The sequence below is a fragment of the Mesoplodon densirostris genome, chromosome 9 (genome assembly GCF_025265405.1).
Source record: "Mesoplodon densirostris isolate mMesDen1 chromosome 9, mMesDen1 primary haplotype, whole genome shotgun sequence".
In the NCBI taxonomy this organism is placed as follows: domain Eukaryota; kingdom Metazoa; phylum Chordata; class Mammalia; order Artiodactyla; family Ziphiidae; genus Mesoplodon; species Mesoplodon densirostris.
Window position 1 is genome coordinate 78,252,004 of NC_082669.1, and position 72,089 is coordinate 78,324,092.

At 35.3% G+C, this 72,089-nt stretch overlaps 1 protein-coding gene across 1 annotated transcript; it reads right to left on the reverse strand.

Annotated features, from left to right (window-relative positions):
- Positions 1-6,268: 6,268 nt before the first annotated feature.
- Positions 6,269-42,558, reverse strand: PPP1R3A (protein phosphatase 1 regulatory subunit 3A). The gene is made up of 4 exons (XM_060108805.1): positions 41,771-42,558; positions 10,784-10,842; positions 10,563-10,687; positions 6,269-8,647 (listed from the first exon to the last, which is right to left on the reverse strand). The coding sequence occupies exons 1-4, from the start codon at positions 42,556-42,558 to the stop codon at positions 6,269-6,271; spliced, it is 3,351 nt and encodes a 1,116-aa protein (XP_059964788.1).
- Positions 42,559-72,089: the final 29,531 nt, after the last annotated feature.

Consider the following 72,089-nt stretch of genomic DNA (forward strand, 5'->3'; position numbering starts at 1 on the left):
AAGAATTTATATGGGAGAAGACAACTGACTTAAATTGAAGTCTATATGCCTGATCCCAAATATTAAAGACTATGAAATAAATATGAAGGACATTTATAATCTCTTATCTCATTTTCCTTTCCAACTTTCAAAGTGTAGAAATGTATTTAAAATACACCCACTCATATCTGTGAAGGTAGGAAATAAATTATCCTTTCTTTAACCTTTATTCTCTTTCTTAGTCAGGACTGAGAAGTGAGAAACACAGGGAAAGTTTATGTGCATAATAAAAAATGACAATTGAATTTTCCCAAAGATTTATGGATTAACTGGGAAGAGTCACTTAATGTGTAGTAACAAAATATCAATATCATTTGTAGAATGTATGTGTAAAAATGATTTACATGTGTGATATATTCATAAATACCCCACACTAAAAAATTTTATAAGCTGTTCATTAAAACCTACATAGAATTATTAAAAGTAGGTTATGGGTTATTTAAGTGTTTACAAAGAGAATTTCTAACCTCGTATAGTGATTTTTAAACTCTCTCTCTGCTATTATGTTTTATAGAGTGTGTCTTTAGGAAATTTTAAGTGTTTCCACTCAGAACCAACTCAACCGATGCATGATACTGATGAATTCTACAATAGACTAGATATGTATCTGGCTTTTCTTTAAATCTTAAGAGACTAATTGCTAACGGTCTTAAGCTGTTATATGGCATGCTACTACATTTCTAGGCCATATACTGCTTTCGTTTAGACTCTGCCCCCCAAACAGGCATATCTTTGTGTTATCATTTTAGTTTCATATCTAAATATGATAGAGTGAATCTCTTCAAAGAAAGGATAAACCCTTTATATATTACATTATATATATTCACTATGCATAGTATTAGTAGACTGTTTACTGCCATATTGTCATTTATCAGATCTTGGAATACATGTATGTATGTGTGTGCCTTTGTGTGTATGTGTGCATGTATATGTGTGTGTGTTTCAGTATATATAGATACTCTCATAGGCTAATCAGGCAAATGTTTCCTTTTTAAAAATCCACTTACTATCTTTGCTAGTTGTTCTGTTTGCTTATCCTAAAAGTTGACATGCAGAACAGGTGTGAAATTCAGAGATCAGCCATTTTCAAAGGGCATGGCAGCAGTTAGGAAGATTGAGTTTCTTACACTTCATATCTTGTGATGTTTGTTGGTTTTTAATGTACTAAGCTTCTTTATCTGAAGACATGCCTTGTTCTCTTAATTTTCACATTAGCCAGCAAATTAAGTTATGCGTTATTATTCTTTTAATATATAATCTGTATAGTATTTCCCATGAAATAGAATGAAGGGAATGTTTCCTGTGCTAGGAATACTTAATAAATATAGAAAACTAATTTAATTGTTAAGAAGAATGGAGAGGAAGGATTTTTTTCTTTCTTTCCCACATCCCAGATCCACTGCACCACTCTGTCTTGTAGCTACATTCTCTTTGCCTTTTTCTACATTGTCTTTGGTAGTTTATGAAAACATTCCAGCTTTGCTTTGATTGTTTATTCATTTTAAAATCAGACCTCAAAGTATCCTGTCCACATTTCAGGGACAGCATAGGAAGGAGACATCACTGCAGTTCAATTCTATCCACAAGTATTGACTGAGGATTCCTATAAACTAGACCTTGTGAGGTGATTGGAGGGAAGAAGCCACATTCCTGTCTTGAACAAGCAGATGGTCCAGTTAGTATAATCAGTCAAATACCTAGTGCATGCAAGACGGTTAGTGTCATAAGAGACCTGAAAACGAAGAGATCCCACCAACAGAAATATTAGGAGACTTCAAAAGGATGGGGACTAAAACAGTACATAGAAAAATGTACAGAGTGGGGTAGGAAGAGAGGAGGAAAGATAACTGAAAGCGATTTCTAGACAGAGGGGCATACACGAGCAGTCACAGAGGAATGGATGAGCATGGCACGTTCTAGGGACAGTGTGACTTGCTTGACTGACAGAAGACTTGAAACAAAGAGCAGTGGGAATTAGGGCTGCGTGGTTCAGATGGGGTGATAAGAAGGACGATGCACTGACTCCAACCAAGACCAGTAACTTAATTAGGCATTGAAATATGCTGCAAAATCAGATCTTTGCATCGTCTCAGACAAATAAAAGTGATTTCTTGGTGATCCACTATTGATTCACCCATGATACTCTTTACTTTATTATTATGAATATAAAGAGCTGAATATATTAGGAAAAGACTTAGGGAATTTTTCCTTAAATTTTCACATACTACTTTGCTTCATATTTGACGAATGAAGGTAGTATGTATGCATCTAACAAATATAGAAATGACACAAAATAAAAATGCTGAACTTTTTAAAGAGTTGTTTGTTTAATAAGGTTTTAACACACTGTAATAATATTTCTTGTAAAACGTGTTCAAACTAGGCTGAAAGTCTAGTGAAAATTTGATTAGCTATTTAAAGAGGTTTGGGTAAAATTATGGAAATGTATTAATGACTGAATCTATTTTTAAAAGATGAAAAGTAACTTATGTTGCCATGAGTTTTATCATGAATTATTTCTGAAAGTAGAAAAAAAATTAAGTAGAAAAAAATTAAGCAAATTAATTTAATCCAATAAATAAAAGTAACTTTTTTAGTTGTTCTCTTTATGTAGGAGTACAACTGTGGAGATGCTGGAGGAGCATGGCCTGTCATAGTCCTTTCACACCTTGCTGCAGAATCAGAGTCAGTCCTATTCCTCAGTTCCACGGAATTGGCTAAGACAAGACTTAAATTAACAAACCACGATCTTTATTGCATCATTCAATTTCTGTATTCACTCAGTGAAATTTTTAAAAGTCAGAGATCATGACATCAGAAATCAGTAGATGTACTGGCTCTGGGGATGACAGCTTTCCTGTCTACATCTTTACTAGTTTTCCTGCTAGTTTTTTGTTTTGCTTTGTTTGCTTTTTTGCAAAAATTTATATGCAAAAATTGAGACTAATAAGGAAGACAACAGGTCTAGTGAGATCAAATAATATTCATGACTGAAAAAAATTATTAAGAGAGTATCATGAATGGTATTTGGGAAAAATACTTATTTCCCCAAATTTGGTCTGGATATTTTTAAGTTTTCCATTTAACCAGAAGACTGGTTTAAGAGGACAAAAGATGATCCTGTTTCTCTCACAAAGTGGTGCAGAATATATATATATTCTTTGAAAAAATTCACTATCAAAATATTGGAACTCAGCAGGGAAACACAATTGCATTAAGCCAATGTTCGTGAATATTGAGAGGTGAATGTCATCTCATTTACCTATTTACTCTTACATTGAAAAATCTATTGAGATATTGGTGGCTTATACAGATGTGATTTTTTGAGATAGTTGATTTTACTACCTACACTTGCTTGACTCGCAAATTAATTTTTAGAACTTTGTTTCTAATAGTCAGAAGCCCAGCAAGATAAAAAGGTGATGGTTATTACATCACATTTCTTACCCACTATAGAAGCAGATGTACAATATACTTCTTTTTGTTTATTCTCATGCCACACCCTTTTGGCCCTTAACCAATACTTGAGGGGACACGATGAAGGCAGCTATGCTTATAAAGTTGACCCTTGTCATGATGATTCACAGTCAAATCTTTATTAACCAGGGGCTGCCAGTTCTTCCTGAGATCCACTTTTCTTGTTCAACATAGTGATGTGGCCAAAACAGGTTGCAAAAATCTACCTCTCCACCTGGCAATAGTTTCATAGTTCTTATGACTTTATTTCTAATTCTTCATAAGTAATGTTTGGAAAGTCAGTTAAATCACCAATTATTTCTTCTTTGCCTTCAGAAAAGTACACAATGGAGTATTTTAAATCCTTTGAAACTTCTCTTGTCACATTACAAATATGCATGAGAAGGTATAGTAAGTTAATGTTACCAAAAGTCAAATAAAAGAGATAAAAAAAAAGTTACATTCTTTTATGTATAAGGGAACAATTACAGTTTGGACACCTGTGTTCATAAAGTAATATAGTGTTCTTTGCATTAATAAGATACGGCATATTGACTGAAACTCTTAAAGGTAGAATGCAAAAACCAAGCCATTAGGAACTGAAGAAATGCTAACCCTAACTTCGTTGTAATCTAGACCTGTCAACAAAATTATCAAGATAGCAATTTTAGAGATAATATTCTAGGTAGAGCCTACAGTATCCCACTTGTATTTAATGAAAATATGCTCTCTCAAACAATCAAATATTTGCCCTAAGTTCTACTTCAGGATGTTTGTATTTGTTCAACTAAAAAGTTAAAGTCAAGCATTCAATTTCAATGGGACTTAAGACAAGCATGCAATTAGGGGATTTGGAAATAGTTGTGTACCTAATGAAAATTAAGGAAATCATTTACTACCACATGAAAGTCAGTTTAAATGCTTCATTCTCATGTTGTCTTCCCATGCATGCATGTTTCTTAGGAGTGTAGGATAATATATACAAGTGTTAGTCATTGAATTTACAGGTTAATAAACAGATTACTTTTTCTCTCTGAAGATCAATGTTATATTCTCCATAAAAGAAGTTCCTGTTAAAAAGAAATCACCCAAGTGGGCTCCCTCAATATGACTTTCTTCCATATTTCTGGCCAAGTCAAAAACATCAAAATACATATCGATGCCTCCTCCCTGAGGACTAGCCATTCAGGGTATCAAAGGAAGTGCTCTGCCATAGAACAGAGCACAAGGTTTTGCATATATTAGTCATTCAATAAATAGTTGTTGAAATCAATTGTATAAGATTATTTGCATTACCACTATGTGACTAAAATGACTAGTTCCATTATTTCACATACTTAGCCATAGGTGATAACAGTAACTGAAGTCACTGCTATACTGGATATTCATTTCTCTCTCAGTAGATCTCCATATCTACCTATTTGTCTCCTTAAAAATTTGAGTTATCATTTAACAACCTGATAACTATATAATAAATATCACCAATGATGAGTTGTTTGTTCTCTAAATGCACCTTGGGGAATAATTTATTGTTTTATAATGAGAAAAGTTAAAAATTTGTTTGAAGACAAAAAATAGTACCAAGTAAAATAGTTCATTAGGAAATCTTTTTTTAATTATTGTTATCATTTAATGCTTTATGCTTTATAGGTACAAATTCATTCTGAAGCAATGCTTCTGGAACTTTTAATTTAAATTTCCAACTCTGAATAATAGTTGACGTCAAAATTGTTCAGCTGTGTTATACAATCTCCCTTTAAAAGAGAAAAATAGGGCCTCCGTGGTGGCGCAAGTGGTTGAGAGTCCGCCTGCCGATGCAGGGGATACGGGTTCATGCCCCGGTCTGGGAGGATCCCATATGCCGCGGAGCGGCTGGGCCCGTGAGCCATGGCCGCTGAGCCTGCGCGTCCGGAGCCTGCGCGTCCGGAGCCTGTGCTCCGCAACGGGGGAGGCCACAACAGTGAGAGGCCCGCATACCGCAAAAAAAAAAAAAAAAAAAAAAAAAAAAAAAAAAAAAAAAAAAAAGAGAAAAATATTGCTTAAAGACAGGCCATCCCCCAAATTTTGCAGAACTGAAAGATCATCTCTTGATTGTTTCAGTCTTTGTCATATTTGGGTTATGAATGCCCTGACTTTGTAGGTATGCAGGATATAAAACATGTGTATGTGTATTAAGTGTTATTCAAGTACACAATGTGTTTCTTCAGGTTAAATCACATTTCAATATGCATGGGTGTTGTTCTTAAAAATATATAATCAAAGTTGAAAGATTCGATTTATCAAAATGTGCTAATAAATGATACAGTGGTAAATGCAAATTTCATGGTCAGTATTAAAAGACAAAAAAAAAGTCTTCTGCCATTGTCCATGTTTTATCTATTTTTTTAAAAAGTAGAGGGAAAAATACACTCTGGAAAAAAAAATGAAGCTTTACTGCAAAAGAAATGAATGCAAGAAATGGCACTTTAAGTAGTGAAGAGACATGAAGCATTGAAACTTCATAGCCTGCTAAGGAGCAACAGCTGTACCTAATTTCAACTTGACGTGCTTCAGATCTCATATTCATATAGGTATTTAATGATCCAAACATAATGGTCCTATATAGAATAATTACTTATATGAAGGAGCAAACTTCATACGCATTCCTTTCTAAATGATCCTTCAAGAGAAAAACTGTGCTGGCTCTTTGAACAACAAATAGTCTCTTTCACCAATCCAAATGTTTGGGGCTAAATAGCTTATCTTTTAAGAGAGAATAATAATAGTGCTGAGGTTACTTCTTTTTGACAGACTCTTTTTGTCTTCCCCCTTCCCAGCACAGCCAGTACAATGAAAAAATGTAGAATGCCAAGCCGGTCATTAAGTCATACTGATAGATGGTTACAAGAAATATCAGAAACAAAAGGAAATAAGGTATTTTAGAGTTGGTGTATTTCGAAAGCAGAGATTCCCTTTGAGCTTGACTTTCCTGGGCAGGGAGATTGTCAGAAGCAGGGCTCTCAGATTCCTTGTCTCCTGAAGAGCACAGTGATTGCCCAGAGTTTATTAATCCTTCTTTTTCATTCCTTGCCTCTTCCATGTTCTCAGAAGCTTCACTGATTAAAATTGTTGGCCCTAGAGATTTCTCCACACTGCATTCTCCTTGTTGGACAATCTGGCCTATACATCTTTCCCTCGTACTATCTGATGTCACTATTCTTGAACTTTTGGAAACTTCTTCAGGTGTAGACGCAGGAGGATGGTGATTCTCAGCACCCTGGATTTCACTTGTTGGATTACAATTATATTTTGATTTAGAAGAAATAGATTGGAGAGTCATGGTAGTAATTGCATTCTCTATAGCAGTGGCCTGTTCATGAGACGGCAGTGAAGTTTTAACTTGGTGATTAGAAATGTGAGAGCCCTTCTGAGAAGCTCTATTAGTGTCTGAGTTTAAAGCAGAATGAATAACGGCATCTGTATTCGTTTTCTTTGATAATTCTTGGATCTGCCCGTGATCTCTATTTTCTGGAAATATTTTTTTATCTGTTGGTAACATTCCCAAATGTAAATCTAGTTTTGAGGCTGCTTTTTGATAGCCTGTAATGACCTGTGAGGATTCTTCTACAGATGTTGTATTTCCAATGACACATTTCTTCCTGTCATGTGTCTTACCAGGATTGTAAATAGATATGGTTTCTTCCTTCTCCATTTCATCTACATGTACATTACAAATACCTAAACATGATTCCTTTTCAAAATCATTGTCATAGATTACACCTACTGTATCTCGTTGACAAAGGGTATCATGTGAATCATCATTTCTCCCTTCATGTGGATCAAACGCTGTTTCCTTTACCTCGATGGGCCTGTCACTTCGTGCTGTCTCTTGAGGTAGCTTAGCAATTATTGCTTTTTCTCTAGCAGACATGCTTTCTAGAGGACTTTCTGATGTTGTCTTAATTATATAAGCTGTACCTGCTTCTGCTTTCTCAGTAATACCATGATCAGCTAGAGAAGACAGTTCACAGCTCGCTGTTTCTTGGCAGGTAAACAATTCTTCTGTAGGATTAGCTTTCAAACTCCTTGTATTATCTCTTTTTTCCCACATGTCTCCACAATCTGCTTGTTCTTTGGTCTGCTCTGTTATATTTGTCTTACTCTCTCTTGCTCTTCCCAGACTTTCCAGAACATTCCAACTTTGTTTATGCTGGGTGTTCTTATTTTGATCTTCGGGATTAATCCAGGCTGATTTTTCTTCTTCAACTTGGAAAAGATACTCATTCCTCAAAACATTTCTATTTCTTGGTAAACAAGCTTGACCAGGCATCCCTCCTAAAATAGTGCCCTCACTAGTCGAGAGATCGAGGTCTGAGGTTGTTAACACAGCTTCCTCCCAGCTTTGATTTGTCCTTGGTGAATGAAATGTATCTGCTCTGATTGACTGGTCATGAATTGGGGTATCCTTACTCGGCAGAGCAGTTAGGTCTCTGTTACTGGCTCCCATCCCTTCCACACTTATTTCAGAGTGGCTCATCTTCCTTTCTTGGTCATGTAAGATTGACTGAAAATTTTTGCTGTGTTCTTCATTAACACCTAAACATATTCCTTGCCCCTCCTCATTCTTACCATTGCCATAAGCTTTCTTGGAAGATCCTTTTTCTACAGACTCTTCTGAATGGAAATCCAAACCTAAATCACCTCTTAAACATTCCCAATCTTTTACTTCAGTTTGTTTAGCTTCTCCTTCAAGGTTTTGATTAAGGTTGTCTGCCATTAGTTGATCTGCAGAGGGACAAGGTATTTGCACTCTGCCTCTCCCTTGGGCTGGATTAGCATTATCATCCAGTACTTCTTTGCTACCAATATGTACTTGCACTATTTCGTCACTACTAGTATTTCCCAGTGATGGCTTGATTTCTCCCATATCTGAAGTAATTTCTTCTGAAGGTTGATAACTACACTTATTTCCTGAGGAATATTTTTCATTGTGGTAAAACTCTCCCTTTAAGGATCTTTCTGCTGATGAACTTGAAGACAAAGGCCTTTTAAACAAGTCAGTGTATACTTCGTCATGGATTTGCTTCTTCTGTAACCCTTCAGCTTTATTTGGAAAATTGACTGTATTCTTTTCATCTCTGGAAGCAGTACTTCTTATTAAATGTTGATTTATCTTAAGGGATAAAAACACAAAAAATAATGATCAAATGATTTTAAATATACAAAGCAAATTAGATAGGTTTCATTAACTTGGCTAGTAATTATCTGGTATATTTCCTTGATTCATTTCATTTGTGGATTTTGCACAAATTGTGGAAGCTGGATGTTTTGGGGGTATCCATGTAGGCTATGACTTGGGAATGAGATTAATCAGAAAAGGGGCCAAAATTAATCACTCTCTTTCCTAGCTTCCAAATATCACATTGTATTATTCAACTATTCTTGCTTGTCATTGCACTTTCTCCTCACTTAGGATATACACATTGATAGCTCCATGCTAATCAATTAGAGAGCAGCTTCCTAGATGCCCCTTTCTGCATTTACACTTGCTGTAGGTGCCCCTATTACAGTTTCTCTTATTAATATGTTTTCTGCAAAGCCTCTGCAAACTATTAATAGCAAAACGTCACTCAAAGAAAAGTGAGGGAGTTAATGTCTCTGCAAATTCTGTTTTAATGACCCTCTGCCAACTGGTGCTCAAATGTATTTGAGCTCTTCAGTGATGCCAACTGTCAGGATTTAACAGTGAGATGCCTGTGTTTTTTTTTTTTTTTCTCATAACTGACATTTGCATGATCTCAATAATTATATGCAAATCTTACGTTTTCCCCTTCTTCTCACATGAGGCTCATGTTACTTGTCAACTGCACAGCTGTCTTGTAAGCCAATGCCTGTGGGTTCCACAGATTTGGTTGTATTTCCATCTATTATAGAGCTTCATTGTTTTATGCATTAACATCAGCATGGAGCAAATTAGCATCTAAATTACAGCTCCCTATTCATTTATTGGATGTACAATCTCAGTAACTTCTAAACAAACTTTTATATTTGAGCCTGCTGATTGTAATGAGGTATATTGGTGAAGTATGTGATTTTTCAGGGCCCTTTCATTATATTCTGTGGTTTGAAAAAGATGGCGATGTTAACTTTCAGCTGGTGAGAATTCTCACAATGGGTGACAACTTTGTAGTTTCTTAAAGTTGGAGCAAAGTAAATTGCATACTTTAGTGATGCAGCTTCCATATCACTATAGAAAGGGTGGAATGTGTGGGGAAAGCGGTGAGCTCCATTTCTTTTCTGTTTCAGCACTGACACTTGAAGAGGCAAATGTCATTTTAATCTTAGATGATTATGAATCCATGTATCCTAATGATATGAGCTCCAACCAAATACAGTAAAGGATAAATTGCATTATGTGACTCATTTACTCCTATTTCTTCCTTTGTGATAAAAATGCTATCTAAACCATCCCCCTAAAAATCCCAAATAGATTGAATGTTCACCAAGTGTGAAATTTATGATAACAAATTTAATACTAAATTGTACCATTCTGAATTTGTTTCCTGTTTGAAAAATATGGCACAGGCTATTTTATCCTCATTTGGTAATTTAATACTTTCCAATGATATAGAACTTAGAGATTCTCACAGATGTAAGTAAAAAAAAAAAAAAAATGCTGCTAAATGCAAGAATCAGACTTGTAGAGCTGGGCAGAACCCTAACAATCATCTAGTCCAGCCTTCTCATTTTACAGACGAGATTATGATAAGTGTACACTTGTCACAAAGATTAGAAATGCACATTAGGATAGTACTACCTCTTCTGTAATTCCTACAAACTATTACTCAGAGCGACTGGTAAATAGGTAAGAAATGAATGTCATTAATTTACCGTTGCAGAGACCAGAAGCAACATACTGAAATCAAAGTGCCTTGTTGATCAAGCTAGAGATGCAAGGACAGAATAGGCTGCACTTTCACATTTGCAAATTATTTATTAGTTGAAGCTATTGAAAGGCAGGCATTGCAGCATCTTTGAAGCATAAATGGATTCATCTTCTCTAATACCGAGGCAAACAGAACACTTACCATCAAATCTAATTCTTTTTCATTATGTTCATCATGTTCCGTGTTTACATCTTTTACATTCTGATTACTGGTTTCCAAGTTTTCCTTGTCCTCATGAGAATAAACAATTGTTGGGATATAGGTATCTGAAAAGTTAAGATAATTGCACCTATGTAAGATTGTTATAATTGAAGGCTTTAACAAAATAAATATATTCTGTTTAAAAATTAAAGAAATATTACCTGTAATCTTTGAATTCTCAGAGTTATTCTCATCTGATGTTACCAATGATTCTTCTTTACTGTTAAGTTTAAAACAAAATGTTATACTTTTTTCTGGGACTATATTTCTAAGTATTTTTATAGAGGAGGAAATTCAAAGCAATTACAAGCCAAACAAATATTATATAACCTTTCACATTTTCTTGCATTACTTTGTATATTTTTAAATTAACTTGATCTCTTAGAATGATGCAATGATATATATTAGTTGTAGAAAAATGTAAAAATTATTTACACAATTCCATAATTCTAAATAAAATTATTTTACTCATATTAAAACACATAACCAAAGGAAAAATATATGTAAGTGTAGATTATTCCATCATTCATGAATTTAATCTTTGCAAGTGAAAACATTTTTCTCTTCTTTTAAATGATGAAGTTTTATGAACTGACAGTCCATTTGTGGTCATTGAAATTACTTTCTAACATTCCAATTATTTTTTTGTGTTCCATTTTACTCAAAATTCTTCCAGTTGAACTGACATATTATTAACTCTCTCTCTCTAGAAAAGGAGAAAAAAAACAAACTTACTAGAAACTGAAAGGCAGCTAAATTTATACCCAGTTTAAAGACTTCATGTGTGTCTTGCCAAAGGCCAATTTTACAACCAAGGCTTTAGATCATTCATATGGAAGCATACATTTTCTTTCTTTAAAATAATTCAGGTTATACTAGCTTTTCTCTCATATTCTGCATGCTTATTGAGAAAGCTAAATACTTTTTTCTTTCAAATGTAATCTGTTTGTAGGCGTATTTGTGGAATTATAAGAATTTAGATTTGTCCATGACACTCAGCAAGAAAAGAGTTAGTGAAGAGTTCACTTTGTGTATAGTTATGTCACAAGTCAGTCTATCAGAAATGATTGGCCCAGTCTCCACATTTTCTCGTACTGTCTTAGCTGAGTTTCTCCTAGTGACTTTTCTCAATGACTTTTTTCTGCAATAAAAGAAATACAGAGAGTTCACAATGGCTGATAAATTTGTGTAATAGAGCCTAATTTTCGTTGCGTGGACAATGTTGATTCAAATCCCCGGAAGGCTAATCTTGTTTCAACAAATCACAAGAAAATTGCAAATTCTTCCATCTTGACCATGTAAGAAGTAATTCAGCTTTGTATACATTTTATGTTGCTTAATTTTAGCTTTTCCTAAACTATTTGGTACCTTGAAGTGGGCCCAGAAATGAAAATAATGTTTTTTACCTAAGTATAATTTTATTAGAAAAATATTGTGTTTCCAATAAGTGATACTGCTTTAATCCATAAATCTATGTTGTTTATGAGACCTATAATTATGCAATTTTTGTGGAATCCGACTGCAAGCTGACACATTTTTCTTTCATAGAGTACATAGAAAATCTGTGTACTCTTAAAAATATATAAACCGGGCTTCCCTGGTGGCGCAGTGGTTGAGAGTCCGCCTGCCGATGCAGGGGACACGGGTTCGTGCCCCGATCCCGGAGGATCCCACATGCCGCGGAGCGGCTGGGCCCGCGAGCCATGGCCGCGGAGCCTGTGTGTCTGGAGCCTGTGCTCCGCAACGGGAGAGGCCACAGCAGTGAGAGGCCCGCGTACAGCAAAAAAAAAAAAAAAAAAAAAAAAAAAAATATATATATATATATATATATAAACCATTAAACAGCATTTAATTATCCCTTCTTTATCTTTAGTCCCATAGCAATGCTGAAAATCTCATTTGTAGAGGGAAAGATCATAACCATTTAAAGCTTTTTGGTTTTGCCTAAGCAAAATGCTGTTAATCATTTTTTCTTATTAAATTCTCTAAAATGCTTTAATTTTTAAAATGATTGCATCAAAAGGAAAGAAACCTGCTTTTAGCTCACTTTGGGGACAAATAATTAGGTATCAAACGATGTATTATTATATTGACTTCTTACAAAAACATATAAATACAGAAATATAGGAAGGAAATCTTAGATTCAGGGGTAAATACAAGAAAGAGAACCTGAAATAGATGAAATTTAAATGTTATATCAAATATCTATTAAAAAACTAATAGAGGGCTTCCCTGGTGGCGCAGTGGTTGGAGGTCCGCCTGCCGATGCAGGGGGACGCGGGTTCGTGCCCCGGTCCTGGAGGGTCCTGCGTGCCGCGGGGCGGCTGGGCCCGTGGGCCGTGGCCACTGGGCCTGCGCATCCAGAGCCTGTGCTCCATGGTGGGAGAGGCCACAACGGTGAGAGGCCCGCGTACCACAGGAAAAAAAAAAAAAAAAAAAAAAAAAAAACGAATAGAAAATGTGTAAGACTTCTACAGGGAAAAGAATAAAATTGTATCAATAAATATTAAAGACCTAGAAATTATTGAGAGATATACTATGTTCATAGATAGGAAGAAGATTGTGAAGATATTATCTCCCAATTTGATCTACAGATCCAATTCAATTCTAGTCAAAATTTCAAAACAGGTTTTCACAAAATTTGAAAATATGATTCTAAAGAGAAGAATAAAGGACTGAAAATAGCTAGACTACTGAGAAATAGCAGGGTAGAGGAACCTGCTCTACCTAGTTTCAATAGTTCTTATGAGGATATAGTTATTAAGACAGTTATATTAGTACACAGACAGGCAAGTATTGAGAGCTTAGTAACAGATCCCTACTTATATAGAACTTTGGTATATGACAAATATAGCATGTCACCAAGCAGGGAAATAAGGGACTTTTCAGTAAATGGAGATGGGGAAAGTAGCTATCCTCATGGAAAAAAGATGAAATAGGCAAAACATATATCCGATAATCAATTCCACATGGATTAAGATCTTAAACGTCAAAAACCTTGAAATTCTTAGTAGAATATGTAAATATCTTTCAGACCTTAGAGTAGAAAATGTTTTCTTAAATAAGAAAAAAAAAGTGACTGTAAAAAATGATTGTCAGTTTAGCTCTATTAAAATTAAAAATTTTTGTTCATTGAAAGACATCTTTATAATAGAAAAATATAAATAAAGTTGGAGAAGATGCTTATGTTATACAAAATCAACACAAAATAAATATCAAGAATATATAAAGAACTTTTACAAATCAATAAGAAAGCACAAACGTTTCAATAGAATCAGGGGAGAGGAGCAGACATTTCACAGAAGAGAAAATACATATGGCCCATAAGCACATAAAGGATGGTCAGCATTATTAGAAAACAGAGAATTGCAAATCAAGACCACAAGGAGATGCTATTTTATACTTATTTAATTGGTAAAAATTGCTGTCAGCTGCATAAATTGAACCAATCCAAATGCCTGTCAACAGAAGAGTAGATACAAAACTTGGAATACCACAAAAGAAATATTATAAAGCACTCAAAATTAATAAACTACAGAAACATACAACAATATGGATAAATCTTAGCAACATAATATTGAATGAACAGTGCTAAAACATTACATCAGAGGAGGTTCTTTTTTATTGAGCTGAAACCTAAAATAATTTAAATATATTTATCAAGGAATACATATTATATAATACATAGAATATAACAAGGAAGGTTGATTTTCAAGATTATGGTTACATCAAGTGGGTTGAGTCAGAGGAAAGGAATGAGTAAAGGAAATGGTGAGAAGTCGATTGTTTTGAGTGGTAGTTTTGCAGGTGTTTATTATTTAAAATATCTAAATGGTTAAATTCTAGTTTTAGATAATTTATTAAGACAAATGGGTTGCTGTCTGGCCAAAATTACAGGATGTTTATAGATAAAATCCCACTCCAAAATCCAAAGTGTCTGTTATATGACCAATTACATTTAAAGGGTTTAATTAAAACCACTTCAGAAAATTTGAGGAGAAAGGCAAAGAACTTGATGGTTGATGAAGATAGGACCTACAACTATATACAATTGTGGTATAAGTGAAATATGTTAGTGAATATTTCTAGTCTCCCCTTTATATTCCCTGACTCCTTTTGGAGCAGGGCAGTTTCTTATTGATCTGTATTCCCAGTGGCTAATACATTACCTGACACATAATAGTGGCATAATAAATGCTGCTGAATAAATGCACAGTGTCCTTTCTACTCTTCCCTTCTGTCCACCTCCTGTCAAAATTATCATAACATTATTCTTCTTTTCTTTCCTCATTAAAATTTATTTTCATAAAAGATTCTAATAAATTAAAACGTGCATATTTTTGTGTGTCTTATAATGTTTACCTCCCACTCCAAAGCTAAAAACAATGCTTTTAATTATGGGTTTAAATAGCTAAACAAAAATTTTTAAATCTTCTAATATAAATTTAGAAATTAAAAAGTCAAAAAGGTATGTAGTTTGTGGAGGGATAGTTCATTTCTAGTGCACCTTAAATCATATAATATAGGCACTAGTATTATTTAATCATAAGAGGGGTCATTCATTCTTCTAAGAGATATTTCGAATATCCACTATATGCCATAAGTTCTAATAAACACTGGGAAATCAAAGATGAATAATATATATGTAGCCTCTTACCTCAAGGAAGCTATAATGTAACGATGGAAATAAACACATCAACAGGCAATTATTATAATGTGATAAATATTATAATAAATAATGGAATATGATATTCTCTAGAGAAAAAATAACAGAAATGAGGAGAGCACTCAGTTGGAAGAATCAGGGAATTTTTCACAAAGGAAGTAACATTCTAATTAGGTTTTAGGGGAAATAGGAGTTCCTCAAATAGAGCAAAATGGTAAGGTCATTTCAGGCAGAGAGAATAAGAAGTGGTCAAAGAAGTACAGGTAAGAAAGCACAAAAAGAAGAGAACCATCCAGGAACAATGAGATGTTCAGAGGGTTTGGACTGTGTTTTGAGGAAAGAATGCCAAGGAATAGAACTGGGGTTGGTTTGAGCCAGATTTAAACGGCTTAGCATGCCAGGAAATGCGGGACTGAATTCTTTCTGTACTTTTAAACCAGTGCTCCGGTTGTGGGGGAGGGGAGTGGAGGAGTTAAATGGGAGAGAGACACCATCAGATTTACATTTAGGGACCAATCTCTGGAAGTACATTTAAGCATCTATCTTAGGAGAGCCTGGATGGGATGAGCCATAGTGAAGCAGGAAGACAAGTCAGGAGGCTCCTTCAATATTTCAGGCACAAATAATGACTCTGTTAAAGGTGATGGCAATGAGGAAAGAGAAAAGGAATCAAATTTGAGTTAAACTTTTGATGTAGCATCAATGCGATTTGTTGATCAATTCCCTGAAGGTAGATTTTAAAAATGCCTTCTTTCTGCCTGACCTTGGCTGTGTTCATGAGATTTAGAAATCAAGTATTGCCCTTTCCAAGACCTAAGCAAGAGAGAGTTAAGTCTGGTGGTTAACCGGGGCTCCTTCACTGTTAAGTCGGTAAGGTCTTGAATTAGTCTGCTGGCTGGTGTCTGATGTCTTGCACACTGGGTAATCTGCTTCTCAGGTGCCCATGTAGACACCTTTCAGCCTTTTTCTCTAATCTCTGGTACGTGTGCCTGGACAGTGCATCAACAAGTTATACCTAGTTTCCTGGCTTTTATTCTAGTCAATTCGTAGCAAAAAAGAGCAGAAAGACCTGGATTCAAATCACAGTCTTTCCTGTTATTTACCTTACTAAGTCACTTACTAGCCATGCGACCTCCAACAAGATACTTAATCTCTCTGTATCTCATTTTTCTCCAAAATATTGCCTAGTCCTTACACAGGGCAATTATTTATCATAATTCTCAATATGCGGAAGTGTTTAATAAATGTATTATCACTACTGTTATTACCATTATTATTAGTGACATGTAGTAAATACCGTGCTGATCATTAGTTCTATACTGCCACAGTACCTGATTCCCGTGCTTCTCCTTTTACTTGGAATTATGTATATTTTTTAAAGTTTACTCCATTCTCTCATATCTTTAATTCACAAGTTACTTATTTTTCCACAAGTTACTTTCAAGAGTAAAATATGTAGCCCATGATGACATACTAGCTTAGTCTTTCTAAAGTATACTCTTATTATTAGAGGACCACCCTCCAAAGAAAGATCACTAGATCATCAGTGAAAGTAACTTTTTATTTAAAATACAAATACAGTGTGCATGTGAATGCTAATTCACACTTTCTGCTATTACCCAATTGATTTATTCACTGTCAGAATTTAGGCACCCTGTTAATATTCCTGCAGTTTCTGGGTATGTGGCACTTACGCTTTTGGAGTTATGGTTAATTTTAACACTGTCAAAATGTAGTAGTTTTAGTATAAGTAATAATATCATTTTTCCTGGGTTTCTGTAATGCTATTGTGCTAAAAGCCCATATGTCTCTTAAAATATGAGTAAAACCTGTTCCACCCAGTCTAAGTCTGAAGTGATGGAATTACCCAACCAGTCAGGATAAATGTGAGGATTAGGTTGTAGGTAGTAGAAATGTAACTCTCTTCCAAGAGGAATCAAAAAGTTGGCATAAAAAAAGGATCATTTCCAAAATGAGTCATGAATATTGCATTTGTGTCTCTTTAACACTCTGCTTGAAAGTACTCAGCACTTCCTAAAGAAAACCAACTTGGAATTCTTAGGCATCACCTCTCACTCTGATAAACAGCTAAAAAGTCAATATTGAACTCTTCAAGAAGACGTTAAGTGTGCCTTCTTTGTTCGAAGCTTGTGCTCTCATTTGATTTCCTCTACCCACTCTCCCTAAATGAATGGAGAGATTTTAAGTTAGAAATATTATGTACCTCACTTGAATTTTTTTTAAAGACACTTAAGAAGAATATATCAGGATTGGCATTGCTAAGTGGATACTTACAGAACTACTGAAAAGGTTTTCCTGGAATAAATAATTACATATTGTGTACTGTTTATTTTCATAATTTTATGGTGATATTTCTCTAAAAATGGACTTTCTAGTATTCTGACATTTATAGCCATGAATTGGAGGAGGGAGGAAAGCAGAAACTTGTACTTAATGAGAGGTAAAGTTCATAATACATTAACCAACTACTAGGGCTTAGTATCTATTCCTTTGGTGTTACAGTACTGATAGTCTTCTTTTGATCAGGAATAAAACCAGAACAGAAGAGAAATATTTGATCAAAAGAGAGACAATTAGAGCAATAAATGTCTAATTGTGAACAGAAGTGTCTAAGGAAAAAAGTTTAAAGGCATAATGCAAGAAGGAATTTAGGATGAAAAGATGAATTAAAATTCAGTTCCTTGACGATAATTCCACAGAGGAAAACAAAATGAAGACAGTTCATTAATAACAGGGATTGAAAGAAGCAAGAAATAATCTCAAAGAAAAAACATCAAAAATTTTAAATGGCTTCTATTTCCTTTAGATGCTGAATCTGGAGACTAATAATATGGTAAAGAACATGGTTTTTGTGGGATTCCTCATCTTCAAAGTGAAAGCTCTGGATTAGATTAGGGATATCAAATAGAATACTCTCATGCTGGCCTCTTTCTCTTGCACCCATGGCAAGCACTGATAACAGATCAAGGGACTTCCTAGCTGAGACCAGATTGAGCCCCGTGATCCTTCTCTATACAACCAGGCAGCCACTACCCCTTTATTTCTCAACCCCTTTATTGCTCAAAATGGAAACAATTTGCCTTTCTCAATTTTGACATTAAATAACATGCTTTCCAGTTTTAGGAGTTCCATATTTATGTAACTAATAGTATTCCATAAATATAATTTTGAAATGTAATTTGGAAATTTCTTAAATTTGTTTTCAAAAGATATAAATGCTAGTAGGATCAATAGAAATAACCATTAACTTTGCAATACAAAGATAAATTCCCAATTAAATCTTATGGTCAGCATTTCAAATTTAATACCTACAGAAATCCTACCCACACAGTTTGTGAGCTAGACTTACATTATTTATAATGCAGATTATACAATGATTTATTCCCAAATTATTTTACTATGTCCAGGTAAAACTTTTCAAATAGTGGAACATTATCAGTATCTACAAATGATTTGGATAAATGAATATATTGGATAATACATATGATACAAGCTAATTTATTACTTTCAAAATGTAAGCATAACCCACGGCAAACCACAAGCCCCTTGAGTAAAGTCTAGTGAACTGCTCAAGTATTCAAGTAACTAAGAACATATCACCACATTAGTGACCAGATGGTTTTATTGAGTCACTTTCCTGTTTTCCACAAACCTGAATTACTATGTTCCTAAAAATCTTCTGTTTCTTTTACTAAATTAGAACATTGCCTGTTGCCTCAGTGCTTGATCTTGAAAACGATGGTATGATGCCTTCTTGATGCAGGAAATTTCAATAGCAGAGAAAGAAGCAACTAAAAAGCATTGCCTTGTTGAAGAATTCTTTGGTAAGTTTCTTTTCCAAAGTTGCTTCATTTCCTAACTCTTTGTCTTCTGCCAAGGATTGCTGTTTTCAAATCTGCTTTGTCATGTCAAAGCAGTGGGTGCTATTTTTTCTTGCTCACCCACCCCACAGAAATCAGGGAGAAAAAATTATTCGGATTTAATTCTGTGATTGAATCTGGGCATCATGTGCAATTTTGTAGAGATGGGATCTCCTTAGAGTGTCTTGTAAAAGAGTACTAAATTGCGAGAATCTAGTGCTTAATTAAGTCAAACCTTGGAGGTTCACGTATGAACAACAACAAAAATTGTAGGTTGCTTTGGGAGAGATGTAATTACAAGCAGAATCCATGAATTTTCGGTGGAAGAAGAGTTATAGGTAAACCTGGCCCAAGGGACTTCTCTGCCACAATCTGCCAATTATGTTCTACCAAGAGAGAAATGTAAATGTTTTTAAGTGATGGAGACTGGAAAAACTAAAGAATATACATCAGACAGATATCAGAAAAAAATTCTTGAACTTTATTGGTCTAAAGTCCTTATTTTACCTGAGTTCTTAATGGAAGTAATTGTTATCCGTGGAGCATGTGGGTGACAAAAAAATTAGTCATTGTCCAGCTGAGACTCTTACTACTTCAGAATTCTGACATTCTGATTCTCCACAATTCCCCTACAAAGTGATTTCTAAGAACTTTGTACAGCATCCATCTTTTGAAAATTATCGGAGTATTGTTAATATCTATTTTTTCCTAAGGATACTAATTTTCAGGCATTATTTCCTTCATAAAGATATTGATTTGTTTGTGTTTGTGTAAAAAGTCATTATCACAAAATCATGACTATGAGCTAACTAACTGCAATTAAGGAAATCCTGATTAAACATGTTTTCTCTGTGAAATCTACATATAAGTATCACCTAAGATATTTGGTCTGTTAAATACTGAGATTTGACATCCAAGCTCTACAGAATTTGTATTAAATATTGTTTTGAAAACTGTTTTTAAAAAGGTAAGTTAAAATGTAAATTGATATTCCCAGTGTATGTGTGGAAAGGTTGTATTTGGAAGGCCTAGGAGCGGGAAGGAAAACAAAGGAGCATGAGACTTCCAGACTGAAATCAAATCATTCGGAAGTGACACTTCTCAAAAGGATCTGTTGCCCAGCTGAGGGTGGCAGCCACTCCCCTGAGCATCTGTGCCCTCTACTGTTCCCCAAGATAGTAAAATTTACATGGGGTTGTTCGTTTTGTTTTTTCTTTAATGGGGAACAAAGTGCCAAACTTCTCCAACTCTTTCCCCAGCTTTTCTCCTATTCCTGGCTCTTGACAGAGAATTTCAAGCATGTATCAATACTCTTCCCTTTATCTGGAGAGTAAATCAGGTGAAATGATGTATAATTCAGTAAAATATTGGTAAAGCAGTTCTTCAGTATTTCGTATAGGAGATGGTAGGTTTTATGTTCATAAGAAAAATCACCAAGTATCTTAAATATAATAATTAGGGCCAACAAAAGTCAGGGCATGCCAAATCAAGTTAGAAATGTTAAAGTACTGCCTTCCTGTTATTGCTTTTAATTAAATGTTAAATTTAAAAGTTATGAAATCATTTTTTTAAAATCCTAGGACCTTTTATTTATGGCTATGCAATTAATAAACGTCTTGTATTTTCTCTAAATTTAAAATTCTTTTATATTTAATTTTTTTTTATATTATCAGCTACTGCTTTTTAGTTTTAATAAGTGTTTAGTAACCTCTATCATATGAAATCCATTGGAATTCATTTCCATTTTCAAGAAATTCAGTTTCACAAACATTTTTAAACTACCTACTCTACTTATGCTAATCACAGCATAAATTGACATATCAGGGAAAAGAGAAATATGGTAAATTGGGTTAGATGGTTTGTGTTAAATTCCAAATAAGAACCCTATTATCAAACTGGATTTGTATTTAAATGCATTTGAAAAGTTTTCTAGGCAGACTCAGGAAGTCTTAAAGCATTATTTCTAAATGTAATGCTTTTGTGAACTTACGTCACACATTAAAATCATCTTAATGCACCTTTTTGTCAAATCTTCACAATAGGATTACAAAAGGAAAGGAGGAGAGGATACATTTAAAAAGCAAATGAAAAAGAACTCAATGGAAGCCTATTAGGCTACCTGTTGATGAGCCTGTAAGAGAGTTATTAATATGCGGATCATTGACATGATAGGCCATAATGACTCCTCCAGGGACACTCATTCTATTGTGTCAGAGACTAGTTAGGGATTCATTAACGTGAAGACTCGTGACTTCTTAATATGCAAAATATTAATGCAATGCACTGAGGCATACTCACAAATGTCCACATCTTGTGTTACAGGTTTTCTTTGCCAGCCCTTCACCCACACCTTTTGTGAATTAGTATTTTCTTTCTGTCCTCTTGCGGATTTCTTCACAAAAGATTCTGCACTCCTGTGGAATCTACCACTTCATATTCAAAGACCTCCTCCCCTTCAGCCCACATTTCTTTGATTTAAGGCAGGTTTATATATACAAACCACTTGAACATTTTGACTAAATCAGTCAAAATTCAGCACAAAATCTGATTTGATATTTTTCTGCAATGCCAAATTGCTTTTTGGCTAAAGGCAGAACAATGTGAACGAATCACTTGTTTTTAAAAAATGGGATTCTGAAACATGAATAGTGTAACCAGCAGTTGAATAACTTGCTCTGAAGGTGGGTAGGGAAAGAGTAGTGGAATAGAAAAAAGAAAAAGAGAGCAGAGAAAGGCCATGAAAGAGGACACGAGAAAGAAAAGTGCAATTAAACTAAGAAGAGTAAGTGTTCGTACCAATGTAAATGAGGAAATGGATTTAAACTGCTCAGTGTCTGGCATACAGCAAGCAATTAATAGACATTAGCTATTATTATTACATCGACACTTTGCAAAAAGATAAAATTAATATCCACATTCCCTGTTGAAACAATAAGAAAAATGTTATGGAGTGAAAGTTGTTCAGTCCTTGAATTAACATACTCTGAAGTAGGGGATCAAACTTATAGTCCTTATTCCTGCAACAGAATTATCTACAGAATTCATGGAAAGGTACTCAAGTATCTTTCAAAGCTTATACACATACCACGTATGGGAAATATAATTTTTCTTCTGGGACTATGTAGGTAACCTATATTCATTTTCTTGCCATTTTATTCTAGCCTCATCTAAAATATAATACAATCTTTTACTACTATTTCTCTACTAAATTTCAGGAGAAACAGACCCTTATTTCTAAACTTATAAACCCTAAATTCTACAGTCCATTTATAGAAATCTATATCTGTTTATCATAAAATATTAGTATCCCCATACAAAATTAGTAAAATAATTTTTTAAGTTAACAGCTTTACTGATGTATCATTTACATACCACAAAATCCACCCATTTTAAGTGTTCAATTCAGTGCATTTAGTATATTTAATATATTTACAGAGTTGTGCAATTATCACAAAATCTAATTTTAGAACATTTCCAGCACCCCCAAAAGAATAAGCCTGTTAGAGTCACTCTTTACTCCCATCCCCAGTCCTAGGCAACCACTAATCTTCTTTCTGTTTTGAGATATTTGCCTATTCTAGATATTTCATATTAGGAGAATCATACAATATGCGTTCTTTGTGTCTGGCCTCTTTCATGGAGGAAAATGTTTCTGAGGTTCATCTGTGTTGTAGGATGTATCAGTATTTCATTTTTATTGATGAATAGTATTCCATTGTATAGATACACTCACTTTACGCATTTACCAGTTGATGGGTATTTGAGTTGTTTCCACCTTTTGGCTCTTGTGGACAGTGCTTCTATGAACATTTACATACCAGTGTTTGCATGGACATATGTTTTCATTTCCCCTGGGTAGATACCTAGAAGTGAAATTGCTGGGTTTATGATAATTCTATAATTTGTTTCTTCACATCCTCACCAACTTGTTATTATCTGTCTTATTGATTGTTGTCATTATAGTGGGCGTGAAGTGACATCTCATTGTGGTTTTGATTAGCATTTTCATAGTGACTAGTGATATTGAATAGTTTTTCATGTGCTTATTGGTCATTAATATATCTTCTCTGGAGAAATATCTATTTAAATCCTTTGCTCATTTTAAAATTAGGTTGTCTTTTTATTATTCAGTTGTAAGACTTCTTCTGGATAAGTCACTTATTAGATATATTTGTAAATGTCTTCTCCCATTTTCACTGTCTTGAGTGTGTCTTTGAGTGCAAGAGTTCTTAATCTGGATGATGCCCAAGTAATAGAATTTTTAAATTAGCTTTAAGGTCTTTGCTAACTTGCAGAGACCCTTCATAGAATCTATTTAAAATTCTTTAAATAAGAGGCAATATTATTTTTAACATAAATAATCTTTATTAGGGTAGTTATCACATGCAACCAACTACATTTCATATTCTTGCTCGTGTTAATTTCAATACTAAAATGCTAGAAAATGTCCACCAGTTATTGGTCCTAGCCAAGTTCTAGACTGGAGTAGATGTAAGCAGATTCAGGGATGATGCAAATGAACCTATAGAGTCAAGAAAAGAAGTCCAACTGATTTAAGAAGCTTACAGTACAAACACCACCTTACTCCTCTGGTTGGTGCCTTTCACTGGAAGAGATGGAATAGGCAGGAGGAGCTCATCACTGCCAAGATGGCTCTCCCAGTTGAAGGCTTTTGGATCCCTGATTAAGTAAAGCAAAATTCATTGCCAGCAAACCTAAGAAGATGAAGTGTGAAGGTCTCACTAAGACAGACTATGGTTAGAGATTAATAGAAGAGCAATACGGTGCTTGCGAAGGACAAGTTGAGAACCAGTATGAACTAAAAGGCAAGGAGCAGGTGACTGAAGAAGTTGGGCCACAGGCTGGGATTGCTGAAGGAGTCAAATGCAAGGGCTGAATCCTGAAGGGATGCAGTTATGTTGCCAAAGATGGGGATCTCTGCCACACTTTTAACAAGGCAGCACAAAACTTTACAGTCAACATTCTGAAGAATACAGCTATCAAGTGGCTTTAAAAGGATTCAGTCCTTCTACTGGACATCATGCTAAGTCAGAATAATGTTGGACAAAATTTAATGTGTATTCAGTCAGCAAGTAGTTAATTTGTACTTGGCATCATGCTAGACATTAAACTACTAGCACAAGCTGAGATTGAACCAACTCTGACTTCATAGAGCTTACAGTCTAAAGAATGATAAATGAAAACTGGCAGTATAAAATCACAGCTGTACATTTCACGATTGGGGAAGCATGGAGTGCTATAGAAGAAAATACAGTCGACTCTTGAAAAACACAAGTTTGAACTGCGTGGGTCCACTTATATGCAGATTTTTTTTCAATAGTAAATACTACAGTACTACGTGGCCTGAAGTTGGTTAAATCTGACGATGCAGAACCATGGATACAGAGGAACTGAGTATATGGAGGACCAACTATAAGTTATACTCAGATTTTCAACTATAAAGAGGGTCAGCACCCCTGATATCCCCGTTGTAATAAGATCCATAACAGGGTCCATACAGGGTCCATACAGGGTCAACTGTAATAAGATCCATAAGTCAAACTCAGGGAAGTCAGTAGCAACTGTATATACATGGGCTTGTAAAGAGAGCAGACTGAAGGAAGATCATATCCTTTAATATGATTACAAATCATATTTAAAAGTTTGATTTTTCTGAACTGTAAAATATATGCTTTTCAAAAAGAAAAGTAAATACTTTCTGAAAGTTTACTTCATTCTAAATGGAAATTAACTTTACCATGCTATTTAAAATGTCTTTTTCACCTTCCCCGAGTCATCACAAATGATGGGGCAAAATTTCTTTAATAGATGCCTTATTTAAAAAGCTTATCTTTTGTATCGTAATTCCCAGAGTACTTAATGTTGCTATTAATGCTTAAAAATCCCTCAGGCCATATTTGCAAAAGCATTATTTTATTTGCTAATTTTTCTTTGTTTAATAGCATTATTCTTTTGGTGGATACTGAGACTAATTGAGTTTCAAATTTTAAAAAAAGTTACAACTCAAAACACATGTGTTTAGTCTTTTGTTTATATCATTCTCAACCCTGGTGCATATCAGAATCAGCTGGGGAGCTTTTTAAAAATACCAGTGCCTACAACCTGCCCCCAACCAATGCAATTGGGGTCTTATAGGAGGGTCTAGGTGTGGGTGCCTTATTTTTCCCCTTCCTATGCACACCCAAGTTTAAGAAACACTGGTTTACACTACTATTCTATCCTGGCTTTTACTATATCAAAGTATGGTTAGTGGGAAAATAAATCCTTCAGTGAAAATACTCTGCTCTTAAGATTTTCTATGGGGTGGGAGGAGAGGGTATACATAATCAAGCAGGTTAGCAAAAATGTAAATTTTATAGGGATTTTACTTCTGCTACTATTAGGTCTATTAAACAATTTTTTTTTTTTTTTTTTTTTTTTTTTGCGGTACACATGCCTCTCACTCTTGTGGCCTCTCGCGTTGCGGAACACAGGCTCCGGACGCGCAGGATCAGCGGCCATGGCTCACGGGCCCAGCCGCTCCGCGGCATGTGGGATATGGGGCACGAACCCATGTCCCCTGCATCGGCAGGCGGACTCTCAACCACTGCGCCACCAGGGAAGCCAACAATTAATTTTTATTCATCATGGAGATTACCAATCCATACATCAGTGAATTTAAATTTACTGATTTTTTTAACTGAAAGGAAATCTAGATGCTGTTTAGGGTAAGAGACATTAATCTTTTCTACCCTAACACTGATCATGTTTGTTAAGATTTAGACCTGGGATGGTAAAATGTTTTCCAGTTGTACTGTGGAAAATTGCCCAAACAATTATTGTAAATGCAAGCACTGTAAAGTGTATTGCCAAGGTCACTAGTTGGTTAGATCCCATAAAAGAGACAATTAGTCTTGAGATGAAAATGGTAGAGATGAGGTGACAGTTATTAAAAAAGCAGGACATGCAATGTAGTGGCTTAAATGTAAGTTGTGGATAATGCTGATAGTTTAATGTGTTTGGAGTTTATAATATGTAAAATAATGTTTCATATAAAAAGATCAAAACTGCTTATATTCCGGTCTTCTTTTTTCCTCATTTGCTACATAAGTAAAGGCACTTGCAAGATTACACTTGCTATCTTTCCAAATCATCATTTTACAATGGTTTGCTTGATTTATTATACGTATACAGTGTTAATTTATGAAAAATATTTTCTTCTTACAGGTATCAATTTACATAAACTTATCCAGTATCTACAGTACTTATAGTCTATTGTCAGGATAATTGAAAAATTTTGAAATAAAATAATAATAGATAGAATTTTTCAGTGCTTTTTAAGATAACTCAAATGTGGAATTTCTTCTTTGATTCGATTACCTGTAACACAACTGCACCTTCACCAAGACAAAATTGCAACTCAGTTCTTCAGTTGCAAAGATGAATCTAAAAGACTGGATATAAGGATTTGGGCAGCCAGAGAAAGCAGATAGGGACCCTAAAAGACTTTAGAGTCAAAGACAAACTGCTGATGATATATTTTCATCTGTACCTTTTCTACCCTGCCCCTTTCTCTCAGAGACCCTGTGGGTAGTGATGGGTCCTGTGGGAAATAAGCCCAAGAATGTATAGGCGACCTAAAGAGCATGAGAACCTAATGTAAACAGAAGGGGAGATCCATCACTTGAACTTGCTTAGAATATTTGCACTGGTTGCTTTGCTCTGCATGGAACTCTCTTCCCCCAGATTTCTTCATGACTGACTTTCTTCAAGTCTCTGAACAATTGTCATCTTCTCAACGAAGTAGTCTTTATTCCTTATTTTTCTTATGCTGCTCTGTTTTTTATATTCTCAACTGCTTATGTCATCTTCTAAAATAACTTACTTATTCTTTATGTTTATTACTTATTAGTTTTCCTTCCATTAGAATGTAAGCTACATGAGGACAGGGATTGTTATTTCTTTCATGATGTATCTCTAGTACTGAGAACAGTACCTGACACATAGTATGTGTTCAACAAAGATTTGTTGAATGTATGAAGATCCTGTATTCATTTCTTCTACTCGTCGATCTTTTTTTTTTCTCTCTTTTAATACACAAGCTGAAAAGCATAGTTAGAACTTTGATACTAGTATTTTGATTATTTTTTTTCATGTGAACCAAGATTCATACCCTTTTAATCTTGAGGTCATTGGTACTATAGAAAAAAATATACTAGTGTAATTTCCATGTATCCATCCAAGAGGATAAAGTCTGAGATGCCTGGACTAATCTTTTTCACTAAATTAAAACATAAACCTTAGATTTTGAAGGAAGAATTTGGGTGAAAAACAATTATAGAAATAAATTTCCCCTAAGTGTCACCAGAGTAGTAAAATAAATCACCCATGAATGAAATAGTATAGAAATACCTAAAAATTAATGCCATAATTTATATATGTGTTTTTATATGTTAAAGATGACCTATAGCAGAATTCAGTTAATATTGATAATGAGAAAAGGATAAAACCTATGTTTTAAACATTCTAACATACAGAAACAGTAAGTAAAAAACAGTTATGAACATAGAAAATCAATATCCATTCTTATGGACAGTGACCTAGTTCATACTTTTCACTCTATTCTGCATACGCTTTCTGGATTGATATAACTAAAATAATACTTTATCCTTGAGCACAGGAACTAAAGTTCAAAATCCTTGGTCTAGCAAGACTGTGCAATTCTTTTTCAACCTTTTTCTTCAAGTTTGACTCTCACAATTCTTTCCATTCCAGGCAGTCAAATTGACTAACAAAACCTCCGACTTATCTTTTTTGCTGCCGTGTCCACAAGTATTTTTTATTCTATGTAAACAGTCTCCTAACTCTTCTCCACCTACCCAAGTTTTACGATTTCCTGATCAAGTTCAATTCCTCTGTGATGCTGTTTCTGATCAGGTCCGCCTGCATTAAATCATTTCTCTAAAGCCTGTTGCTCTGCATCTCCTATGCTCTCCTCTAAGTCTGTGTCATTTCTTTTGTGTTGATAACTGACTTCTCATGTGCATAAATATTATCCATTTATCAAATTAATGCTTGAAAATAGAAGCTAACTAGAAGAATCCTACATAAATTAAGGACTCTGTAATTTCTTTATGGTTAATTGGCTGATTGGGGCACTGTGGTTCAAAGCCACAGGGAATTAGAGACCTTAAATCACAAAAAGAGCTTTTCCTCTTATATATTTCCTGATCTTGATCAAATAAATCCCTTTTGCCTAAATTTCTTCTCATGTAAATGGGACTGGCCTGTTGACTACAATGTATAAAAGTGATCTAGTAGGAGATAATTTTATATCACTTAAGAAATAATGATAGGGACATTTAAAGTATGTATTAAGTTTATATAATTAGAAATTTCTAAACCAAAGAACAAGCTAACTTGTTAAAGTAGTAAAATATCATAAATTTAAAGTTGTCGATGGATTACAATCCATGCACAAGATGAGAGTCCCACCTGGTTTTGTAGACAAGTTCTAATAAATGTTACAGATGCTCAGATAAAAATTAAAAGAATGAAAGCAAACTGGTCCAAAATTACCATAAGTGGTCAAGGAATTCCCCAGGAATTGAAGAATAACACAGAAAAAGAAGACTCTTATAATCACACCAACATAATTTTGAGGGTTTTCAAAAAAATTAATTGCCTCAGAATTTACAATTAGTCACAGACAGGAGTATTCTGTTGTACTAATAAGAATACCCCTCCAGGATGCTCAGTCAATAGCTAAGCTTTCCCCAGAAATTGTTTAACTCAGTCTCACAAATGCCATTTTCAGTAGGAACCCATCCATATTTGTATACTAAAAGTTAATTGGACAACAACAAATGTAAATGATAAAACTTTAATTTTCAGCAAGTTTCATTAAAACACTTCTTCTGAGAAAGTGAAACATAACTATTTACAAATGCTATGCCTTACCTACCTCAATAATACATTTATACTTTGGGTGGAAACTTCAGGTTTTATACAATAAAACTTTTTAGGATATTGTTGAGGGTAGTGATGTAAGAGTTAATTGATGTGTCATTATAGATGGGGTATATTATTATTGTGCCATATAAAATATGTAATTATTTATGCTAATTTCCTAAAAACACGTATTTGTTTCCCAATTCTTATATCATAAAAAGAAAAATAATATAATTTTAAAATTTAAAGCATTATAATATAATAACAGTACTATTTCCATCTGAGTTTGTTAATATTTTCACAAAACATTTTAATTGTAGTTTATATTCTGCAAAAATCAGCAATTAGCTACAAACTAGAAAGTTACCATTGCTTATGGTTTTCAAAGGTAAAAGCTTTTGCCTATAAGAATCAATGTAACTGGACTCCTCTTATATAGTTTTAAAACATTTATATACAAGGATATGGGAAGTCTTCATATTATTCCTATAAATATTTTTTAAATCTAAAATTATATCAAAGTAATTTTTTAAAATATTACTCAATAGGGACTTCCCTGCAGTGGCTAGGACTCTGCACTCCCAATGCAGGGGTCCCAGGTTCAATCCCTGGTCAGGGAACTAGATCCCACATGCCACAACTAAGACCCAGCACAGCTAAATAAATAAATTTTTTTTTAAAAAGTACTCAACAGAATGTAGCAGATTTATCATACTACCTTTTTGTAGGTTTTAAGGTTAAACATTTACATTCACTGCATTATTTCTCTTTGTTTTTGTTTTTATGGTTTCATATAAGCAAAGACCAAGAATCTGCAATCTCAAGACAGAGAGGACGTGGTTCAGGTGTTTAGGTTTAGGTACAGGGGAGGAATCTGGTAGAGGCAAAAGGCCCAGTCAAAGGAAGTCATTAAGGTAAAGAAAAGAAGACAGAACAACAGCCAGACCCAGAATCCACAGGTGTCAGAATCAGTGAGTGCCACAAGCAGCAGCAGCAGAACTAACATGAGTACTGGCCCTGGTCCTGGCCCTGGCAAAGAGAAAGAATGAATGACTCAGTTCTGATCAGTGGACATTCAATATCTGCCTTTGGTCTTTTATTTTTCAGCCTGTTGGATTTTTCTCTTGTCCCACTGGTCTGGATTGTGATATGAAGGAAGCCAAAAGCTGACCAATGAGTATTTCTTTTATTTGGGGTGTTAAGATTACTTGACATTACAGAATAGTAACATTGTACTGACTCAATGAATCAGCTCTTTAGAAGACAGGAAAGAAGGAAAGACTAAATAAAGTGTCCTATAGTAAACTATATTAACTTATTTCTCAATTTGATCTTTCTTTGATACCCTGGTAACTGAAAGTAAATTTAGACTACTACAAGATGTTAATATGGTTAATATGTTCAATTCTATATTTAATTTTGAGTCAATTTAGACAACAAATACGTGGTTATTGAAGAAATAAATTTCCCTCTTAGCTGTTGTTTTTATAATGTGTAAGTATGGTTTTTGTATACTCTGTTCTTTATTTTTTAAATAATGTGTTTTTTTAAATAAATTTATTTATTTAATTTATTTATTTTTGGCTGCGTTGGGTCTTCCTTGCTACGTGCGGGCTTTCTCTAGTTGCAGCGAGCAGGGGCTACTCTTCGTTGCGGTGCATGGACTTCTCATTGTGGTGGCTTCTCTTGTTGCAGGACATGGGCTCTAGGCACGCGGGCTTCAGTAGTTGTGGCATGCGGGCTCAGTCGTTGTGGCTCGAGGGCTCTAGTACGCAGGCTCAGTAGTTGTGGTGCAAGGGCTCAGTTGCTCTGTGGCATGTGGGATCTTCCTGGACCAGGGCTCGAACCCATGTCCCCTGCATTGGCAGGTGGATTCTTAACCACTGCGCCGGCAGGGAAGCCCCAGAAACAATGTTTATTTTTATTTTATTTTATTTTATTTTATTTTAGCACCACATTTTTTATTTTTATTTTTTTATTAGTTTCTGCTTTATAACAAAGTGAATCAGTCATACATATACATCTGTTCCCACATCCCTTCCCTCATGCATCTCCCTCCCTCCCACCCACCCCATCCCACCCCTCCAGGCGGTCACAAAGCACCTAGCTGATCTCCCTGTGCTCTGCGGCTGCTTCCCACTATCTACAACAATGTTTATTTTTATTCAAATGAACAATCATTACTTATGTGGCAATGGAACTGAATATGAGTGTAGAATTAATAGGAGTTGGCAAAAGAGAAATCAGTTCTTATGTTGACGTTTCTTATTTGCATGACTGGAATGATGACTGACTTTAAACAAAGTATAGGATAGAGGAAGAAGGATTAGGATTGAAAGGGAAATGTAGCTTTGGTTTGGGACGTAAGGGAATTAATTTGCCACATGGATATCCAGATGGAGATGACCAGTAGGACCCTGGTTTTTAAAGATTATGAAAACAATAAAAGCACTTATCATTAAAATTATAAAAAGCATAATTCATTCTTTAAGTATTCAGAATGGATACTTTAGGATTTTACCAGGCTCTACAGTTATCAGGTTTAATCAATATTTTTTCAGAGCTTTTCCACACAAAACCCTTTGTTAGTCACAGTGGGGAATAATGCTTAAACTAATATACCACTGCTGACCTCAAGGATCTTGCAATCCATTTGAGAAGATGGCACACACATAAAAGTTTTTAAAAGCGCAGGAAAAGGCCACCGTTTGAAAGGCCACCATTGGAAGAATTCTGGCTAAACAGATATAGAGGGACATATGACAAAAGTCCTCTTCTTCCAAATAAAAATATCTGATAAACAGTAAGTTTCACTGAATGTTAATTTCTTTGCCTATTAATTGCATCAGATGCAAACATGGCAAACAGCAACCCTTTCATTTAAGGAAAGTTGTTTTATTTTGCATCGTAGGAGTAGCTACTCCATGGGAAAATATTGCCGGAAACGCTGGTAATTTTAAAGCAGTATAGTAAAGCTATGAAAGGGCAAAAGCAAGTTCCATAACATGGATAAATCGACAGTAGGAGTAGCCCTGGTGAACTACACGAGTTTTATGAGATTTGTAAACAAATGCCTTGAATGTCCATATAACTGCCATTGTCTAAAGCTTAACTTGGTTTGCCAAAGGTAACTTTGAATGAGGTATTATTAATACAAACAATATAAAATACTAGAAAATTATGAACTATCTTTGTGAAAAATGAAAAGCTCATATACACATATGCGTGTGTGCTTTCCACACAAAAAAGCAATGCATCAAGGATAACTTGAATGGAGGTGGGCGATATTACTTACACTGCTCCCTATGTTCAGTTTACTAAATAAATTATCAGCTGGATTGACTGTACCAGTCCTCTGTACATATTCATTGCTTCGAACAATGCCTTTTAGTTAAAATTGTACACACACATAGACACACACACACAGAATCAATAATTTTAACATATATTCAAATGACTTCTGCTTGTGAACACAGTATTAACCTTTCTACAAAAAGGTACACTTACAACAGTTTAAATTTCAGCTGGTCAGTGTTACATTTGGTTTTTACAAATCTATTCAAAATTTCTTTTCAATGTACTTACAAAATTATATTATTGAATGAAATTGTATTAAAAATGAAATTTCTAGAAAAGGGTGTAGCCATTATTCAAAATTATTCATTATTTGTCTAAGAGAGTTTCAACAATTCTAATGCAGCTATCTTTTTAGGTAGGATTGAGAAATAAATGACATGATCTTCTGAAGTACTTTTAATTTTGTGATTTAGTAAAATAAAGCCTCTTTCCCTTCTCTGACTCCCACAGGAGTCCAATACTCAGGACTCAGAGCTAAAGAGGGCAGGATTGGGAAAGCTTCTTAGCTAGCCTATTAACCTATCCAGCTGCCCCGATACCTTGGTTCCGGCAGTGCACAGTCCTTGTAACAGTGCTATCATTCACTGGCTGGTGATGATTTTTTTCTTCTCTGACTTTTGCATTGAAATACTACAAACTAGTTTATTAGTTTGATCATTAGGAACTCAGGGGGGAAATCTAATGTTGTTGAGCTTATTTGACATGGAAAATAGAAATTAAATACTTTAATTTTAAAGTATAAGTATAGGAACTCCAACATTTAATTCACTTGAGAATCAGAGTAAACAAATGACAAGATTAAAGGTATAGAACAACATGAATGGCTACATGAAAAACATAGAATTTCCTGATCGAATACTTTACTAAAGAACACAGTCTTCCCAGGAGATGTTTAAAAAGAGAATATTATAAGCATTTGGCTTGGGTAGTTTTCAGAATAATTCTGCCTGAAAGCAAAGGATAGAATTAGATGGTCTCTCCTACAATATAATTCAAGGAAGGCTGTTCAGAAATCAGGTGCTGTATTAGCATTGGAAAAAAATGATTATAATTTTATTTACACTAAGCACAGTAGTCTTATACACTTACTCAAGATTATATGTGAAGATCATATTTTCTTCTGCTTGTACCTGAATGTGATTTTAAAATTCGGTGAGATTTTTCCATTGGCAAATACTCAAGAGATTTAAGTTGTAACAATATATTATTATAAAATTATTTATAAACATTAATCCTCAGGAGGAGATATTAGTAAAATGTGAAAATACTCAGCTTTATATCATATGTGGCTTATGAAGCTGAAAGTTACCTGAGCAGTTCTATGTAATTTGTAATTGTGTGAATACATCCACAGTAATTTTTAAGAATGAAAATCAGCTTAGGGTTTTTATCACAGCTTTAGAGTCAATAGGTTAGCTTTGTATCATGGTTTAATTCTGTAAAACAAGCAGAGTACCATCAGTGCTAAATGGGTATAAAATCTGTTTCACATAATTAGGAAAAGCATCTACAATTTGGCATGCTTTACAGATTAAAATTTGGGGGATATTTTGATCTCTTTTACTACTGCAAACTGCAAAAGGGGTGAATGAAATTCAAATCTACAACCACACCCAGGACAATCATTGTCTTATGTTGTTAGAATCCCATTTATAGTTGTGAATTGAATAACACCGATGTACAACACAGTCAGACCATTTTCAGAATAACTAGAGGGGGAGGGAACAGTAAAATTTCCTAAAATGGGTTTGTTTAATGTACAGTTGGTCTCTGTCACTAAACAATGCTTTATAACAGTCCAATTTGGCAATCTATTTCTATTTGTCATAAAATCTTTAAACAGCAGGATAGTATGACTGAGGTTTCAAAACCAGTTATTATTTATATAATAGATAATAACACTACCATGCCAGTTACCCAAGTAAAGCTATTAGGGAAGTAGAATAAAAACCAGAAAAGATTTGAGAGTTATGCCCTGAGGAGCTTTTTCTTTTTATATAGTGGTGGGGTACAGAAAATGCTTCTAAAGCAGAGAAATGACCAAAATTCAATGGTGTATAATAGATCTTCTTAGAGGAAAAAATTATATCAAATTCAGTTTCATTAACTGAGTTATTTGTAATGAGGTAGATGGACCTAGCTAGAGTCTGTCATACAGAGTGAAGTAAGTCAGAAAGCTAACACACATATATGGAATCTAAAAAAACAGTACTGATGAACCTAGGGGTGGGGCAGGAATAAAGACACAGACATAGAGAACGGACTTGAGGACACAGAAGGGGAAGGGGAAGCTGAGACGAAGTAAGAGTGTAGCATTGACATATATGCACTACCAAATGTAAAATGGATGGCTAGTGGGAAGTTGCTGCATAGCACAGGGAGATCAGCTCGGTGCTTTGTGACGACCTAGAGGGGTGGGATATGGAGGGTGGGAGGGAGGCTCAAGAGGGAGGGGATATGGGGATATATGTATACTTATAGCTGATTCACTTTGTTATACAGCAGCAACTAACACAACATTGTACAGCAATTATACTCCAATAAAGATATAATAAAAAAATTCAGTTTCTATTCATATGTATACAGGGATGATAAGGTGAAACTGTGTATAGCCAACTCAGTTTTTTAGTCCAAAAGAACAATCTTAAGAGCTACCTTAAGAAAAAGCATGTTGTACTTCATTAAAAAAATACCTAAAAAATCCAGTCGATGTTCCAAAATTTTTTTGTAACCCAGAAGTTGCTGGAATTTAGGAATCATTTTTCCCCATAGTAGCAATGCCATAAAATATTAGCTTCCTGGTTAGTGCCCAAAAGCTTATTGAACCCATAATTTTGAAACTATGTATTTGTACTAACCTGGATCCAGGCAGCAGGAATGATACTGAGGGGAAAAATCATCTCTCCATTAATCTTGGGCATAGGACTAGCCATGTACAAGATTTTAAAATACGGATTTTATCACCAATGCCATTTTGAGTATCTACAAAGTATCAGCAACTGGGATGGATATTTATATATGTTAGCTAATGTATTTGTCATAGCAACTCTTCCAAGTGGAGATTATTATCCCTATTTTATACCTGAATAAAATGGATACAAAGCATAATTTATCCAAGTTCATACAGCTACTAATTAGTTAGAATGAAAGCCCAAATCTGCCCTACTTTAAAGCCCATGCTGTTTCCAATATGCCTTGTTGTTTTTGGAATCCTCCTTCCCTCCCAAATACACATACACACTCCAGACCCCCAGGGTCCTCCTGCTTCTGTGGATCCCCTACCAAAACTCTGTATTGAAATCTGCCTTGTACCCCATAGTGCTCCCTGCTCTAAAATTATCCATTTCCACTGTCTCAATCCAAACTCAAAGCCCATTTGTGCAGCTGACCTTAATTGGCTGTAAGATAGAGATAGTCCCTGACAGCCTAGAGGTCTGCATTTAAGGAAAGGAATTTTTATGTGTGTGTGTATTATATAAATGTGTGCTTACACATATAAACACACACACACACACACTTACATATGTATGATCTTTTAAGTCTGACAATGCAGTGGACAATCAGGCCCACTTCAGGTGACTGCCCCCGAGGTTACTTCTCTTATACTATTCCTGTTGGGGTGCTGGGGTAAAACCTTGGAACAAGGACAATAGTCACAGTGAGCAGAATTGGAAGAAGGTGAAAAACTTAAGTGTCCCACTTCACAATCATCTTTTGCCTGGAGCCTTATTGGCTCAGAGTTCTTGGGCCCTGCTCCATTTTTACAGGCTGCAGATGGGCTTCAGGTGGGAAGTTAGGCTCGTAGAGATCCCAGAGGATCCATGTGAGGCCTGGCATCCATAGTGATTCCCTTCAGCTAGGGCTTGAGAGAAACCCTGAGTGGTGAGACCCTCTTCTTCCTCTTCTCTCAGAAAAGATTCAAAACTACTCTAGGGGAAGTCTAGGCTTATAGGGGTATGGATTTCCCACAAGACCAGGAAGTCACAAAGCCCTGGTAGATCTCCAAGGAAACTCTAAACTAGTTGGTTCCTTGCTGTCAACCAGCTGGCAGCTTCCAAACAGTCCTCCTGATGGGTCCTGTGCAGCTGTGTTCTGGGTTTCCATATGGCCCTGCCAGAGGTCCCTCCCTTAAACAGACCTGGCTTCCACAATTAGCGTGCACTCAAAACAGGTTAGTTATGGAATACATTAAGTCCTAAAGGCCTCATGGGGCTACTGACACTTCTTTGCACTACTTCCAGGACCCCAGGTTATACTGTAAGTGAAAATTAAGCAAGTCTCACAATCCTAAAGCTCTGACTGGAACATGCAACATGACCATATCTTAGGCACCATTTTCCAATGCTTTTCTTGGCTTCATTTTAATGATTTTCCCACCCTGAAAGATAAACTCTCTCTAATCTTAAAGTCATGCTTTAGAAAGTATCTCTCTCTTTCCCATTCTTGAATGTACCTGGTTCTGTTCCTCAGGGACAAAAATTGAAGACTGATCAATTTTTTTCCTTTGGCATTGAAATCTTTTGGGAATTTATTTGCATTCACTTGGCCAAGTTATAAATACCATCCAATACCTATATCATGCCATTTCATTACTTAAAATAATAAATTGGTTTCACTTAACAAAATACAAAACCATATGAAGTCAGTCTGTGTACCCAATGGTTAGGAACATTTAGCAGCTGTTGGGAGGAAAAAAGAGATGCTGAAAAGGTCAGTCCCTGTCCAGAACACAAGATCAGTTATAGATCACAGATCCGAGAAAACCTGAAATGTAATGTAAGTAGTTCTTTTTCATCCATGGCTTCCCTGGTATACCCAAAAAATCTGAGCTTTGTTTTGGTGTTCTTTCCCCCCCACCCCAACTGCTCTCAGCCCCTGTGAGGCCTGTTCCCTTGGGGCCTCTGGTCTTCACGGGGTCATGTTTCCAGCCATATGCCTAACAACACAGTACCTGACACACAGGCCCTTAATAAACACCTGTGGAATGAATTTTGAAACCTGAACAAGGAAGACTATGATGTCAGGAGAAAAAACACAAGTCCAAGAACCAAGAAATTAGTTAGCTGAACACAATTTGATAATAATGACGGCAATTATATTTGGGTTTTAATGACTACTTTATATGTGCCCAACACTTTACTAGAAGTTTTTTAAATATAATCTCATTTTATTTTAGCTTAATCATCACAACATTAGGCAGGCACTATTACCCCTATTTACAGATGAATAAACTGAGGCTTTGAGACGTAAAGTAATATGTCCATGGCCACATAGTTAAATGTATATTAACTGGGATTAATACGTGTGTCTGTTCAATGCCATAATCAATGCCTTTTTTAACCCTTTTGATCTGGTCCTCCATTTTTTCATCTATTAAACATGGAAATTTTAATAGTCATTAAGATCTCTTCCAACTTTAAGATGTTCTAGATATCAGGTGACTAAATCTCAAGAAAATTTAGAATTCAATGAGTTTCCCTTGTTGATTAAATTCCTGCATAAGACAGGGCTTCCCTGGTGGTGCAGTGGTTGAGGGTCCGCCTGCTGATGCAGGGGACACGGGTTCGTGCCCCGGTCCGGGAGGATCCCACATGCCGTGGAGCGGCTGGGCCCGTGAGCTATGGCCGCTGAGCCTGCGCGTCCGGAGCCTGCGCTCCGCAACGGGAGAGGCCACAACAGTGAGAGGCCCGCGTACCGCAAAAAAAAAAAAAATCCTGCAAAGCACAAAGAAATGGCTCTCTAAAGCTAAAAATTTAGAACTCGTGAAAGGAAAGAGAAAAGGAACTTTTGGGCAGTTTGGGCTTTTCTAGGGTTTTTCAGATCCACCTAAAGCTAGAGTTAGCCTTGTCTTTTTACAGGAGTTATTATTTACTGATAACTTACTATGTTCCAGACACTATGCCAAAACTTTATATGTATTATTTTATGGAAATCTCTAACAATGTCTATGAGATAGTACTATTGTTATTCACAATTAACAGAAGGGGTACCAAGTTTAACTTGTATAAGGTCACACAGCTAGCGTGTGGTGCAGCTTGGACTCAAACCCAGATATGTTTAACTCTGAAGCCCCAAATTTTAACTTTGAAGTTATACTACTTATGCATGCTATTTTTAGTTTATTTATCTATGTACATTTAATATTATTTATATCAATGTCGTTTAATTATTTTGGTCATTTATTTTGAAATAATGCCCCTGAGATGTAGATCAGAAATCTGCTTAGTTTGTTTGCTAATACATACACCAGTGCCACATATGTGGTGACACTTACCAAGTATTTCATGATGCATGCCTTTCAGTGCAATTAAATACCTTTGGGTCACTCTCAGTCATATGCCTATGAGTTACAAACTCTGTTTCCCTCTCCCTCTAGATATTTCTTTCTGTCCAAAGTGGATAGATTAATAAGAATCAAAGAAAACAGACAACCACATCGATGTGGAGGTTTGCAAACTCTGACCTGAAAAAAATCTCCATAGAGAAAACATAATAGAAATCCTACCTCACTCAATGTGTTCCCACAGTTCATTCTGTACTTATTAGAAGGGATTATTGACACTTCTAGAAGATACAATCTCTGAGACCCTGATAGCAAATTAACTTTGGTATCAAGAGGAATTCAAGTTAGTTGTTACTCTCTACATTAAGACAGACTTATTCTCAGTTTAACTCTGACTTTTGTTACACACTATTATTAATCTACTTGCATGTATGAAGTAAAAATTCACATACATTTCTCTTCTGCATTTACCTTCTCAAAGAATTGACCTCCAAATTAAGTTACATAGGAAGTGTGGAAATGCTCAAAACAGACCCATTTAGATTCTGTAACTTGAAGGGAGGAAGGTATTTTAGAAGCTATAACTTTTTTGATCAAATAAGTATTAGTCCATTTTTGCTTTAGCCAAGTACACATTTTGTAAAAGAACACTAATAAGGTGTGCTGTTTTTCCCTAACCAAATTCTTCACAATGAAATCCAACTGCAATATTCATTTAGAAATTTGATAATGTTCTCTTGTGTGAGTTTTAGGAATATTTGAAACCCCATTGCATGTAAATTATATCATGGAAAAGCTGTATAAATATTCTATTATGGCACATGCTGTTCTAAGGATCTGTCAGGATTTCCTTTATACACTCCATTTTGAGTGGTATATAAATCAGATGTAAAAATTCATATTGGACTGAAATTCAGCACAAAAGGCCTCCTCCAGAGGCAAATGCTTGTTTTCAAAATGTGGTTTGAATTATGTTGGTCATTTTTAAGTTATAGAAGTGCAGAAAATGTATTTGTGGTTTTGAAGGAGAGAGATTTTTTCCATTTTTATAACTCATTAGGAAACTTTACAGGCCTTTCGACCATTTTGTGGTTTAGCTCTTCTCAAGTTTTTCCCCAAAGCAATATTAAAACTTGAATGGTGTCCGCTATGAATCCAATGGTTACTGTTCTGAATACAAATGTGGGTATTGATATATATCCAGTTATACATATCTTAGACTAGGAGAAGTTTCAATAATATCATGACTGGGATAGATTAGGCCTAACAGTTATCCTTTTTTGTTCTTGCTATCAAGTCAAGTTTGCTCTATCAAAGGAATCCTCTATCTTTACCATAGTTCAGCATGTAATGCTTGTAATTTTAAAGCTGCATTTCTTAACTTGCAGAAAAATCCAGAGTTAAACGCTGCTTCTTTTATGAGGTCTTTGACAAAAAGGCTATGCCTTTTTTAAGTTTCACTTTTCTCTAATATATAGGGCAACTTGCAGCATGTATATTAGATATTCACAGATGATGATCTTATTTGTAAAGTATTTAATATGTGTATGTTTATGTATATAAATAGTTTATTAAATAGTGTTGAAGTTATTTTATCTGTATAGCTAACATGTTGCTGAGTAATTTCATAAACTAATAAACTATTACTTTAGCACATAGAGATTATGATTATATTATCTTTCTATAGCATCAGTTAAAACCTGAGAAACTTTTGTTTGGACTAAGAAATGTAGCACATCTCACAAAGTCAGATAAACCAATCTTTCAAATGACTTTAAAGGATAATGAAAACAGAATATTTTATATGATTGAATTGCTTCACCTACATTATATTTAGTTCATTAATGCATTAGAATAACACATTTAGTAGTTATTATTTATTGCTGTACAAGAGATCAAGGCATTAAAGCGTAAGAGGTTAGAAACTTCCCAATGTAATTCTTTATGTTTTTATTTAATTGGGTGTCTTGATTCTTAATACAGTTCCCTTTTCATCATCTTACACTATTTCTGGTGCAGTTACTAGAATCCTTGGGTCCAGTGACAGTTATGGTGGACCATCTAGAGGATAATCAAACATTTGCCTATGGCTGGTAGAGCATGTGGATTTCTCCCTTGGGACACTCGGAGGAACAGGAGACATCCATCTCCTCTTAGATGTTTTATCGACTCGCCTACTGTCATGGAAATTAGCCAACTCTACAAGAGATAGAATTGAAGACTCAGTTTTCTTTATTTTTTACATTAACAGGAGAGCAAGGTTACTAATGAGGGGTCATATCCCAAATCTCTAATCTATAAAGCTAATATCCTTATTTCTATTTGGGTCATTTTTTTAATTCTGCTCCATTTACTTTTACTAAATTATACTACTTTGTGTTCTATAATGTTACATTTGGTTATAATTATAAATTTTTATGTGTAATTCATGCATCACTCATATACTTCTGTCTTTCTCTTAGCTTATCATTAAAGTCATAGCTCTTCCGATTTAACTTAATATATATCACTCCAAACATCCCTGTATGACTCAATCAGTCATTAAAAAGTTCGTTACAGCTTTGGGGGGAAGTCTATGAATTTCTGAGCACTAGATACATATTGAAATACAGTTTTATGTTAATCAGAAATGTTTTGAAGTACAGCAAAAGTATTTAAAAACCACTGAAAATAAATACATTAAATGACAAAATAAATAGTTTTATATGTTAAGAATCTAGATTCTGTGGTTTGAATTTAAGCAATTTATAACTCGCTAGGTTGGCAATATACACATTGCAGTCCCCCTGCCATCTGTTACATTATACCCATATTTTCCTTACATTTGGAGGATAGATAGTGCTTTTATCTGAATAGCACTGACCTTATTAAAGCCTAGCACCATTGTTTTATACATAACTAAAATATATTTTTAAACAGAATGGCTATTTCTTACAACCAGTGAAATAAAGAATGACCTTAAATAACCTTAAGATTATTAAAAAGCAAGGAATGTAAGATATATCCTCACCTTGATTTTACCTTTAAGCAGCCTTTTATTTGTCTGTTAGAAACTTCTTCCTGTAGTTTTCCAGGCTCCAGCTCTTGTTCTTTCTTTTGACAAACCAGTATATAATTTGTGCCATTATTATTTGACCAAAATGTACCAACAGAAGTTTCATAACGTATACAAAACTCAACTTTACTGCCATCTTTTTGATAAGGAGGAACCAATAAAATCTTAAAGGAGAATTGGTCAGTTTCACCATCACATGAATTTGGGACATATTCTGCTAATATGTCATAATACGTCTGCCAGTCATCTAAGGACATTCTCACATATACTAACTTCTCAAAAGAAATATTCAAAACTCGAATAGTGCCCTTCATACTTGTAGATCCAGGAAGATACTCAGTTGATTCTAGTATTGCTTTTTGTACTTGAAGTTGTTGCATAAGGTCTTCTTTTGAAGAAGGCAAGTCAAATAGTGGAGATAAAACATATTCTTCTGTGTGGAAAATGTCCTTCATTAAGTCAAAATCAGTTGAACCACTCGGAAGTTCCCAGGAATCAAATTCTTTAACAGACACAAGATTGAACCCAAAGTTGTCAGCAAATGAAACTCTTCTTGCACCTGAAGGTGGAGTGTCCGTGTAAATGTCTTCAGATGAATCAGAACCTCGTCTGCTAGGTTGAGGGGAGAAACCAGGTCTGAAGGTAGCTTTAACTTCTTCATCTTCAGAAAGAGAATCAGATAAATTAGGAACTTCTAAAAAGTTATCTTTGCTAATCTGACTAGGTTCTTCAGAAGGCTCCATTGGGCTCTCTGATATCAAATAAGAGAGAACTGTACAACTAGTAGAGGCTGATACTTGAGACACTGAGGCTTAAAATAAGTATAAGGTTACAGTTGACATTGCAGAAAGGAGTCAGCTCTATAAATAGGTCCGATGCCGTGTAAACTATGCTCGCTTGCCTCCAAAGGCCTTTAATATGATAGCATCCATGTTACTCTCACCAGCATGTTTCAGGTTTAACTCTCAGTTTTTAAAGTTGCATATGTTTATGAGTTCCAAAGAGACATCTTAAATCATTTTCTGCTGTGTTCAACAATCTGAAACTTTAGAATAAAAATATTATTTTAACCAGTTGATATTAAAAATGAAAACTTGAACCATTTACTTTAAAAGACAGTAAAATTAGTTATCACAATACTAAATATGTAGTTTGAGCTAAATCCATCCATTGGAGGAGGCAAGGGAAGACAGGAGAGAATGGGGACATTTATAGAACTGGAAAGATCCAGTGTATAATAATAATGATAGCTACCATTTATCATGGACTTATATATAATGTGAACTCTAAAGGGTTAAATAGAGGTGCTGGGAGTTCTGAGGAAAGAAACATGATTTAGATGGAAAAGGTATCATTTGAAATAAACCATGAAGGGTAGGTAGAATATATACATCCAGGGTTGGAATGAGGTGGATTTTCCAGGTGGAAGAAATAGCCTAACCCAAGGCCTAGAACAAATAATTAGTCAAATCTGTTATTTTAAACATTATTGTTTCTTTCAGTTAAGCCATGGAAAAATACAAACAAGTAATGTTTAATTAACTTGAAAATATAAGTGGGCAATGGTAAACCTGGCCCAGGAGTAAAATATTTATGTAGAATAAAATGTTCATCTTTGACAAATTGCCATTTTATGCCCACAGAGCAGAAGTTAATACCATGACATGTTGGGGTTCTATGTGAGTTTTAAAGTGTGAGCAGCCTGTTTACACTCTCATGTTTTTTTGTATTAATGTAAAACCCGCTTTGGAATTGGCAGTCGGGAAAAACCTTAAAAAATTTAAACATACATATGCTTTGACCCAGAAAATGCTCCAGCTATGAATTTGCCCTATCAGTAGGGATAAGTATGCAAAAATAAATGTAGGTATATATTCATAATAGGATTGGATTATTTTTAAAATTCTAGAAACTATCTAAATATCCATCAACAGGGAAATGGACAAATAATGTTACACCCATTCAGTAGAATGTTTTATAGTCATTACAAAGGATAAAGTACCTACCACTTTATGTGTTGATATGGAAAGGCAACCAAAATAAATGGCTAAGTGAAGAAAGGAAAGTGTGCACAAATATGTGCATAGAAAATTTCTGGAAAGACACAAAAGAAACTATTAGCAGTGGTTATCTCTAACCACAGAGGTTGAAGGTTCTAAGGGAAAAGGACTCATTCATTTCAGTTTATGGTCTCTGTACTGTTTGAAATATTTGCCATGAGAAAGGTTTTCTTTCAATATATCTTCAACTCAAATTAATAAGTGTGAGGTGATTTTTTTTAAAGAGAACTCAATAGCATAATTTCTTTAAAATTACAGCTTTATAAATACATTATAACTTACTGAATAATTTGAATTGCATACAGTAGTGGATCAAGAAATTATTATTATTTTTTTTTTTTTTGCGGTACGCGGGCCTCTCACTGTTGTGGCCTCTCCCGTTGCGGAGCACAGGCTCCGGACGCGCAGGCTCAGCGGCCATGGCTCACGGGCCCAGCCGCTCCATGGCATGTGGGATCTTCCCGGACTGGGGCACGAACCCGTGTCCCCTGCATCGGCAGGCGGACTCTCAACCACTGCGCCACCAGGGAAGCCCAAGAAATTATTTTTGAAATTAAAAATAAATAGTGTCTAGGATAAGGGAATAAAATTATTTAGGCTTTACCACATAGCTAGAATGGGTGATGACCACATGGATTGTTCAAGAATGGAAAATGGCCGTGGAAATGACTATCCCTTGCAAATGTAATGACCATGAGCCATGAGTAGCCATATTCCAAGGTACCTAAAATATGTCATTAGCTAGTCAAGGAAATTCATAACAAAGTACTCCATAGAATTTGTAAATAATCCATACAGTCATATAAACAATAGGATAATGAAAATTTGCAGATAGAATAATGAAAATTTGCAGATATAATAATGTACTAAAGTAGTACATCCAGGGATTATAAGCAGAGACATGGAGATAAAGACCCCTGGGTTTGTACACTGGCTGTGACACTTACTAGCTGGGTGACCTTCAGAACGTTGCTCAAATTTTCTTACCCTAAGTTTCCCTGATTGCTAAAATGCAATGTTAACAATTAAATGAGATGCCTGCTAAAATGTTTAGCACAAAACTTATAGAAGCAATCATTATTTTTATTTCTATGTATGTTTGTGAAAGGTTGATTTTAAGATGCACTGGTAGATCAGATAGATAGATAGATAGATAGACGGACAGACATAGAGAATCTACCTATACAATATTAAGTAATGGTTTATAATTTGCATCATTTTTGTCTTTTTTTAAAGGCTATAGTATATAACATTTAGCTTTACAAGACATAAAATAGCTCTACATTAGAAAATGGTCCTGTATTTGAGCTTAACTTTCCTGTTCTTAATTTCTCTTCCCACAGAGCAATACTCCCTTGATTTGTAATAATCACTGCCTATATTTTGGAGTGTATAACCTTTGTGTAATTGTAGACGGTTGACATGTTCCCCCTTAGTCACCATTTAGCTAAAGCAGAGTGATTTCATCTTTTCAGTCTCTTCTCACATGTCAGTCCTTTGGCACTTGTTATCGTTTTGTTACTCCTCTGTGAACTCCTTCCAGCTTGCCTATATTATTCTGTTAATGAGCTGCCCCCAGATGAATGCAGTAGCACAGATCAAGTGTCTCTGGGGCATGTAAAGAAACTCTGCCAATTTCAGCCTTGTGACTTGGTGTTTGTATCAGTTAAAATTCACATCTCCTTGCTTTTTTTCCATATCATAGATCAAACCAACGTCTCATTTTCTCCTACTCACTACTACCTCAGTTTTAACATGACTTTTACCACACTCTTCCTCAATACCTTAGGTATACCGGTTTTATCAGAGTTACGACTTTTTAAAATTTTTATTTATTTGTTCATTTACCAAACGGCAGCTCAAGTTTCCACACACTCCACTTCCTTTGTATTAATCAAACATTCTCAACATTACCTTTAACATAAAAGGCTCTTTCAGTCAGGATCCCTGTAAATAGGAAGTAGATGTCATGCTCAAAATAAGATAATTCCAGGAGGGCTTATTTACAAGGGTCTATTTATAACGTGTAAATGCAGAAAAGCCACAAGGGTTAGTGCAGTAAACTGGGGCCAATCGCATCAGAGCTGTTACATTCCTCAAGGGAAGAGGAAAGGGGACAATCATCAAAACTTGAAAGCACAGAGTGCCATAAACTATATACCGGCCTGAAGGGGATCAGTGATCTTTGGTCAAGGGACACAGCCAGCTGAAGATGACCTTGCCAGGAGTGATCCATGGGCAAAAATACACTGAATTCACTCTTCTTTCCTACACTATCCTGCCTGGGCTACCCATTGGCCAGAGGCTATGAGTTCTATTACAGTTCATTCAGGTCAGTCCCAGAGCTGAGAGCAGGGTGGAAAAGGGTGAAAAAAGTGGTGAGTGGGTTTGGAAGAACAAACAAAAGATATTGGAGATTAAGATTTTGTATTTACTTATCTTTATGTGCTTATGCGCTATATTTAAGCACATGTATGTGTTGCTCTTTCTTCGTACATATTCCATCTCAATGCCAACTGAGTTTCTATTACCTGATCTTTTATTATCCTAGCAAAAAAGTTCAAATATCTAAGATCTTTAAGCTCTGATCCAGTGGAAGCCACATAAGAAATATTGAGCTTATCCATGGATGACTAAGAAATAAATGATCTTTTTGAGATTAATTATAACGTTGCATTTGTTTCCCTTGTTAGCATGTCTTTGTCTGCAACCTAAACTCAAGAAAATTTTTTCAAAAGAGAACCTGGAACAGTGATTCTTAATAAGAGATACATAGTGAAAATCACTGAGTGAGATGTTCAGACTCCACAGGCTCAGGTGCACTATCAGGTCTACTGAATGTGAGCTTCCAGATTGATGATGCCCCGCAAGTGATTCTGGTATACAGACTGGTTACAAGGCATGATCCCCATAAGGTCCAGGACTTAGGTTCTAGTTAGAAAGAGATGTAGCTATCATACCTCAAGTACCACATGCTTTTTTTATACAGAGGCTATAAAATACTTTTACCAAAAAAATGACATAAAAATTTAGTTGAGTTTCAGAGTATCAGAACTTTAAGGCATTTAGCAATCATCTAGTCTAGTCCCTTCATTTTCACATAAGGAAACTGAAATCCAGAGCAATGAAGGACCCCATCATTTGATAACAGAGCTGGGACTTGAACTCAGCTCTCTCTTGCTTTCAGTCCTGTATTCTCCATATTATACCATCCATACACCAATTCATAATTAACAAATTAATCATTCTTTGAAAAATAGTCATTAAAATTTGTTTTGTTCTAGATCTAGTTTATTTTTTTAATCAATTAACTTTTGTGAACTTTCTTTTTTCCATTTGTTGAAATATCTCCAGAGGTGTCCAGATAGTTTTTATTTGTGGCAGAGTCTCTCAACCTTTTTTAACCTATGCTCCTTTGGTAAATATAATATCTTACACTGTTTTCTCTTGCTTCCTCAGAGACTTTGCTATACTCCTATTTGGGAATTACTGGTCTCAATTATAAAAATGAATTATATGATCTCTTTAGAACTAATATTGATATTTATTATTTTAAAGGACTGTTAAATGGTCCTACTTCAAACATAGCTTGAGACGCAGACTTGTTTATCAGATCCCAATCACTGGAAAAAAATTCCTTTGAAAATGTTCACATCTACCAATAAAGCATACCCAGATAAGTCAGCAGAAAATGAAAACTTTGCCATATGAAGGTAAATGTTTAAAGGGATGTGTCATTTATTCCATGGAGAGATGAATAATTCAGTATAGGTAATTGATCGTGTTATAACAGAAGGGTTTGCCACCAAAGGCATCATCTAGATTCTTTAGCTTAATTTATAAAAGAAAAACTAGTAATATACTCAAGCACCAAGTGCTTATTTTATATGTATTGTATAATATGCTTTAATCTCCTTTGATCAAAATAAAGACATGTAAGTATAGAGTAGTTATAGAAATCTAGAGTTTTAAGGACAGTTAGCAAGCAAGCATCAGGGCTACTCCCTTCATTTTACATATAAGAAAATTGAAATCTAAGTGGTCAACTGGATTCTTACCTTGGGTTGTGGGTGATTTCAGCATTAACCTTAGGAGGAAATCATATTGTAAACTTCTGAAAGACAGATACCATCTGATAATATCTTAGTAAATTGTTGATTGACCCATAAAAAGCATGCTCATAGTGTATGTGTTTTGATATTAAAAAGTACAGCTAAGCACACTGCACTAGGAGTAAGTAGGCCTGAATTCTGGAGTCACGTTTATCACTAGGAAATTGTATAACATTGGAAATTATTTACCTGCTTTGTATAAATACCCAGATATTTATTTAAGATCTCCTCAAAACTTGGGAATCTGCAAACCCTTGAGCCTTTTATTTTGCAAGTTGCCATTTGTATGTGAAGCAAGCATACACTGACTTCCTTCTCTGTGCCACATCCTGTGCTAGAACCTAAGGCTACAAAGTTAAATATAAAATATGCAATCTTTTCTCAATAGCCTAGCATCTAGTGGAGAGATAGGCAACAATAGATACCCTTCACCATAATATAGCTCACTTTCTTGCCCTAACATCCTTAGTCATTGATTGGAAAATTTGGGGAACTTGGTTTACAATATTCTTCTCTTTATTGTGTTAGAAGTATGTTGTGTTAGAATTGGACTCTTGTCTCGTAAACAGGTTTTTAAATTCTTTTATCTGCAGCCAGGACTGATCTATCCCTTTTTTAAAAGAAGTTCAGACTCCACATCCTACAAAATACTGATTCTTGTGGCTGCTATTTACTTTGTTAATTTTATTGACTATTTTTTCAGAGACTCTAGTGTTAGAATGTTAACCAAAACTGCTCTGCTCAATTTTCACCCCACATTTTTCCTGTAGGTGAGGGAATCAGCTAAGAAATACTTAGGGGTCCACCTGAGAGTGCAATATCCCTTGGTATGATATAGATAGCCCTACCTAGAATTGCTGCTTTACACAATTAAGAAAAGCAAATTCAAGGTTTTTTTCCCCTAATTATATTAATGTGAATTATCAAAAAATTATTTTAAATATTAACCTAATACTTAAAGTTATAAATTCTAGTAGTTAAATTTTAGATAATGTTTATCTAGATTCACTCTGACACATTTGTCATATTTTTCAGACACAAATGTTTATTTCATTAAACATATTTAATGGTGGAAGTTTAATAAAGTGGTTAAGAGTAAGTTTTGGAGTCAAACAAACCTGGTTCAAATGCCTGCTGTTTTTCTTATAAGCTTTTTGCTTTGGGGCAGGATGTTTAACTACTCTGTGCCTCATTTTTCATTCTATGAATGGAGCACAATAATGCTTAAGTCATTGGGTTGTTGTAAAGATTAAACTAGAACTTGTGTATAAGCAGTTGTCAACAGTGACAAGTCTATATAAACAATAAAAATTGTATATATCATTATTGTTATTCTTGCTGATGCTAATATTGCAATATTGTTGATCATATTAACATACCTCCATTCTTGAGATATAATACAGCTGTGGGATTTGAGAACACAGTGTATGTAGGTGCACTGCATATGTTCAAATCCTGCTTCTATTTATTAGCTGAGTGACTTTAGGTAATTATTTACCTTTCTGTGCTTTTATTTCTGCATCTGTGCAATAAGTAATACTAATAGTTCCTACCTCCAAGAGTTGTTACAAGGATCAAATAGTTAATGAATGGAAAGCTTATGAAGCAATAAAAAATATACAATTATGGTGGTTAAACTTTACAAGGAAAAAGATCACTTGAAATCTCATCATCTAAATTATGTGACATGATATAAGTGTTAGCTAACGCTACGGTGGTAATCACATTGCAAAATATAAATTTATCAAATCAACATGTTGTACACCTTAAACTTGAACAATGTTAATGTTAATTATATCTCACTAAATTTTTAAAAATCCAATCATCTAGTATAGTCATTGTGTATTTTTCTTACATTTTTCTTCATGACAGTTTCATGAGAAAAATTATCCATTTTGTGTACCACTGTATTTCCATATATCCCATATTATGTAAAATGGATGAGTGGGTGTATGCATGGATGGATAGAAAGATAGATGGGTAGCTGGATGGATGGGTGGATGAGTGGTAGGCAGAATGAATGACTTCAACATAAGCCATCGTCTTCCTGGAATTCAAGTATACCTTTTATTACTATTTCTGTACTTCTGCAATATAGTAAAAATCAATGTTTATAATGTAAGATCCTGAAGTAACTTCTAAATTATTAAAAATAATTATTCATATGTGGCAATTCTCCATCTGCCAAAATAATTTCTTAAGCAGAGTACTCTATTCTTTGTGCAGGCTGGATACTTCCCATAGTAAACAGAATGTAAATACCAATGCATGCGGTTGGTGACGTTTTATTATGTGCACATCCAGATAAAAGCAGAAGAAAGAATTCCATTAGTTGTTTCAGATTCATTTTCTACTACAGTATTTTAGAGGTATATATTTTCTTTCCACTGAGTCACCATAGGTTCAAACCACTAGAAGACTTTTGCCTTCTTCTCCGCTTCATACTCGTCCTTCCTTGTAGTCATTGAATTCAATAAATTGTTTAAGATATAATGAAACAACATAGGGCATGGAAGGAGATTAAGAGTTTCTGGGATTTTACTATGGGAGCCTACAGAAGTGAGCATGTAGGTAACTACATTTTTTTCCAATCTACTTACAGGGTAGTATTGTAATATATGTGACTTACTTTTTTATGTCTTATGTCATTTGAGTTGGTTAATATAGGCAAACATTCAGCATTAACTGTGGATTTCTCTCAAAATTTCAAAGACAGGTAAATGCTTTATTCAATGCTTGGCACAATTTTGGGTGATGATAAATACTTAATGCTTCCACAACAACGTAAAGAATCTCAAACTGAATTTACCATGCAGGGTAGGATGCCTAATAGTGTTTAATATTATAACAAAGCCAGCAACATTGTCAGTGTTTGTGTCAACTATACATTATTTTAGTTAACCAGGCCAGGACCTGTGATATATGTGTACAAGATAGTGCCAGATATGTGGGTAGAAAACAAAGGGTCTGAAAAGTCTCTAAAATTATATTTTATATTTATTCATGTCTACATTTTACTGTGTTGACCATACATAATTTTTATTCTAGGTCCTGAACCAAAAAATTTAAGAATTATTGATATCTGCAAACAATTATTTGACAACCAGGAGGAGTTGGTCCTATGAATTAAAAGTAGAATATGTGCCAGTCTCTGCCTTTCATGCACCTAAAGTTCAGCCCAAACTGAATCAGTATCCATTATAAAAATCTCTTTGCTATGTAGTATGAAAAATACACGATGGTGTTTATATCAATACATACACACATTATGCATATCTAATATGACTATTTAGGTGAGCAATAAATAGAACTTGCTTACTTTTTCATAAGGCAGTCCTGGTACAGTGAATAGATATAGTTAGCATCATTCTAAATTTTCCGATGGCAAAACATCTTTGACCAATAGAGCAGTCAACTGTCACTAGATTATTTTAGGTTTTTGTTAAGAATATAAAAAAATCTAGGCATAATCTAATGTATTGCTTAACTCAGTAGTTTAATAATATATATATTTTAAATTATGTAACTAAAAGTTGTCAAACATATAAGGAAGTGAGAAATATATTTTCTTTTAAGTGGAATCAGCTTGATAGTTTAAATGATTTGCTCACTGATGAACAGTGTTTGGCAAATTGTTTGGTATGACCCACTTGGGAGGTTGTGTTTGTTCATTGTAAGGTTGACATTATTTTGTCTTAGAGTTGAAAAGCTCCTTGGAAATGATTTTATCCAAAGTCTACCCTTTAAAGACTCCCTTTTAAGATTATTTAATAGGAATGCTTTTATATTTACCTTGTATAAATCCAGTGATAACAAACTCACTGCTTCATGAGGCATCACATTCTACTTTAAAAAATTAATAAAAGTTCTATTACTTTGTGCTACAGTTTAATTTATATTAGGTTTTGTGTTTTATTTTTATTTTTGTCTCAGAAGCAGGATTTGATATCTTCATAAGAACTTACTGCCTTAACCAAAGTCTTCATAAAAATTTGTGTCAACTGAAGCAGAACTTTTAAAAGTACTACATTTATTCTAAAACTTCACAAATCATTAGTGTGCAGCCCACTGAATTTTTCCTATAGTGATCTTAGCCATTTAGCCAACTAGTTTGAAAAATAGATTACCAGCTCCAGCAAGAAATCCATCTCATATTTACTCCCAATAGCTGCCTCTAAAGGTAACCACTATCTTGACTTCCAGTCACCACTGATGAGTTTTTCTTGTTTTTAAGCTTAATTTTTCTGGAACCAAACTCTTTGGCCTAGTGTCTTTTGCTTAATATTATATGTTTGAGATTCATCCATTGTCTCTGTTATATACTCTTGTATTTTATGTATAGATCATAACTTATTATTCATTCTACTGTTGAAAGACATGGGTTTGTTAATAGATGAACCACTAAAGACAGTTATCCTGTAAACATTCTTGTATACGTCATTTGGTGCACAGGTGTATGCATCCCCGTTAGGTATATACCCAGGAGTGCATTTGCTGGATCTTAAGGTATGTGTACATTTACCTTTCATAGCTACTACCAAGCAATTTATCAAAACGGTGGGACAAGTATACATTCCCAACAGCAATGTATGAGGGTTTGAGTTACTTGAAGTCCTTGCAAGCCCTTGGTATTGTCAACAGTTTTCTTTGTCACCCTGGTAGTTATAAAATGGTATCTTACTGTTGTTCCCTGATGTCTAATGAAGTAAAGCATCTTTTCATTTTTTGAATATTTGGATGTCTTCTTTTGTGAAGTGACTGTTCAAGTCAGATAAATTGATTGATCGATAGATATTAATTTTTTTTGTCATAAATACATGTGTGTATGTCTATATGTGTATTATTTCTCCCATTATGTGACCTGTCTTTTCACTCTTAATGGTGTCTTTTTTTTTTTTCTTTTTTTGCGGTACGCGGGCCTCTCACTGTTGTGGCCTCTCCCGTTGCAGAGCACAGGGTCCGGACACGCAGGCTCAGCGGCCATGGCTCACGGGCCCAGCCGCTACACGGCATGTGGGATCTTCCCGGACCGGGGCACGAACCTGTGGCTCCTGCATTGGCAGGCGGACTCTCAACCACTGTGCCACCAGGGAAGCCCTAATGGTGTCTTTTGATACATTAAATTTATTTTAAGTAGAATACATCTGCCAGCCCTTGAGGTGAATTCTTTATGATTTACCTTTCACATTTAAATCTACAGTCCATCTGGAATTGATTTATGGATACAATATGAGGTAGGAGAATCAAGATTTATTTTTGTTGCATAAAAATATCCAGTGTGTGCAGCATAACTTACTGAAAAGATTGTTCTTTCTCCCTACACCATGGTGTCACTTTTGTAATAAAATTAGTGACCATATGTGTGAGAGTCTGTTTCTATACTTTCTAATCTAGAAAATTGTTCTAGGGACTTCCCTGGTGGTCCAGTGGTAAGGAATCCACCTTCCAATGCAGGGGACGAGGGTTCCATCCCTGGTCAGAGAACTAAGATCCCATATGCCATGGGCAACTAAGCCCATGCACCACAACTACTAAGCTCGCGTGCCTCAACTAGAGCCCGTGTGCCAGAAACTACAGAGCCCACTGCCTCTGGACCCCGCGTGCTACAGCTACAGAGCCCATGTGCCCTGGAGCCTGTGCACCACAACTAGAAAGAGAAAACCCACACGCCACAACTAGAGAGAAGCCCGCACGCCGCAGAGAAGAGCCCGTATACCTCAACGAAGATCCTGAGTGCTGCAGCTAAGACCTGATGCAGCCAAAAATAAATTAAATAAATAATAAATAAATCTTTAAAAAAAAAAAAACTGTTCTATCTTACTATTTTTGTGCTGATATCACATTTTAATTATTGTAGCTTCATGATGTCTTCATATTCTCTAAAGTGAATCCAAACTTGTTCTTTTTCAAAATTTTCTTGACCCTTTGTAACTCCATTTAAACCTTAAAATCAGTTTGTTAATTTCTACAAAAAATTCTGCTAGGATTTTATTTGGAATGCGTTGAGACTTTAGGTTACTTGAAGAGAATTTGAAGAGAAATGACACTTTTACAATACTGAGTTTTCCAAACTGTAAACATTGTATGGCCTATGTTTTTAGCTCTTTTAAAATTTCTCTTAATAATACTTTATAGTTTTCAGTGGGGAGTCCTTTCACATGTATCATTAGATTCATTTCTTGGTATTTAATTTGCTGTGCTAGTGTATATACTGTCATTCTAAACATTTAATTTTCTACTTTTCCATTTCTATTTTCCCTTTTGTTGGTATATAGAAATGCAATTGACTTTGGTAAGCTGACCTTGTAGCTAGTGACCTCACTAAATTCATTTATTAATTGTAGTAGTTTATTTAGCTTATTTTGTGTTTTATGTGTACAATGTCACATCATCTGTGAATACTGGAAGTTTATTTCTTAGTTCCTTATATTTTTATCTGTTGCTTTACTTTCTTGATTTATTGCACTAGGAAAAAAGAAAAATCTAGTACAATGTTCAACAGTAGTGGCTGTAACTAGCATCCTTGTGTAAGTCTCATCTATATTATAAAGATTACAATATTTCACCATCAAGTATGAAAGCTAACCTTGGTTAAACTAGATATCCACATGCAGAAGAATTAAGTTGGACCCCACCTCCTGATAAACAAAAATTAATTCAAAAAGACTTACATTTTAAGAGCTTAGACTAGAAAACTTTTACACAAAAGCATAGGCATAAATATTTATGAGCTTGGATTAGACAATAGTTTCTTAGACATGATACCAAAAGCACAAATGATAAAAGAAAAGAATAAATTGGACTTCATCAAAATTAAAGACTTTTGTGTCCAAAAGACACTATCAAGAAAATTCAAAGACTACCTACAGAATGAGAGAAAAATATTTGCATATAATATATGATAAAGATCTCATATGCAAAATATATAAAGAACCCTTACAACTCAACAATAAAAAGACAAATAACCCCATTCAAAAATGGGCAAAGGATTTGAATAGGCATTTATCCAAAGAAGATTTATGAATGGCCAATAAGCACATGAAAATATGCTTAACCTCCTTAGTAATTAAGGAAATGTGGATCAAAACCACGATGTGATTCCACTCCATACCCACAAGCATGGCTATAATCAGAAAGCAGACAATAACAAGTGTTGTTGAGGATTTGGAGAAATACGAAGTCTCGTGCATTTCTAGTGGGAATGTAAAATGCTATAGGCATTTTGGAAAACAGCTTGGCAGTTTCTCACATGGTTAAATATGAGTTGCCATATGAACCAGCAATTTCACTCCTAGGTATATGCCCAAGAGAAATGAAAACATCTATGTACACAAAAACTCATAAATGATAGCCCAAAAGTGAAAAAAAAAACAACCCAAATGTTCATCAGCAGATGAATGGATAAACAAACTGCGGTGTATCAATGAAATGTGGTATAAACAATGAAACTGTGGTGTGTACAATGAAATGCCATTTGGCAATAGAAAATAATGAAGTTCATGTTACAACATGGATGAACCTTGAAAACGTCATGCTAAGTGAAAGAAGCCAGACAGAAAAGGCCACATATTGCATAATTCCATTTATATGAAATGTCCAGAATAGGCAAATCCGTTGAGAGAGAAAGTAGATTAGTGGTTGTTGGAGGCTGAGGGTAAGGGGAATGGGAAGTAACCGTTCATGGGCACTGAGTTTCTTTTTGCAGTGATGAAAATATTATATAATACTGATGTTGCACATATCTGTGAAAATACTAAAAACTCGCTAAACTGTATACTTTAAAGAGTGAATTTTAAGATATGTGAATTATGTCTCAATTTTTAAAGATAAAATTCTCTGGTGAAATTCTCCATCTTGCCCTGTTTTCTCACACTATTTTCACAGCGATTTTAAAATCCATGTCTGATAACCATTTTTCTTTCTTTCTCATTGGTCTTGTCAGGATAATTAGTCTGCCACAAGATATATGGCATCGTAACAGAAAGGGAAATTAATTTTTCTGTCTTTTAAATATACCAATTCTCCCTCAATGTGTATTAGTGTAATTGATTTTATGAACCTAAATGTAAGATAATATTATTCTTGTCAGCTTCTTTCATCTGCTGTAGCATCCAGCTTTCGTATTAGTTATAGCATTCAGCTTTGTTACAACAAGCATTCCTAGGTAGGATATAATTTTCTAACATCTATATTCTCGATAGATTTATAGGTGCAGTATTTCCAAATTTCCTCACCCATACAAGTACAAACTTCCAGTAAACTAGTAATGATGATCTATGAGATTGTTCTGATAAAAAGAAAAAACTTAAAAGCTATTTCCATGTTTTTTAGATGGTCTCCAGCAAGAAAGTCTTTGAAAAAAATTAAATAGAATATATTTCTAGAGCAATAAAGAACTTTAGCTAAAACCCTTCTTTTTTAGAGATGTAGATATTAAAGGGCAGGTACACGGCATATCTTGACCCCATCACAGGTAGTTAGTAAAAGGATGGCATTAGTCCCAGAGCTAGTACTTTTTATCTGCTCACCGCTTTACATTAAATTCAATTCAGCTGAAATCCACTGGGGAGAGAGCAAATATTATGAAAAGAGCATTAGAGTCTGGAAAGTTCTGTTCAAACTATGGTTCATATATTACCAGTCATGTGAACTTGGGCAAGTATTTAACTTTTCTAAAGATTCTCATTTTCTTTACATATGTGAAACAAAGATGGTAACTATGCTGTTATGAATGTTAAATGAGGTGATTTTTTTTAAAGGTCAAGCACAGTGCCTAGCACATAGCAGGTGTTCAGTTAGCAATAACGTACAGGAAGTTAAAAATAAGGTAGTTTATTTGCCTTAAACTCATGTAAAAATATTACATTTTTAAAGCACAATATTCATTAGATATTATCACTGTTATAACATTTTATTGTTTCTGTGTAGCTTTCGTTTAAAGACAGCAACTTGTAGTGCTTAGTTTGCACTTGAACAACCATAGAAGAAGAGTCCTAATTATTGTATCTTGTTTCATTGAAGATGTTAAGTCCCAATCTTCCTATCTCCACCCCCAAATCCCATCAGCCCATCTGAAAAACACCCACCTATACTCCCAAACCACACCAAAATAGCCTAACAGAACACAAGAACTTCCTACAGGCCTAAAGTGTAAAGAGGTGGAGATAGGAAGGCTCTGATACTACCCTTTTTATGCTTCTGGAATTTAAACTTATTTCAATTTGATAATTCCCTCAGAAAGGATAAATATAAATTCTTTCTCATCCCCAGCTCCCACAGAAAGAGAATGTGATTCCTCGTCATGTTCTCTCATTAAAACAAAATTTCACTATCATAAAACAATTAGTTGATCTCCAAGGTCCTTTTTAATTTTCTGATTCTGACTCTGTGCCCCATGAAATTTATTGCAATGTGCTTAAACTTGTATATTGAATTTTGCCAATTTGTTCATTGTGTGTGTACATGTATGTGCTGGGACGGGCACTATTGATTGACCCCCAGAACTTCCATTTTATAAGATTCACTTCAGTAAATATTTATTGAGACTCTAACCTCGTGAAAGGATGAATAAGAACATGCCCTTGCCTTCAAGGGCACCACAATTTATCACAGAAAATGTAACTTAAATAACTTCTCCATTGTGAATTAGACAAATATTTTTGTATGCAATGATTAGAGTTCATGCTTTTACTTCCTTAAAAGTTGATCAGCCTGTGACTTTCTTTTAATTTTTAAAATGTTAGTGCATGGCTTTCCACATGTTATTTAGGTAAGTTGCCTACATCAAATATGCATCAGGTTGAAGCACACTGGATTGCTGTGGTGAATGGTGTTTTATTCTTATTAGGAAATCTGCATATCCAAGAAACAGACCATGAAGATAGTATCATAGTTGTTACTAGGTTCAGAACAGACAACATTATGAGCTCTTTTCCATTACTTGCATAGTATTATAGGATTGGTTCAAAATTTCAGTTCATCTCCATCGTTTTCACATATGATGAAGTGAAAGCTAGCTATTGAAGGGCTGGAAAAGCATTTGTATGATATCATGTCTCCCACGGCCCCAAGTACACAGCCTTACTAGAAGATGTTTGTGTACTAGAACATGTTTAAACTGGAAGGGATTCTAGAGAGCATTTTGATCCTCTGCTTCATTTTATTGTGAAAAGAAGCAAGACTATAGGAGAGAAGGGAATTTCCCCCCTCCTATTATAAGTGCACTGGCAGCATAGGCAAAGCAATCACTTCGTCAGCTGGCTCACAATTCAATGGTCTTTCCCTCAAACTCATTAAGCAGATCTTTTTTAATAATTAAGAGGACTGCTTGAAATGTGTCCCTGTGCCTTTCCTGTCCAGATCAGTAGCAGCTGAACCCTTCTTTTCTAGATATTTTTATTGTATCCATACTTAAGACAGGGATGGTCTATAAAATGCAACTCTGAGAATCAATCAAGTCCCCTTAATGGAAGTGGTATCTATCCTCTTAATCGAAGTAAACCACACTGGGATAATTATCATATTCCATTGCAGTGAGAAAGTACAAAGATGATTCCTCAATTGATAAAGGATTCCTACAACACTGATATGTCATCATTTTTCTGCTTATCCCCACTTGGCGGCGATTTCTCCACTGCCTATCTGGAGTCTAAAGGAGAGTGCTTTTTATCTTTCTGAAGAAATCCTTTTAAAAGAACAATAAGCATGTGTTAATGTAATATGAAGCTATTTACCATACTCATTTATATAAGAAGCCCTATGGGATAAATTTGCATCATGTATTATATAGACTTCACAAAAGATAAAAGAAACTTTAAAGAGCAATAGAGTAGAAAAGAAAACAGAATACATGAATATGAATATGAATACATGGACAAGCAGACTAACATTAGATCATTTTCAAGTATAGTTTTAAATAAAATATAAAGATGTGAGGGAAATGATCCATTAAAAACTGATATTAAGGAATTAGAATCGTTAGAGATGTGATAAATACATACTGTCACTACTTCCACCTGATTGTAAAAGTTTTAAGTTTAGGTCTGGCCCATTTCCTTTCCCCAGGAGACTAATCAAAACTTAAATTGGAGGTGGGAAGGTTTACAAGGTTTCTGCCAGAACTTGCCCAGACATGAAGGGTAAAAAAAAAAAAGTCCTAGCTTACTTGGAAGGCAATATTTTTTTCCATCCTTAAACACCAGAAATTATAATTACTGCAGCAAAGAATAAGGATTAACCATTTTATATAATTATAGGTTAAGTCTTCTGAGCATAGGTGAAGTGAAAATAGAATATGAATAAAGTTCATTTTCCCAGTCTAAAATTCAGAAGTGGCATAGCAATCTCGGTTTCCAAGATTCAAATTACTACAATCAGCATACATGGCCTGTGGCCTGACAGTGCAAATACCAAAAAGGAAATAAAAATCTAGAGTCATTTTAGTCTACTCTGTGTGTCCAGGTGTCACTCATTCACCCTCTACTGAAAGTTGAGGAGTTTGGAGGCCAGGCAGGTGAATTTACTTTCTACACCATCCCTATGAGCTTTTGTCTAAATTATCTAGCGACACAAAAGATCAGCTTGAAACTTATTGCTCACCTCTTATCTGTTCAATGGTTTGATGCAACAGCAAGGAATATCGTTAAAGACAATGAGGCATCAACTCCTTTAATTATTCTCTCTTAAGAATCTGCCATTTCAGACCATCTATTTCAGATTTGGAATCGTGACATTTTAACCTCTTCTTGATTAAAAGTTTCTATCTCCATCTCAAAGAATGCTTACTTATATGTGGTTTCTCACAAATGGCTTAACCTTTCTGCATCTCAGTTTCATCTGTTATAAAATAGAGATAATTACAGTGGGTTCTATTTGCCCAGCATGTGGCAGTCATGATCCATGCCTGGACTCCCTGTAAGGTCTTCATATGGAGTTCAAAATATGTCCTAAGAGCAAAGAAAGAACTGAAAACAGATTTGGGACTAAAAACAAGGCAGGGCTCAAGGCAGAGGAGAGTTGAATGTTGATGTTCTAGAGTCCTTTGGTATCTTTCTGTCTTTTAAACACTTAATTCATTTACCTAAAAAAAATATAAAAATATCATCCACAACTTTACAGCTGGTATAGATTAAAATTTTCATCCAGCTTCCAAGTAATATAGCACTTTTCCTTTTTAACAGTAATAAAAACACAAAGTTGAGAACCGATGTGATTTTAGTTTTCAAAGTTATTTTTCTAAAGGAGATAAAAGTTGTGGGTATACTGATATTTTAATGAAGAAGTGAATTATTATCCCATGATTTCTCCATTAAGAATGAAAACAGCCTTCACATGCAGAAGGGTTTGTATTACTTTGTCAGTAATTTTAAATTTGAATGGCATTTATACTTCCATTTATTAATTATAGACTTTTTGTATTGTCACTGAAAAGTGCTTTTAGGCAATCTGCTCCATCAGTCATTAGTGATTAATAGTTTTTAGTCTATATTGGTAAGTATTTTGGAAGTGTTTCTCACACGATATAGATAATACCTATCAATAAATTCCAATAACTATGAACATGTCTTTGAAGCAATTTGTTCTTTCTCTGTATTAGAAGAACTATGTACAGCTGTTACTAGTAACATACTATCAAAATGTGATCCATAATCAGATATTAATCCAATGCCATTGATAAACACCGAGAACTTCAGGAATTTTGACAACAGTATTCACTATTAGCAAAATGTTGGCATCATTAAAGTGTCCCTTTTATGACTTTCTTTAGTTGACTAGAAAGGCTTACCAATTAATTAAAAAATGCATGCACTTAAACCAAAATATTTTCACAAGGTAATATCTCCTTGCTTTAGGTAAAATAGCAAGGCCAAGGAGACATTGATTCTATGTCAATAGGTTATGATTTTATTCCTCTTTCAATAAGTTGTCAAATGGAATGTTCTTATTCATTTTATGTGAAGAATGTTGAAGTGGAAGTTGTTCACTAAATTATTATTGATTTACCTATTATTTTTAATAGCCTGAGAAAATCAGACCCTAATAGAATTTTGACAGGAAGAAACTATTTGCCATTAAATAAATCCTAGCATATGAGGTAAATTTATTCTTTAGTTTGATTGATGAGATAAAATTCTAATATCTTTAAATTTCTTTCTAAATATAGTAGTCCTTTGTGATATTAGACATGTAAAGTTTGTATGGTTATGTGTTTTGTAATATATCTTCTAAGAAAAATGGATAAAACTTTCTATATAAGTCTCAGCTCTTTGAAGAAATAGTACTATTTTCACATTGACAATCAGTCTTATATCATTCCCTGAACACTTGAAGAGCCTGCAGGTTTACAAAGTTAATTCAAATTTTAAAATCAAAATTTGGCAAGTGAATATAGTTCAGTGTAATTGAAACTTGCCCAAATTTATATTTATTTGATAACAATCTGTGACGTTCTAGATTTGATTTTTTTTGTTTTTGTTTTTTATTCCTCAAACAGCCTATAGCATGTTTTCTTTACTTCCTCCTCCAAAGTGTTAGATTTCCAGCAGACAACTAAGGGTTAAGTATTTAATTGATATTTTGAATTGGTCAAGAACCACACTCACTTGGACTCCCGAGCCTCTTGGTCCTATTTTGAGAGTGGCCTGCCCCATATAAACCATAATACAGTTTGTAAATTGTCCAACTTAGCTGTTCAGCTGCCGTAGCCCAAAGTTTAAAAATATGTAAGTGGGTCAGTTCTAAAATTAATGCAGCCTAACTTTGCCTGAAAACACTAAGAATATTACCCATCACAAGAGCTGAAGTATCACCCCCAAGCAGACAGAAACAATCCCTGGAGAATGACTGCCCAGGATGATGGCTCTGTGACATGCTCACTCTACTCTCCTGTCTGCAGCCCTTGATTACAACCTAGGGTGCTCTGATCCTGCTTTTCAGACAAGAACGATGTTGGTTTTAGCTGACATGCAAATAAAAATAGGCTGATCAAATGAAACACAGTTAAATGATAACAATCACAACTAACATTTATTGAGCATTTGTAATTTACCAGACACACTCCTTTAATCTTCTAACAATTAAAAAAGAGAGGCATTATATATGCCTATTTTACAGATTTAAAAACTGGGTTTGTGTAAGAGGTATAGCTGGAACTTGAAGAAAAGCCTCAAAAGTCTGTGTCCTTTATCACCACATTATACTGCATTTTGCATGTATTACTTTCCTTTGTGTCTATTCATTATTTATTAAGCACTTAAAAAGTGTCAGCTAAGGATTAGGGATATAATGATAAGGTTCCTGTCTTCAGATAACTAATATAGTAATGGAGACTGCTATGGACTGAATGTGTTCCCCCAACCCCCTGCCAAATTCCTATGCTGAAGCCCTATTCTTCAGTGTGACAGTATTGGAGATAGGGTCTTTAAGGAGGTAATTAAGGTTAAATGAGATCATAAGGGTGGGGCCCTCATCCAATACAACTGGTGTCATTATTAGAAAAGGAAGAGACACCAGGAGTGTCCATGCATGGAGAAAAGGTCATCTGAGAATGCAGTGAGAAGGAACCAAGGAGAGAGGTCTCACCAGAAACCAATTCTGCTAACACCTTGATCTTGGATTACCAGGCTCCAGAACTGTGCAAAAGTAAATTTCTGTTGTCGAAGGCACCCAGTCTGTGGTATTCTTTAGGGCAGCTTTGAAGACTAGTACAAAGACAGATACATATATCATTTTCTATAAAAGAATATGAAAAGAATAGATGTATAAATCAAATATCTGGAAAGAATAAATTTAATTTTTTTCTAATAAAAATATGAAGATGGGTTAAAAAATTTAATCCTTAGAGAGCCTGCAGTTTTTTACTTTTGTCTATAGCTGATATGGTCTTCTTCAAGAGGCCCCCCTCTGGTTTACTGAGAGGAGTGTTAACTAATTGTTTAATCCAGTCTAAAACTTAATCCAACAATTGAAGTAATATAGTGGGGTACTATTCAGGAACTCCAAGAAACTGTTATCAGTCTCTCAGACTTATTACTCCTTGTTCTGCCTCTCAGGTTCATCTCCAACAGGGCATCTGGGTGTGACATAAGGGTGGCAGGGGTGGGAACTTCTTTCGGTGAAGTAGTCTGGCTCTTCCAGCCTCCTGGTGGTGTTCCTTGAGTGCCCAGTTTCTGGATGCTCTATGAGCCTCCAGTGCTAAAATGTTAGCAAGAAAATTGTGAACCATTCTTTTGGCCTCTACAACGTACAGATTGCTCCCCTAGTGGGTTCAGCCTCAGTTTTGCCCATATTGCTGATATAAACAGTAAGCTGAATGTCCCATTCAATACAAGCCTAGGTGGTCCACTCACAAGAAGTACACCACACTTCTCTTAGCCACCCAAGAGCCTGTGCTACACAGGAAAGAGTAAGATTGAATTGGAAAGATAAAATATCAAGTTGTGACTTTAAAATAATTCTGTTATGGCTGAGTCCCAGACAGGATGGTACAAAGAAAAGTATGAGGGGGCCTCCACCCAAAGTCCCAAATGGGCATGGGGGCGAGGCCTCACTCTGCTCCCAGTGATATTTATTCATAGAAAGGATAGATCTGTTCATCATATTCTCCCACATCTCTCTTTTCTTGACACATTTCTCCAAGATTTGAAAGGGACAGCCTTCTTTTCCATCCTCTTCCTGTGTAGAATGCTTATGTAAATATCTATGGACTAAGTTCCTAAGTCTATGCTAATATTAAATAATAAAATTTGGAAAGTCCAGTTCTCAATCACTGAGCTCCAGACTATGGCCTTGCTACAAATTCTATTCTTGAATACTAATTACTACCTCAAACTTTATCTTTTCATTCCTTTTGGAAGAAACCTTAACCAAATCAAAGCAGAAGGATCTCTTTGATGTAAAATAGTTCAGAAAGGCAAAAGAGTAAGCCACGTAAATAATGTTCAACATATAGATCCTATTATACTCTTGCTGAGTAGCTAGAGGTGAATGATTGATTCTGACTTTAAAATGCTTCCCAGAAGAGATCACCTTTGCGCTGAATCTAGAAGGAAGAAAGAAATATTTGTTAAAATATTTTTAGGATCGGCTCAGTTTAAAAATGCACAGCCATGGGTTTTGTCTAAACTGGGCACATTTTTATATCACCAGAGAATAGGCAGCAACAGCAACAAGAACACTTGACAATTATGGATCAAACTCAATAAATCTGAATAAAAAAACTCTTCCATTAGTTGACAGACACTATAAGGCACCTATTACATGCTATGAATTGTGCCAGGTGTTACCAAAAATGGAAAAGACACACTCCCTATTATCAGGCAACATACAAGCATACTATTTTTTTTTTTTTTTTTTTTTTTTGCTGTACGTGGGCCTCTCACTGTTGTGGCCTCCCCCATTGCGGAGCACAGGCTCCGGACGCACAGGCCCAGCGGCCATGGCTCACGGGCCCAGCCTCTCCGCGGCATGTGGGATCCTCCCAGACCGGGGCACGAACCCGTATCCCCTGCATCGGCAGGCGGACTCTCAACCACTGCGCCACCAGGGAAGCCCCAAGCATACTATTGAAAATGCTTAGCTTGCAGTGCAGCACACACATTTTAGAAGGGAAGAAGAGTTGTAATCACTGAGCAGGGTTAAAAAATAATTTTCCAAATGATGAAAGTCAAGTATTTCATAGTAAAATCAGGACTAATCCTTTTATCAGAGTCCCACCTATCCAGTTGTTCAGTGAGTCACAGATGGCACCTCCCTTGCATTCCATGAGAAGAAACGTGCTGAAAGATTATGACCAGTATAGGAAAGTTTATTGAAAGATTATAGGTAGAATAGAGTATATTTTGGCACATATGTTTATTATTGAAATTCTATTTACAATAATCACTAAGACTTTTAATCACTTGTCCAATAGGTATTTTTAAGTTTATAAGTTTACACTCATTATTCTTTAATTTCATAACATTGTAAGAAAAGTTCACAAAATACAATTCTGAAGGTATAATATGTAAATAATCATTTTCCATTTATTGAGTAAAAATTCTTTCTCTTAACCTATAATATTATTTTTTATGTAAAATTTATTGAATACAAAGTAACAGGATATAAATGGAAATGAGGCAGGTAGAAAAACTAGCTTATAGAGTAATAGTGTTATGACTGAAAACAAATATTGTCTGATTAGCCAACCAATAAAGTATTAAAATTATCATCTATAAGTATTTTTAAATCAATGACATTCTATAACTTTCATCATTACTGCAACTGGTGGGGACAAGATTGGGTTTCAGAAACAAATAATGCTGTACTTGTATTCTGCTTGTATTGACTCCATACTTTTAGGAAGAAATTACTTATTGTCCTCATGAATTATCTCATATACTGTTCAACAGCAAATAAAAGTAGAACCTCCTCTTAAAATATACTGAATTGGGGGCTTCCCTGGTGGCACAGTGGTTGAGAGGCTGCCTGCCGATGCAGGGGACACGGGTTCATGCCCCGGTCCGGGAAGATCCCACGTGCCGCGGAGCGGCTGGGCCAGTAAGCCATGGCCGCTGAGCCTGCGCGTCCGGAGCCTGTGCTCCGCAACGGGAGAGGCCACAACAGTGAGAGGCCCGCGCACTGCAAAAAAAAATAAGAAAAAAAATTATACTGAATTTGTAACCAGCAAAGTCTTGAATATCTTGATGAAAGTGAAGCCCAGAAATTTATATGTAACACAATCAATGGTGGCTTCTAAATTCTACATAAGTGGGGCTTTAGGACAAATCTGGTTAAGCTAAGGGTCTTGTGTTGAAGTTACATTTGCAGAGCAGGTACACTGCTTTTATTTAGGTTGTTAATTATAGTGGATAAAAACATCAATATTTTATAAAATTTTATTTGGCTTTTACATAAGTTTAAGAAAACACAAATCTTCACATGAAAAATATTATCATTACAGTTGTCCCTCGATATCTGCAAGGGATTGGTTCCAGGACCATCTCGAAGATACCAAAATCCGACGATACCGGAGTTTCTTATGGCATACTAGAGTCGGCCTTATGTATCAACAGTTTGTGCATCTCATGGATGCAGAGAGTCAACCATATTTTTATGTAAGATATAGTTTAAAATATTATTGGGAATTAATATGTTCTCCCTTCCTCAAGCCATTCAGTGGTACTGCCACTGTAGACACATAAAATAATGTGTGAATAACTCCCATATCTTTCTAATACTAACCCTCTCCTAAAGTCAAGAGTTATATATTTACCTTCATTCTCAAAGGCATATCAAACTTATTATGTCCAAAATTATGTTCATAATTTACTAGTCTCCCTAAACATTTTTCTCTTTCAGATTTTCTATTTTAGTTAGTTGATGGCACCACCAGCCAGCCAGTCAGCAGACTGGCTTCATTCTTAGTCCTTTTCTTGGCCTCATCTTCTATTATTTATTCCTTCTGTATCTCAGATGGAGGCATCAACATTCGTCCAACAATTCAGGCCAGAAATGTGGAGCAGGCTCATGTCAATATCCCATCTATCTAGCTAGAGAGAAAGTGATAGTAGCAATGTAGATAGTACTTTCTCTCCACCCAATGCAATCAGTCACCAAAGCTGGTGGATCTTACCATCGGAAAAGTTTCTTAGATTTATTCTCTCACATGATAGAGGGGTTGATCAAACTGAGCTTTGTGTAAACTTGAATACTTGGAAGATTCACATATTTAAGATTTGAGTTCACACACTTGAATACTTTAATTTCATAGCAGAAGACTATGCAAAAGGCAGAACTGGAATGCTGCCCATGTAGCCAAAATGGAAATTAAAAGGGACAAGAAAGTCCTGGAAGTAGATCACGAGACAAAAACTCCATCCCTAAAATTAGGTATATAAGACCTGAAGGAGTCAAGAATAGAAGACAAGTTTAAGGCTCTGTGCTATGAGTCTAGGATCTTATACATTTCCTCTGATTAGACACAAGATTAGTTTAAGGATCAGAGGCAGAACCAAGCAAACACCTATACATCCATACATATACACATACATACACATAAATATAAAACAAAAAAAAATTCACAGTATATGGCAATATACAAAACTGCAGAAACCATCAAGTCATTAGTCTTTTTCAGTGCAGCTCTGAAGCTCAAATTCTTAGGTTCTAGCTTAATCTCTGCCATATGCTGTATGGTCTTGGAAAAGTAACCTACATACTCTGAGCTTCATCTGTGAAACAGGGATTATAATACCATCTACCCCATAAGACTGTTGAGAGGTTTAAGTGAGGTAATGCCAGGGGAGAAAATAAACAGAGTTTATTATTACATATTGAAACCTCTTGCAGTGTAATCTTTAACTAGAACTAACTTCCTTTAGCATAACAGTCTACTCCTTTTTTCCTCTCATCACTATATTGATGACACTCTAGTCCTCATTTCAGGTCATAAAGCTCGCCTATGACTTGTTTATCTTCATTATTTATTTGGATGTCTCCACTTGAATGGCCTTTGATACATTTTACAAATCTGAAACTGAATACATTATCTTCTCTTATTTACTTTATGTGGCAATAGCCTCAGCAAGTAACTGAGAACTTTGGTTGAAGAGACTGTGAAGAAAGACAGCATTCCTCCCCTTAAGGTAAGTTAACCCTAGTCTTCTCAACTAGACTGTAAATTCCTTAAAAATTTAGAACAATTCTCCTTTTTACTGTTGTGAGGCTGGGCACCCCAGGAGAGATGAAATTGATACGTTGTGGGAGGGTGATGAGGATGTTTCTCATATGTTTTCAGCTGATAGTGTAGCCAGAGAATGACCTTTGTATCCTTGAACAAGTCCTCCTACCTAGAACCTCCCTTAGAGGACAAGCCACCATGGAGTCCCTGTGGGTAGCATCCTTAGTAAAGCAGGCAAGCAGCCCATTACCTAAGGAAAAATTACTTGAGAATTTTAAAATGAAAGATTACCTTCCTTTGAGGGGTTTGCACCCAGATAGGTATCATATTCTGGAACCAGCCCTAACTCAGCATTCCTGATTCCTTTTGGAATTCCTCTTTCCTTTTACCCTCGTGAGATTATCCAATGCCTTTGGCTGTTTCCTCTGTTTGAAGGATCTTCTCCCCAGATATCTGATGGCTCATTTCCTGGCTTCCTTTAACCTTAAAATATAAAACAACTTTCTTCTTTTGGGGCTTCCCTGGTGGCGCAGTGGTTGAGAGTCCGCCTGCCGATGCAGGGGACATGGGTTCGTGCCCTGGTCCGGGAAGATCCCACATGCCGCGGAGCGGCTGGTCCCGTGAGCCATGGCCACTGGGCCTGCACGTCTGGAGCCTGTGCTCCGCAGCCCGAGAGGCCACAACAGTGAGAGGCCCGTGTACCGCAAAACAAACAAACAAACAAAAAAAACCTTTCTTCTCTAAAATTACAAGCTCCTCTCTGGGAAGCACACATACACACAAACTTCTTGTCCCCTTTCCCTGCTTTCTTTTTCTCAACCCATGTCAATATTTAACACACATTCTCTCTCTGTCTCTGTGTCTCTCTCTGTCTCTGTGTCTCTCTGTCTCTCTCTCTCTCTATATATATATATAGTTGGCTCATTTATCATTGTTGTCTGTCTTCCCCATTAGAATTCAAGGTCCATGAAGACAGGGATTTTTGTCTGTTTTATTAACTACCCTAGCCCCAGCACCAAGGACAGTGTCTTCTGCATTATTATATGGGCTCAATAAATATTTGTTGAGTGAATAATTCAGTTACTGGACATGTTCTTTGTAATCTCAAATGGATGGCCTCCTTCTCTAGGGATTTTCATGCTCACAAGCCACCACCAGGGATTTTACCGGGTAACTTTTGTCTTAAGCGATTCTTGATTCACTTCCCCACTCCCATGTTCCATTCTCTTGGAATTTTTTTAGATGATTGGGAATTATTCTTAAAAAAATTATCTAGGTGAATGCAGATGGCTAAAATTAAGTACAGTGTAATCCAGATACAGTTTTCTACTGTGGGAGTCCTCAGTGACTCATCCCAAAGAGTCAAAGATGTGAAAATTTCAGGAAATGTGGCAGTCTTTTGGGAAAAATTTGAGGACAAGCGAGTATTAAACATAGAGTGTAGAAAGCTGCCTTTGCCTTCTACGTCTGTGTTCAACTCTGGGTCTTCAATGTAATCACCGTGGCTTAAAGCTGATGTATTGTAAAGATAAAAATTAGTAGGTTCAATAGCTGTTTACTGAAAGGGCAATTCATTTAGGAATACTTTTTAGCACAGATATGGCCTTTTTAGCCAAGACGTTTTTACTTGACTACAATTTAAGCCAATTTCCTTTTGTTTAGTCCACAAGGGAGACTCAATAGCTAGTTCTCGTTATCCATCTTTCTCACAGTAATATTTCAAAGGTTTAATAAAGGACAATACAAAACTTTTGCAAGTATAAACTGCAAGAGAAATAATGATGGCTTTATTCTTTAGTGGTTCCGTGTCACCTCACTATATCTTGTTTGTCATTCACTAATTAAATGTCAGTTCCCAATTGCTACATGGGTAAAAGTGTTATTTGACATAATCTAAAATAGAATCTAATTAAAACTCAGTTGTGCTTGGATGCCGATACTGTTTGTCCTCCCATTCCTCATGTTCCGCCCAGTCTCTCTAGTCTCCTTTACTGTTCTTCTCCTCCCTCTACTACTCACCTGTCAATTCCCACCCCATTTCCCACCACGACATAGAATAAGTGAAGGCCAACTCCTCTCCAGCTGTTATTTACTAATACTGTTCCCATATGTTTTCAACTGATAGTGTAGCCAGAGAATGACCTTTACCAGTCCCATCCCCATTGTCCTAATGTTGTGTCGTGCTACCTACAGATTTCATGCTGGTTTTGTCTTTTGGCTTCTATTTTATTTTATTGTCAGGAGTTGTGTCACTGAAGATCACTTGGCAGAACTAAGAACCGGTGTTAAATAACCTTACTGTGAGTGAAGCATGTGTTTAGGAGGCAGTAAGAGATGAAGGCTGGCAGTAAGTGGCAGCCACAGTCGAAATTTACTGGTTCTTGGATTAACCTCAACCCCACAACAGAAGCAAATGTGTGATTTGCCAATGGAAGGACAGCAATTTGCAGAATAAGCTTGTTCTTAGAATAGGTAACTTGTGGCACTAACTGGCTTCTATATTTTCTTATTTTACCTCAAACAACATTAAAACCATGAGCAGTATTTTGAGAAAATAGAGTTGTCTCTTGAGGAGGATTCCATAAAACAAAAAACAGAAAGTATATCATAACATACTTATATGAGTCTCTGCACAATATCACTGTGAGGCAGGAAACTAAGTTACAGAAAATTCAGACGACCTGCCTCAGTTTGCAAAGAAAGTCACATTCAACTCTCAAACCCAGGTCTTTTTGTTTTTTTTATTGGAGTAAAACTGCTTTAAAATGTTGTGTAAGTTTCTGCTGTACAATGAAGTGAATCAGCTCTATGTATACATATATCCCCTCCCCCTTGGACCTCCCTCCCACACACACCCCCACCCCACCCATCTAGGTCGTCACGGAGCTGAGCTTCCTGTGCTACACAGCAGGTTCCCACTAGCTATCTATTTTACACATGGTAGTGTATTTATGTCAAATTTAATCTCCCAATTCATCCCACCCTCCCCTCCCCGCCATGTCCACATGTCCGTTCTCTACGTCTGCATCTCTATTCCTGCCCTACAAATAGGCTCATCTCTACCATTTTTCTAGATTCCACATATATGTGTTAATATACAATATTTGTTTTTCTCTTTCTGACTTACTTCATTCTGTATGACAGACTCTAGGTCCATCCACATCTCTACAAATGACCCAATTTTGTTACATTTTATGGCTGAGTAATATTCCATTATATATATGTGTACCACATCTTCTTTATCCATTCATCTATCATTGGACATTTAGGTTGTATCCATGTCCTGGCTATTGTAAATAGTGCTGCAATGAACATTGTGGTACATGACTCTTTTTGAATTATGGTTTTCTCAGGGTATATGCCCAGTAGTGGGATTGCTGGGTCATATGGTAGTTCTATTTTTAGTTTTTTAAGGAGCCTCCATACTGTTCTCCATAGTGGCTGTATCAATTTACATTCCCACCAACAGTGTAAGCAGGCTCCCTTTTCTCCACACCCTCTCCAGCATTTATTGTTTGTAGCTTTTTGATGATCACCATTCTAACCGGTGTGAGGTGATACATCATTGTAGTTTTGACTTGCATTTCTCTAATAATTAGTGATGTTGAGCATCTTTTCATGTGCCTCTTGGCCATCTGTATGTCTTCTTTGGTGAAACGTCTATTTAGTTCTTCCATCCATTTTTTTAGTTGGGTTGTTTGTTTTTTTTTGATACTGAGTTCCATGAGCTGTTTATATATTTTGGAGATTAATCCTTTGTCCGTTGCTTCATTTGCAAATATTTTCTCCCATTCTGAGGGTTGTCTTTTTGTCTTGTTTATGGTTTCCTTTGCTCTTCAAAATGTTTTAAGTTTCAATAGGTCCCATTTGTTTATTTTTGTTTTTATTTTCATTACTCTAGGAGGTGGGTCAAAAAAGATCTTGCTGTGGTTTATGTCAAAGAGTGTTTTTCCTATATTTTCCTCTAAGAGTTTTATAGTGTCCTGTCTTACATTTAGGTCTCTAATCCATTTTGAGTTTATTTTTGTGTATGGTGTTAGGGAGTGTTCTAATTTCATTCTTCTATATGTAGCTGTCCAGTTTTCCCAGCACCACTTATTGAAGAGACTGCCTTTTCTCCATTGTATGCTCTTGCCTCCTTTGTCATAAATTAGGTGACCATATGTGCATGGGTTTGTCTCTGGGCTTCCTATCCTGTACCATAGATCTATATTTCTATTTTTGTGCCAGTACCATACTGTCTTGATTACTGTAGCTTTGTAGTATAGTTTGACGTTGGGGAGCCTGATTCCTCCAGCTCCATTTTTCTTTCTCAAGATTGCTTTGGCTATTAGGGGTCTTTTGTGTTTCCATGCAAATTGTGAAATTTTTTGTTCTAGTTCTGTGAAGAATGCCATTGGTAGTTTGATAGGGATTGCATTGAATCTGTAGATTGCTTTGGGTAG

Excerpts from the sequence above, each read along its gene's own strand:
- PPP1R3A (XM_060108805.1), bottom strand. The coding sequence starts at position 42,558 with ATGGAGCCTTCTGAAGAACCTAGTCAGATTAGCAAAGATAACTTTTTA. Across the intron at positions 10,688-10,783 it reads TGAGAATTCAAAGATTACAG|ATACCTATATCCCAACAATT; the intron begins GTAATATTTCTT and ends TTAACTTTTCAG. Across the intron at positions 8,648-10,562 it reads AAAAAGAATTAGATTTGATG|ATAAATCAACATTTAATAAG; the intron begins GTAAGTGTTCTG and ends TTATCCCTTAAG.